Source organism: Argiope bruennichi, chromosome 7 (assembly GCF_947563725.1).
Source record: "Argiope bruennichi chromosome 7, qqArgBrue1.1, whole genome shotgun sequence".
NCBI classification, from domain to species: domain Eukaryota; kingdom Metazoa; phylum Arthropoda; class Arachnida; order Araneae; family Araneidae; genus Argiope; species Argiope bruennichi.
Window position 1 is genome coordinate 16,079,329 of NC_079157.1, and position 72,089 is coordinate 16,151,417.

Sequence of the window (72,089 nt, forward strand, 5' to 3'; positions counted from 1 at the left end):
GAAAAAGCGAGATTTTTTCTGTCATTTCAACTTTTAAATAGCCATTAAAAATTTATTTCTATACATTTAACTTTGATTGAAGCACAAAACATCCACCGTTTCATACAGATTATTTTGATGTATAAATAATTGTATCTGCTTCATTTCTTGTTGAGTTATGATTGTTTGAATGAAGCAACATAGCGGAAAAATATCATTCTTCATAAAATGAGTTTAAAACAAACCGAAACTAGTGTTTTATTGAAAGTACCTCAAGAAAAATAATTATAACAGCCATTAAAAATTTATTTCTATACATATAACTTTGATTGAAGCACAAAACATCCGAATATTGACAACATCGTGGTATCGTTTGAAAGCTAAAGAACCAGAGAACATTTTGAAGCAATACAAAAGTATTCGATATTTTGAACGATTTTGGAAGCTTTGAAGTGTGTACGTACACCTTAAAAGTGAATTCGTTAGCTCCGAAAAGCTCCAAGAGCCAAATAGATAAAATTTGGCACAGATTTATAATCTAAAATATAAGTTATCTAATTTGGATCTACTTTTATGAAAAGGTTGATACCTGTTCTATACTTTCGCACTTCGTAAATGCAATACTATACTTCCGTAAATGCAATAACTCATAAACGGAATGACTTAATTCGATAAAATTAGGCTTATTATCATGTGATTACAAATCTAGTTGCGCACTTTTTTTTCCCCCTTCATTCGGTCGGTAAAAAAAAAGGCGTTCAAGATGCACATTCGTACATTAGATTCTGTAAAATTGTGAAATTCACTCCAAATATCTATATTTCGTAACTATTATTCGCTAATGCCATGCAAGGAATTTGCGTTCCTTACCCAAAGTCTACAATTTTATAGGAAGGGGAAGACTTTAATTGGAGAGCATGCTAGAAAGTTTGAGAGAGACCATTTTACTGGTTTATATAAGAAACGAGATATTAATTTTTAAAAATTCACGGTAAAGAGCAGTGTACTGTTCGTCTCGGTATTCTGAGATTACTACTTTTCGACAATTCTATCTCATTAAGGGGTGAAATGATGAAAGATTATCATTCTTCTTCTTTGATCCCCCCCCCCCTATTAGACATGTTTTCATTCATTTTTTTTTTCACATGAGTGTCGTTTCTCAAATCGCAATTTTATTTTAATTCAAAATTGCATATTGATTGTTTATATGGCTAATTCAAGCGCTGGTTCAAATTCTGATAATTATTTCATGTATTTTATTGTCACATATACTTTAGTGTGGAATGCAATGACACACACAAGAAGTGGAGCTAAAGCAATTTATTAACTCAACTCAGAACTGAGGACACAGTGACTGACATATCTTCTGCTTTTATACTAGCAGGGAGAGTTCCAGAATACTTTTCTGGAGACAGTAAGAAAAATCCATAACACTTGTCTGGTAAACTAAAGAAATGTCCAGAACCTTCTGGAACATGAAATAAAGGTAGACATAAAATCAAAGAATTAAATATTTACACAAATTGTAAATGGCATTGTCTCTAGCTGGATTCGAACTTACGATCTCTTGATTATACATCAGTGCTATGACCATTCGGCCATGGAGAGACGACTGCCTCCTTTCAATGCGGAAATATTTATATTTTTAAAGTAAGAAAATCAATATTAATATTTTTAAAAGTACGATTTAAAAATAATATTTATAATATTCGCAAGACGCTCCATATTTACAGCAACTCCTTAAAGAAAAAATGAAGCTTTAAATAGAGTGAACGCTCAGTTATCTGAAAATATTGTCAAAAACTTCAATAACATATTAAAAAAAGTATTTTAACATAAAAAAACCATTATTTTCTAAAAAATGTAAGTCTCTAAGTTTTAAATAGATCTTATGATGAAATAATGTTTATACCTCTTACAGTAAATAAAAAGTGCTCTAAAATATTTAATTGTAAATAAGTATATTTTTGCGACAGTATTGTGAATTATTTGCAACGTTTTAAGTCCGCGAGTATAAATAATCCGAGTTCACTTTATTGTTAAATGTAAACATCTCCTATTTCCATATCACCCCTATTTTGACGAATTAGATCCATCCTAACGCATGCGCAAAAGAGCGGAAGGTTTTAGAATCCGTTGGTAAACAATAACTTGTTAAAAGTGTTTTCGCGTTTAAAAAGTCATTTAGTTTCTCTTACAAGAAGCATAATAGATAAAAGTATTGAAATTATTGTGTTCTGAATTTGAATTTTTTTAATGTCTCTTTTAGTTTATCTAAAAGCATTTTTAAAGCTTATAAGTCAATGAATTTCAAAAAGTGAGGTAACAGTGTTCTCAAGAATACAAAAATTCATGCGCGAATTAAGTGTAATGGACGGTCACAGCATTCAAACTTCGCCGGTAGTTGAAGCTAGTCGTGATTTTGAGTTCCGAAATATTCGGTTAAAACATGGCAGCCTTGGCAGATAGACCGTCGGGGATTGAAGTGCAATGTGTGATCAGCTTTTTGCTTTTAGAGCTCTCCCTTGAAAATCATTGCCAACTTGTGGAAGTTAACGGAGAGAGTTAACATAAGAAAAACAGGTAGGGTTTTGATACAAGGAATTTAAACTAGGAAGAACAGCTATGGGAAACAATAAAATTAAGATTGTCAAAGAATGTCGGATTTAAGTGTTTGAGATCCTAGACAGCCTATATTATTATGTCCTTCTCTTAATACACTAGACAATGTCTCATTTCAAGGCATTTTCAACATAATAAAATAATTTAAATAAATATTTATTTAGATTAATCTAAGCAATTTTTTGAAAATTCCATTTATTTTGTAAGCCTTGTGACTTTGCAGTATTCTGTTCATTCTCGAATTCGGAAGACTTTCGCGCTTTTGCGCATGCGTCAAGAGGAGTTTATTTTGTCAAGACGAAAAAAAGCAATAAGTGAAGTGAACTAATAGGTATTATTTATGGAATTAAGAGGCAACCGCCGGCGTCCTTGCATAGGGGTAGCACATCTTCCCCGTGATCTGGGCGTTCTGGGTTCGAATCCCGGTTCAGGCATGGTTGTTCTTCATCTATGTTCTATCTGTGAGGTGTGTGAATGTGCCTCCCCCCCCTGTAAAAAGGGGTTGTGCAAGCGAATGTGTGAGTTTCATCTTCATATGAGCTAGAAGTTAGGCTTCTGCCCTCGGGTGCTCAGGGGTCTTTACCCTCATAAGCTACTGCAACCCCTTTCCGTGGTAACGCGGATACGACATCCTCATCATCATCATCATCAAGAGGTAACCACACATCTTTCTGTGTACCACCCTTCGTTGAAAAGTGCTAGTGTCAGGATCTTGAAACGAATAGTGCAGCCTTTTTTTTAAGCAGATGCTTATGAATATTGTGATAATTAAGTGAAAGAGAAAAAAATAGATAAGAATCAAACAATTATACCTGAAATATTATTATCTTAATATTTTAAAATTCGTAGAGTTTGCATTATATTTTAAAACTTTATTAAACCCGATTTATTTAAAAACTCGACTTATAAATTTTTTTAATGAATTGATCGTGGCCCCTGCTCAGTCGAGCTGCTCTTTGGAGCTACCTAAACTCCCTAATCGGAAATCTGCTACTGATGTCAAGACACGATCATATAGATAAGTCAGCCCGTCTATCACAACTGACGACATATGCTATTTCGAAGATTTGATTGGAACATATCGTCGCATTCATGTGAGTAGCTTGTAAACGAAATCAACGCCTCCATCCCCAAAAAAAGAAAGAAAAAATGGCCTACTGAAAAATTTTCTCCGAGTATTCGACAAATCTCAGATGACAATAAAATCACTTAATGGCTATTCTTGCCTACACGTTAGAAGTTTCGTATCGTTAGAGGGAGCGAAAAGTGGGTGCATAAACTGACACTTGAGAGAAAAAGTATTTCAGATCCACAGTTCAGAAACCCATCATCAGTTGGCTCAGTGACCTAAGGCCTGTATTCTTCGATACTAATTCCGAGCTTGGATTACTGATAGCACTGATATTACATCAACTGTGGTGATTATATGGAAAAGTAATATCCACCAATGCCCTTCTATCTTTGTCTGTCTGTTTGATTTCATTGTCTATCAGTATGGAAAATTTGCAAATACCCGCTCAATGAAGCTATGGACGCCATCGAATTGTTTGGAAATACCTCTCTCTTTCTTGAGGTATGATTTATTAAATACTCGTAGCGCTTGCTATGTTCGTTTGACAGGCCCACCCAGATGAATTTAGAAGAAGATTTTCTAAGAACACACAAAGTTTGTTCTAGCACAAATTATTAGCTAACGGATACATTTTTTGTACATCAATTCCTTAAGAACATGATCTGTCATAACGGTTTCTGAGAAGGAATTGGGATTTCTTTTATTCTTTGAAAGTCAAACTCGGGTATTCCAGTATTCTGAGATATACCTAAACTAAAATGAACTTAGGAACGAGAAGGTTAATAAACGTTTTTCTCCTGGAGGAATTGCTACCTTACATTTTGAATCAACTTCGCAGAAGAATGAAATCTGATGCATGACCTTAATATCAAAATAGTATATCTGTATCCCATCCATTAAACTCTTTGGATACCAATTAATTCAAGAGAATAAGTTTAAATTGCTGTATTTTAAATGGTATATTAAAGCAGCAGAATTTGTAATCCTAATCTAAGCAGTAAAATAGATATCCTACATATAAGCAAAATAAGTGGATGATCAGTCTCAACCATCAAATATACCTAAGGGGTTAACAGCTTGTGAGAATGTGAACTCAAAAATGCAAAATACTAGATAAATATTGAATCTTGTGTGTTGGCTTGCATTTAAAATTATAACTGTGCTAAATTTTGGTCCCAATATATTCAAAGAAAGAACTCCAAATCATAATAGATTTTCTTCACTAAATGATGCAAAACACGAAATGCAATTTTTACTAGCAAACTTCGAGTCACGAGCATGTTATTGGATTAGTTGAAGCTGAACCTCTTCTCATTTACAAACGAAATTCAGTTTTAAGGTGAAATGGCAATAAATTGGGAAAGTGTATTCCACAATGAGCACAACTGTGTTATTTTCCACAATAACGCAAATAACAGGTTTATCAAATTTTGAAGTTTTAAAATATTTTACTAAGGAAATTATTAACACTAAGTAATGTGGTGAAGCTTATAAATCAGATAACAACCTCGAGACACAAGTGCTCACTTTTATATAGTGGTCTTGTTGCTCAGCTACAAACCCCCAACGTTGTGATTTCGATCCTACCCAATGCAACTTTCTCAATGTTTTTGATACAGATGTGTAATTCTATTGATAACACTATAACGTGCATTTTTAGGCATTTTTTTTTTTGACCAAAAGAAAACAAAATCAGAACATTCTATATTTAATTAATGTAGGCTGTAGGAAGTATAAAAAAAGTAGTAGTGTTGCTTTTTTGCGTTTTAATGTTCACATATTCGCCATTAGACAGCCGACCAGTTCTGTTAAAAGCTTAAAAAAATCAGTTTTGGTTTAAGCTTTTATGTAGATATTCAGTTCTGTTGATAACATTGTGCTCCGAATTTCAATCCAGTTTGTTGAAGTTTCGAATTATCATGTTTATATGCTGGCGTATTGAAAGACAGACAGACAGATTTCTTTGAAATTTGTAGGAAATCTACGGTTTCAGTGTAAAGACCCCATCTGTCCTGATTATTGTATTTTTTAGCTATCGTGAAAAAAATCAGACCATCTCGTCGATCGAATGATAGACAGGCGGATGTGATTCCCCAGTAAATTTAGTAAAAAAGTGAAAGCTTTTCTTCGGAATAATTTTGAACCAATGTTTTTTTTTTTTTTTTTCACAATCGAATTTATGTCATTTTTAATGGTATCTCAAAGATTTCCGACATTTTAGTGTACGCTTATCTTGTTTTAGAAAGAATACTGCAAAAATAAATCTTACATTCATTTTTCTTCGACACATTCTTACATCAGGTGGCAAAATCACAGAACAGAGACTGAACAAAATAGTCTGACATAAGATGTTTTAGCTTTAAATGAGTCTATATTTGAAATAAAAAAAGAACTATAAATATAGTGGTAGAGTAGTTCAGACTTAACGCTGCCACCAAAGAATACTTGCAGGGTGTCCTGAAATAGATTGACGATTTTCAAAAACGTATAACAAGAAAATTGTTAAGGTTTTAAGAAATTATTGCAGCAAATTCATCAGTCAGGGCGTAAATTTTTCTTCACACAGTTTTTCGTTTTAGCTCAAAAAGCTGTAGCGGATTGGAATGGGCGAGGATAGAACCTGAGACCTTGTGGTTTGCAGCCGAGTAACCTGACATGATAAGTTGAGTGAAAATAAGCGAGAAAATTTTTGGGAGACCACACCCGATTGTTTTCAATTAACTGAAAAGTTTATTAAGGTTTAAGCTTTGAGAAGTTGACGATATTCTTTCTCTTGCCTTAAAGTATAAGTATATAAAGTTTGGTTGACACCGACCCTACCATTTAAGATGAGATGTGGAATATATATAAATAAACATAGTCTTACTTGATATAATTATTTATATCAAGTTAGCTTGAAAGCATGTCTTCCATTCTCGGAAAAATGAGTTGAAAACCTAATCCCCTTGATTCGGGTTTTTGAATCACTTATGTAGCCTGGGATCTGGATATATTTCTCTACATTAATTTGTTGTTCCCTAAAAGGAAAGCCTTTGCACAAATGTAAAGGGATTGAAGCACAAGAGACTAATTCCTTTGGTATAACATTAAAATAGTTTTGCTTCAGAAGAAAAAAGTGGTAGCTACTTTGTCTTGTTTATATTGCTTTTTAAAATATCTAAAATCGTTCTGATCTCAAACTTTTCATTATTTCTCGAATAATGCAGTTTTATTGTATACATCATATTCAGCAGAACTCAGTAAAAAAGTCGATACAGTAGATTCTCAGTAAATCTTACGGTTTACTGAGTAAAAAAACCGGTACTTTATTCTAGGCAGGAGTTTTAAACAATGAAAATTCATGTTTTAAATTGTATTTTGAAATATAAATGGCATAATTTTCTGCATAGTTTTTCGTAAATAAAAAAAGATCTACGATTAAAATGGGTTTTTAATGAGCCACCACTTATCCTGTATTTTCATTGTGTTTCCAACCCTTTATTTATAGAATTATTGGTTAGGATTAGTAACTGTAACTCAATATTTACTTAGCAAAGATTGTTGATCAAACTGCGACCCTCGCGCCACAAACAACTAGTCACAAGTATATTAACCAGAAGGGGTGTTCTTTCTTCATCACTTCAGTGTTCTTCCATAATATGGTAGTTTTTATATTTGACCTGGTCTCTAACGAAAAGAACAATTTTTGCATTCGATATTCTGTTTTGTCGCATAGCAAAGATAACAATATGGGTCATTTGGTATTCTGATTTGTTCGTATGACGAGAAAAACTGTATGACTAGGATTCTAATTCATCATACGACAAAAGATAAGGGCAATCGGTGTTCTGATTCATCATATGGCGAAGGAAATAGTATGGAGCACTTGATGCTCTGCGTTGTCGCGTAGCGAAGAAAACATTGTGAGGTACTTGTTTCTCTGATTCATCGCATAGCGAAAAGAACAAAGTGAGGTATTTGGTATTTTGCTTAGTCGCATAGTGAAGAGAACAGTATGAGATAATATTCTGATTTGTTCGTATGACGAGAAGAACAAAATAGTGCACTTGAGTTTCAGATTCATCATATGACAAAAGAGAACAATATGGAGCACTTGGTGTTCTGGTTTATCATATGGCGAAAGACATAATATGGGACACTTGGTGTTCTGCTTTGTCACAAGCGAAGAGAACATTATGAGGCACTTGGTTCTTTGATTCATCGCATAACGAAACAAAAAAAAGTAGTCTACTTTGTTTCATAACGAAGAGAACACTATGTGGCACTGGAGGTTCTGATTCATCATATGACTAAAGAGAACAATGGGGTATTTGGTGTTCTGATTTATAATATGGCGAATAGTATGAGGCACTTGGTGCTCTGGTTTGTCGGATAGCTAAGAGAATATTATGAGGTATTTAATTCTTCGATTCATCTCATAGCTGGGAGGAAGGAAGGAGGAAAGAAAAAAAAAAAACACACACACACAGAACAGAATGGGACATTTAGTATTTTGCTTTGTCTCATAGCGAGGAGAACCTATTACAGATTTTGAATTTTTCTCTTTGATTTTTAAGTGCATAGTTTGAAATAAATTACGGTTTGGCTTTCATTATCTTTTGCAGAGTTTCATTCATTTGGCTTACTGTGTTTTAAATTAGTAGATGTACGTAAACATCACTAGAAACGTCAACAGAAACTTAACCAGTTGATACGTTTAATTTAAAATTCATAATATAAATTTACAATTCAAATGATAAGAATCAAATTCTAAATTTCATTTATCTAGTTCCTTAGAAAATTCAGGTGTTTTATTCTTATGTACTCAGACGGACAAATATAAAGACTTCTAAATAGAAATTTCCCAAAATTTGATATAAATGTGCAATATTCAATATAGATGCATCATTTGTGAAAATTTATGAAATGTTAATTTTCTTTTTACTGATTAACAGGCAACAATTAAGCCCAAAACAAATCAAAGTACTGAGGTTTTTTGGAAAAAAAAACTTTTCACAGTTAAAATTTTCAATTAAATTACTACTTTAATTTTCAATTAAAAGAAAGGCAATGTGTCACCTTTTTTTTTTCAGTCGGTTGAGAAAAACGCGTCTAAAGCACAAATACGATTTTCAGATGCTGTTAACGAATGCTAGGGATTAATGGCCAAATATCTCGCCAAGAATTACCCGACAGATTCAGTAAAAAAGCTAAATTCACACCAAAAGCTAATATTTCGTACATACTGTTCACTTGAAGAGAAATTCCCAATGTCTACAATTAGTTTCCGCACTTGTGACAGATCGAAATTAATGTGTCGATTCGTTCCGATTCGACTACTATCCGAATTTTTAATTATATATTTCCGCCATTCGTAATCTTTCATTATTGTAATCCTATTCTCGTATATAAAATAGTATACAGAAAGTATGTAATAGTTAAAACATTCGAACTCAAGATTTTGACGAATGTTGACTTTTATATCGTACTGAGTTCGAAAAACACATTTTTAGAATATGTTTGTCAGTGATAAAGATAACTTAAAAGTGTTTTGAGCTAAAAGGAGGAAATTTTGCATACTAACTTTACTCCAAATCTGCAAATTTCTATCAAATTTTTAATGAAATATATTCAGAGGAAGTCCGTTTGTCCGAATATAAGTTAACATGATAACTACAAAAAGTTAGTTAGAGAGTTAAAAATTCCGAAGAGAGTTATATGGATAAAATTCGGGACTTATATTTAACATCAGTATTGAAGATGCTTATAAAGTTTTGAGTCCAATCCAATTCGGAGTTTGACCGTCTGTAGGGTCTGTAATTTCAGAAGCATGTAAATGCGATAACTGAAAAACGCAATGATTTAAACATATCAAATTCGGTATTGATTTTATGACTACACGTGCATTTCTGTGTCAAATTTTAATTTCGAATGTTGATTTTTAATTTCAATCGGCAGGGAAACAAAAATTTGATTTTTGGATACAATTAACCGTATATCAAAGATTAAATCACCGAAAAAATCGCAAAGGATCACCCGATAGTTTAAATAAAAATTCCAAATTTACTTAAAAAATCTCCATCAGACAGTCCAATTACTAATGAAAAGGTTTTATGGAAATCTGGAAGATTTGGATATGTAACTTCTGCTTCATCCCTCGTTAAAACTCACAACTTCCCACATTCAAGTCCGATGTTTACGAATTTTGAGCAACAGTTTCAGAGGAGGAAGATTTTAAAGGCAAGATTTCTTTACAGTGCCATTTTTTAATTGTAAAATTTAAAATGAAGCACATTTCATAGAATGTGATAAGAAATAAATTAATTAAAAGAATGAACAATATAATTCTCATTTTCATTTTTCGCAAAAATGTATTTGGTATCAGGCATCTAAATAAAATAAAATACTCCAAATTTTGATGTAATACATCAGCTATTAATAATCACTTATATTAACCAGGCAAAGTTTCATTTCTCTTTTAAAATATTAATTCTTTCTGGATTTTTAAAAAATGACTGAAGACCCAGAATTCATTGATATTCTTAATGAAATGCTGCTAATTGTTGTGTAATAGATGAGTTTGCTCAGTATTATTCATCAGGTTGTGACAGGAAGCTATTTAAAACTTATTTCATAATGGCAACATAGTGACCAATTCTTTTGAAGTAACAGTAAGGAAATAAATAAATGATAGTGGCGGGTGATAAGTAAACGAATATTTCATATTTTCTAATAGTATTAGTTGAATCATAACTTGAGATAAAAAATGATTCGAGAACTAGCAGAAAAAATTAGCACATCTTTCTTAGATGTACCTGTCATCAAAGATTTAATGCAACTGCCGGCATGGACGCCGGTGCAGATCATGAACGCTATCATTGCTTTCACATGGGCTGTATATATTTGGGAAACTTACTTATCATACAGACAGGTAAATATTTCTTATATTTTATATTATGTTTTGTTGCAGTTATCATTTGATCGCAATTGCTACTTTATTTCATAATTAGTTTTATCAGATTATTATTATTATCACCAAATAATTTTTCACTCCAACTTGTCAAAATTGTATCTGAGAATAAAGTAATGTGCTTTTCATTGGATTTGAATCTTGTAAACTAATTTCAAAAGTTTTTGTAAAATTATGTGCATATTTGAAATAATATTTTTTACCCCAAATGAATATATGACTATTTCTCTTTCTGTAGCTACTAATTTTAATGAATTTTAATATTCAGATCTATTATTTAATGCTTCAATCTAAGATAGAATTTTTTTAAGAAAATAAAATTTTAAATAATAATTTTTATTTAAATATCATTGTAATCACTGTTGCATTTTTCTTATTATTTTTCCTTTTGTTGATTCCTTTATTTTATTAATTTGTTCATACTCATGTCGTTTATTCAGGTTTGTTGTGTTGTTAATCATATTTATGAGTGAATCTCACATAGTTTCATTCTTTTCTAGTATAAAGTATACAATTCTATTAGATCCATTCCCCCAGAGTTGGCAGGAGTGATGGACCAGGTCACTTTTAACAAATCCAGGCTTTACAACTTGGATAAAAGCAAGTTTAGTTTGATTTCTTCACTGTATGAGCAACTCTTTCAAACAGTAAGTAACATTTTTTTTTCAAATAGAAAATTAAGTTTAGTATTGTATTTTGTGTAGTATTGTATTTTAGAAATATTATAGGTTTTCATGATTGTGTATTTTCTTCTTTTTTTTCTATTTTTTTAAATGAGAACTCTTTCTTCTTTTAATAATAGCTATTAATTATAAATTGAGCAACCAGACTGTGTGCAAAATGGGCCGCATTTGTATATAAGTAACATTATATGTATATAAGTAACTATATGACATTTTTTTGATTTAATATAGATGTACATTATAATATATAAAAATGAAAAGAGAAGAAAGACAATGCACAGGATGCCTGCACTATCCCTGGTCCATTAGTTAATTTTTAAACATTTAAAGATAGACCAATATTTTCAGCTGTAAACATGCTTTGAATAATGATTGATTATGTTTTACACTGTTTGAATCAATAAATGTACAATCATGATTTTAATACATTTCTCTTATCCTATTAATCATATTTTATTAAATAGTCATACATTTTAATATTTGAAATGAAAAATTCCATGCATCTGCTATTGAAATTGACTAATTTAGAAATTTAAGATTTGAATTACTGAAATTGATTAATTTGTAAATTTAAGTTTGTAATTATTTTAAATAATTGTTTTATCATTTTTTATGTAAATCTTCCAATCAATAAATAATATTTTTTCAAGATGTCAATTGATGGTTTAAAATAATGAAATTTGCAGTTTCATGACTTGATCAGTTTGGGCTTGATGTTTTTGAAATGCTCTCAGAATAATGAAATATTTTACTGGCAAATAACTAATTTTGAATGCAAATTATTTGAATTTTGACAATTATCTCTCCTAATTTAGTGCATGGCATAGAATGAAGGCAAGCACGGCACAAAGTGAGCATATCATTTGTGCATTTATTTCACTTTCTAAAGCCATCTATAATAAAGGGGCGTAAAATTAATTTCATATCCCGACCGCTATTTACTCGAGCTATTAGCGCCGCGGTGGCCTGGTGGTAAGGTCTCGGCTTGTGAGCTGTAGGGTTTCAGGTTCGAGACCCGATTCCACCGAAGAACCATCGTGTAAGGGGGTCTGTTGCACGTTAAATCCGTCATGCCAAACGTCCTCCCGCTGGTGTGGTGTGGTGTGGAGAGGGGGGTGCCAGGTCAGGTGTCGTCCTCATCATCTGACCGCAGTTCAAAATGACGAAGTCCGTCCCAAAATAGCCCTAGTGTTGCTTTACAACGGGAGGTTAATATAACTAAACTAAACTAAACTTGGCCTGTTGAACATCTTTTGTTTCCACTATTAATATGTGAGGAAATATTTTATTCAGTATAATTAATAAGGCTATAAAAAATTTGTGATTTTTTTTCCACTTGTTTATTTATTGACTGAAACAACATAACTTTTTGTTATTTAGAACATCTTTCATTTTGAAAATTTATGATTGCTTTTAATTGTTTAGAAATTAGCTATTGGATCATGAATAGAGTTGACACCTTATAAGTATAAAGAGAAGAAAATATAAGTTGTAGAGCTACAGGCCTAGAAAAATAATACATTATGTACAGATCATGAAAACAAAAATAATAATGTTTGCTGTATTAAAAAAAACCTTTTTTATGAATTATATGCCAATGATTTATCGTCAAAGACATGATGCTATTCATTGCTAAAATTTGACTGTGTTGCCAGTGACTTACAGTTAAGCAAGAAGTTTGCCAGTAGCATTTATTTAATACAAAAGTTCCAAAGATATGAATATTGTTGAAATGATATGAATATTGTTCTTTGTGTAGGAATTCCTTTTTTTCTCCTTATGTATCTCCAGTAAATAATATATGTATGCTTGCAGCAATGTATATATACAGTAAATAATAAATGTATGCTTACATTAATTTGATCTGTTTATCATAATTTGCCTGGCATGCATTATTTTCTCAAATATGTGTCCTTGGATAATGACTTCTAAAATAAACATTCTTTTTTTTTATTTTTTTATTATTATTATTTTGGAACTCACTGAGATCAAAGTTTTAGACTTTGCAAATAAATAAACATTAATGATTAAATAGTATGAATACTGATTTACTTATAATGAATATATATTTAATGCGATAAATTTCAAATAAGTTACTATATTTTATCAAATTATGTTTTGTTTAATTTAAAATACATCAAATCAGTTTTAAAATGGGCTGTACAACAAAAATTATATTTCTTGATATTTTAAGGGTTATTAGATTAGAATTTCATGTTTGCATATAAGTTATGAACTTTAACATAGGAATAATTATCTAAAAAATATAAACAGTTGCAAATAGATTCGTTGTATCCGAATAACATTCCTTTTTTTTCACTGTCAGGAAAAGGAAAAATTTTAATAAGAAAGAAGAAGAGTTAAGAAAAAGATTACAGAGTCAGTATTTAATGCTTTCTGTTTCAAATACAAAAAGATTTTTTTTTTTTTTTTTTTTTTTTTTTTTTTTTTTTTTTAAGTTTTAAAAAAGTGCAATAAAATAGGGATTGGGAACAATGAAATTGATTAAGTTTTTTTTCTTTTTTCATAATTAGAAATGAGCTGTCAAACTCTGATTAGAATAAAAACTCCAGTAAGAAAATAAGAAACAAAAATAATTACAGCACAATTATTACCTTTGCTTGAAACATAATAATAAATTTTTTTTAAAGCAGAGTTATTAATTAAAAATTATTTTTTTTAAGGCTGTTTTAGTGTTTGGGGGAATTCCTTTCTTGTGGCGACTAAGTGGACAATGCACTAGTTATTTTGGATATGGCAGAGAGCATGAGGTAAGTAGTTTCTAATTTAAATATAAAATATTCAGTTGAAAATAATTTTATTACAAAAATTAAACCATAATTTAACACATACATTACTTTGATTCATGCCTTTTGTTTAAACTAGGTTTGGGTGATTCTATATAAACTGATACTCTGTATCAGGTTCACAAGGATCAGATATATGAAGCTGATACTGTCTAAGAGTATCAGATATTAGATTCGATTCATACTAACTGATAATCTCCTCGACCTCATTCATTTTCGATCGAGTAATATTATATTAATATGATACAAGATATTAAATTGATAGTGTCTAGTTTGTTGTCTTGTCTTGTGATGCTATTAGCAGGAGTGATGTTTATTAGTACATATATATTTCATCTCCAGACATTGCTTCTCTTTTCTGCATGCAATGGGTACATACCAAAGAATCCCTGCCTTTTATATTAATTATATGAACTAAGTCTTTTTTTTTCCCTCACCACTTGTCAATTACTATCAAAATTAAGGAAACATATATTGTCATCAACACTTCTCTGAAAAGTAAATCCCTATTGTAAATTATTTTTGTATCAGTATTAAGAATCGATCTTGGCACAAATTGGGGCCAATATCCTCTGAGTAATTGGTTTTGTTCTGAGGGGAAAATAATCAGTTATTGGCTGTATATGATATATCGAGTATCAGCAAAATAAGGTATCAATCAAACACTTATTTAAACCTTCTATCTTAGTTGATAATTCTTTTCTCTTCTATTACTTCTTTATAGTACAAGAAAGATGATTTAATTAAATAATAAACATAAATCACTAGTATGCACCAAGGTGTCAGCAGCAGCTGAAATCTTAAATTTATCTTTAAATTGTTTGACATTTGTATATGAATTTTATTTCAAAGATAGATTTGATATGTGGAAAATAAGTTTTTTCTTAAAACAATAACAATTGTAAATCTGGCAAGTATTCTTGTGTGCTGTTGATTCTATCTATTTCTAGAATTGAATGGTACAATGTCATGTCTTAAATTTTTTTCTCATTAATATTTATTTTCTAAAGAGCACGTAATTTTCTTTGTGTTTCTGGGTTGTCGGTTCTTTGCGTTGGAATACTAAAAGAGCATTTTTATGGTATGTCGGTTCTTTCCTTTTTATATAAATTACAGTAAATGAAAACACATTTCTGCATTAAATCTTCTTCTTCATAGTCTTCATCATTCCACTTCTTTTTGTAAAATCTCTTTTGATATTTTCAACTATTTAACATTTTGTGTTTAATTATTGATTCTTTTCTCTGTCTGCCAAGAATATAAATCATTAACAAAAGTATTAATAATTTAGAAAGATGACATTTAATCAAAAAACGTGGATAGAAGTAGCACACAAAAATATAAAAGCTTGATATATCAGGAATTGCTTTTCGGGATTGTGTTATTATGTGTTATCAAGAAATTTAATTATATTTGATCTTTTGTAGCTTGTTGTGGTAAGTTTAATCCAATACACTTATATTTTTATAAGTACTGTTTTTTTTTTAAAGTTAGCTTTAAAATAACTGAAATGACTTTCTTTTCAAATATTTAATTTATATGATTGTAGAATTTAATTTAGGAGCAAAAATAAATTATATTTAATATTGAAATACTTGATAATTGGTAAGAAATATCAATGTTTTCCAGTTTGTATGATACAGTTAACGAATTTATTTGAAATAAAATCTGAATTTTTATACCAGGCATTTATACTATCATGAAATGTGGTAAAATTTAAACAAATATTCTTAATGATAATTTTAAAAAAACATTAAAAATCATATATTAGGAATTATGTAAAATTGCATTCTAATCTTTTTATATTTTTTACGATACTATCATATTATAGTATTAAGGCTTTATATTATTTTTTACATATGCTTTTAATATCTCATTCAACTAATTGTTGCATTTGATGCAATATTAAATTTGAAAGTTTTCAAATCAGAAACATTTTTTTTTTATTTTGAATAATTTTTATTCTTTTTTTCATTTTTTTGTATAACTATTTTTATAATCTGAAATTTTTGTTTCAGCTTTTTCTTGAAACTATGCAAGTATGAAGGTAAAACTTTATACAGAATTGACAGCAAAAATTTTATTATTAACACAATCCATGCTTAAAGTAATATAAATTTATATCTTTATATAATTTTTATAATTTTAAGCTATTATTACATTGGGGATACGAAAGTGGGAAGAATTGGAGAGATTTTACCCTTTGCACTCAGACTTTCCCTTGAATTGAGTTAAAATTGATGATTGAAGGTTATTTCTTAAGTGCAGAGTGTTACTTTTTTCTCATGTAATAATTAAATTTTCCTATTTATATGATCAAATATTGCATATATTAAAATACAAAATTTTTCCCTTCAGGTTACTCAAACAGTGACATTTGCTCTCATAGGTGCTATTATTACAACAATCACTGACTTACCTTGGAATTTGTATGCAACTTTTGTAATTGAAGAACGGCATGGATTCAATAAGCAGGTAAATAAGCTTCAATTAATGTGCATTTGAGGTATCAACTGTCATCATCCAATATCTAATGCCTCTCTTTCTCTTTTTAAGTTCAGCATGCAAATATTGGTCAAGTTGCAGAATTCCAAAAATATAAATGTTTAATATTTTAACTTATAATTGCGTAATGTGGAACTTGTATGCCAAACAAGCACAATATGCATACACAAGCACAGTATGCATTTAGTTAATTTTGAAATTCTTTTTACATTTGTTAGAGATTTGATATTAATTCATTTTTGACAGTTTAAATGTGATTGCAGTTCCAGTTTGTCCTGGATTGGAACATAAGTGCTGGTTCATATTAAAACTTTAAGGAAAAGTTACAAGAGGATATTGTGATTGCAATTGAAGTATTAAGAATTGAGCGATTAATCTTTTTATTTAAACATTATAAATACTTGTGTATTTTTATGCTCATGCTATAAATCACTTAAAAAATGCAAAAAGTCACAAATTTGGTGATCATAACTCAGCATTCCAAATCTTGGCAGAATTAAATAAACCCAGGAATGCTACTTACTGCCTTAAGATCTTATGTATAATGGAGTTGGCGATCTTTGTGTAATTTGAAAATTGCTGGGGATCATAAAAATAAACAACTATTGTCACTTCGCAATTCATATATTCCTAGGAGATATATCTCTAAAAACGATGAAACAAATCTTTATAATCTTCAATTTTCTATGATGTATAGTTTATTTACATACAGTCAATGATTGTGGAATTTTGACATTTGAAAACTGGATGACTTTTAAAAATACTTTTCTTTTTTTGAATTTAAAATGTTCTTTAATCATATAAACTAATTTGTGCCATCTCCTTTTCTTTCTTCCTTAGACTCTAGGCTTCTTTTTTAAAGACAGGATCAAGAAGTTCATTGTTATGCAAGCTATTGCTCTTCCTTTGCTAGCATGCATTATACAAATTGTGAAAGTAGGCGGAGACTACTTCTTCATTATTTTGTGGGCATTCTGTGTAATTTTATCCTTGGTAAGTTTGACAAGCTTAATTTTTGCTTATTTATTAATTTATTTCATCTTATTCTGAATATTTAATAGATAAAATTTCAAACAAATATACAATTATTAGCCTATTTAATTGCCATTTCACATAAACTTACACTTCTAGAAGGAAAACTGTTTTCAGATAGAATTTTCCTATATTTCACATAATAATGGAAGTTCCCAAAGTGTAATAATGAAGTTATTGTTTTTAATTATATAAAGATCTGTAATATGAAATTTGTGCTGTTTTAATGTTTTCACTATAAAAACAGTTGTTTGTATTACTTTTATCTAAAATTAGTATTCTTGCTGTCTTTTTTTAAAACCAAGTTTTAATTTTTTTTCTCTATGATTATTTTAATTTGTGGTTTGTACTATGTTTCTCTCATTGCATCAACTTTGTAACTTTGTAGATTTATTTGTAGTATTTAATTTACATTGTAGATTTCATATTTTTATATTATTTTAATATGAAAATATGACAGAATTATAGTTGCACGACTCAGTATTAGTTGTATAATAGATGCATGTTGTGTATAATTTTTTCTATTTCTATTTTAAAATATTTTAAATGATTGGTGCCATTTTCACCATCAAATAATAAATTATACTTGAGTATTTATATTTTTATTCCCTCCCAATTTTTTTTTGGTATCAACCTTATTAATTAATCTCTGCTTGTAATTTCAGCTTGTTAGCTTTTATTGAAAGTTAGCCAATATAATTAGTACAGATCACGGTTAAATTATTTTCATGTTTGTGATAGTGAAGCATTAACTATTTAATTTTAACAAAACCCTTACTTATACTTCATTATTTGTTAACAAAATTTGAAATATAATAAAAAGATTATAGTAAAATACTAAGGTAATACTAAAGGTAACATACTGAAGGTAATTAAAGTAAGAGTTTAAATTATCCAATCAGCTGCAGATAGCTACAACACTGCATAAATGTATATATGTGAAGGTGCATTTATATTGACATTTAGCACTTGCTGAAAACCTAATGTGCACACTAACAAATGGTTTCTAAATATGTATAATATATTAAATGTAAAAGATTCTTTTATATAAAACACAATAATGCATGATATGCACAAAATTCCCTTATTGCTTGTAACTTTATTGTTAATGTAAAATACTGTTATATAAAATTTTATAATACACAAATTTATTTTGTTTATCATTTTAAATTTTAATTAAAATGAGAAAATATGTAGTAAAGAATTTTAATATTTCATAATTCTTGAAAAATTGAGACTGTACCAAATAAATTTTGAATAATAATTTTTAAAAACTTATACAAAATTTTTAAGCATCATGAGTGGTATAACCTATAAATGTTTTACTGGAAATATGAAAGAAGACCTTTTCAACAGTGATTTCAATCTCCATCAAATGTCAAAACCAGTTGTTGAATTTCAAAGCAATTTTTAAGTTTGTTGGAAATCTTAATAATTATATGACTAAGGTAAAATAATTTATTAAATTAAATATATCTATTTTTTTCCATGTTTTGGCTATTTTAAATTATATTTGCTAAGCCAATCTTGGGTAATTACCATTTTGCTCTCTTGTTCAGCATAAAAAATTGCATAAAAAATTTAATTAATAACAAATTAAATATTGGAAAATATGAAGAAAATAGTTTCAGTAGTTTGCAGTCTGTAGGAGAGAAAATTGTTTCAGTATTATAGATTTCGTGAAATTTCTTCATTTTATTAAGGATTTATAATTTCTTTAATTTATAGATTGAAAAAGTTAAAAAGCTCTCAAACTCATATCTTTTAACAATTGTCCGTTTGATTGATCACAACTTATGGAAGATCAATTAGTTTGAATTTTGATGATGCTATATATTTTTTCAAATATTTACTGAAGCAAAATATAAAAAAGTTAAAGTAAAGGAGGAAATTCAAAATATTTAATATGATAGTCTTTTAGGTATGATTGGTTTACCTTATCTTCATTTGACTTCATTTCTTCATTTCACTTCATTTCTTAATTTGAGTTCAAAGAATAAATTTTATTTCACTTGATAAATTTGTCAATTTTTTTAATTATTATTTTATTGTTCTGACTTCAATATCGTAATTTTTAAAAATGTATCAGGGGGTATGCTCTTCTTGCCTTTCCAAACTATATATTTTTTTCCTAGCTACATAGTATCTAAAGTTCAGGCATTTCTTTTACCTGCTAACGATATCTGTTATATTATTAGGGCTCAAAATTTGAATACCAGATTGTGAATATTTGATTAAATATTAATTTGCAGATTTTTATAAACTATGTTTTTTTTGAAAATTTATTGAAATAATTATAATTTTTTGAAAATTTTTTGATTTTCATGAATGCTAGCATTCCATTAAATGCATGTTGTATCTTGTTCTATGTAAACTACTTATTTGAATGAATTTTGAAATTGTTGGAATTCTGTTTTCATAGCAGTTAATATTAAGAGATTGACGTGTATTATTTCTTCAAATTTTAATCCATTCAGAGCTGTGATATCATATACATAGTCACGCGATTCTCCCTTTATGGCTTTTGGTTTCATATATAAGAGGAGCATTTCTGACTTCATTGGAAAGTTATACTTGATATTATGAGCTGTGAAGTCATTTAAGATGTATATGATTTCATGAGCTCATCTCGTATATGATATCATGAGTTGTGAAGAGAGAATCTCATGCTCAAGGCCCTGAATGGGTTAAGAAATAATTATTGTGTTAATCATAGTGGAAATATTTTTGGTTTTGTGCAGATTTTGTAATTTACATCCACATCCATAGTGCTTAAGGAACAATGTTATTTAATTCTTCAAGAAATATTAATATTATTACCAAAAATCTTTTTAAGATTTTTTCTCCTAACATTGTGCTTCTTTTATGATAAAATATAATATCCTAAAGTTGTCAATATTCACACAGAAGCTTCATATTTCTCCCACAACCAATTTATGATGCCGAAAAAATTCCAAGTTACTTTTATGTTTAGATAACAAATGTCTTGATATGGGCATATACAATTTTGTTTTTAGATAAAGAATGTTATTGATGCTGAAACTTATTACTAGAATATCATATTTCCTATTGTTCGCTTTTCTAAGTATGCTTTTCCAATTCTTTCATTGTCACTGATGATAACGCCCATTATCATTATGTAGAATCTGTAAATAAACTTTTGAGAAATGAATGGATACATTGAAGGGAATGGTTTACTTCCTCATTTGAATTTAATCTCATGGAACATGTATGGGATACCTTTGGAAGATGCATCGGGCAGAACAATCCATCACTGCTCAATAAAAATGATCTGATGGTTCTTAAAACAGAAGTGATAGAAGATATTTAAAATTATCCTGCGTAATATGTAAAAAAAAAAATTCACAACTGATGCTATGCATGCATTACAATGAAAGATGGACATATACCTTAAAAAGACTTTAAAAAAGAAATTATAGCTTAATTTTTGGAACACTTTTATTTCTTTAAAAACCATTATATTTCTATGTAATTTTTTTTGCTTGATTTTTTTTTTTTTTTTTTTGCTTCCCTTTATACCACAGATTTTTTTAAATAAAATATTGTTGTCCCTTAATGAACATCAATGAAAATTTTTTGTTGTCCCTTAATTAAGGAACACCAATAAAAATGTCTTAGAGTATATTGTTAAGTTATTCATTAAACAACTTGATTCATTTTTGTATGGTTATTTACTTTCCCTTAAAAAATAATTTTCTTTAAATCTGGCCTTATCATCTGGTTTGTTAGGAGTAGTGGTTGTGTTTAATTTCATTAAATTCTCATATGCATAATTTGATGTGCATAAGCCTGAATGAAATATTTTTAAACATCAAATTGTGATGGGATTAAATTTTTTAATTTCAATATTCTTTTTGTCTATTGTGTGCATGAGCTTTCTCATTGAATTCAAATTTTTAATCATAGGTAGTTAAATTTTTAATGCTACTGAGTAATCTATTTTAAAATTGTTTGCTGTCTTTCAGGTTACTGTAACTTCACTTTCTTATTTCTCATGTAAGCTGGCTTGATAAATTACAAAATTCTTCTTCTTCTTTAGCTTTTTAGCATCAGAAGAACATCACATTATTAAATATTTGATGAAAGAATTTAAATGGTTTGAATTTCATTATCATAAAAATTATTGTTGAAAATAATGTAAAATTTTGTTAATTGTTGAAAAAAATTGTATGACATCTAAATTGGTATCATTAATAACACATTTTTCTTCATTTTAAAATAGAGTAAAATTTCTTTTTATATAATAATATTTTTTGGAAGAGTTTGATGAAAAAGGCCAAAGTATTGCTTATTTTACATTTATTAAAATTATAAAAGATTATTCCAAGGAGCATTCTCACTTTCCAAAGTCTTTTTTAAAATTTTGGTTTAGGTTGTTAGTTGTGCCAATTGATACACATTTTCTTTTAATATTAGTAGATATAATTATAAAAATTAACTATACATTTTATTTGCAGGTTTTGATGACAGTTTATGCTGATTTCATTGCTCCCTTATTCGATAAATTTACTCCATTGCCTGAAGGACCTTTGAGGACTCGTATTGAAGAATTGGCTAAAAGCATAAGTTTTCCTCTTAAAAAACTATATGTTGTTGAAGGTTAATATTTTATAACACATTTGATGTTTTAATTTTGGTTAATCTGATTTTGTATTTTATTAAGGAAAATATTCAGTTGTTAAAGATGGATATTTCCATATAAATTTTAAAATATGTTCCAAGATATTTTCAAAATGTGTTTTCATTATCTTTCAAAAATATAGGTGTTGAAAATTCTTTTTGAAATGCCGAAAGCATTTGTTATCCTATTTATTCTAATTCACCACTTTGTTTCTTTGTATTGCCAATGTAAATTAGGAAAAGTGTGTAATTTACCATGTAATTTTTCATTGTTGAAATGGTATATTCTCACATTACTATTAGGTTTTTGGTAGTCTTTATTTAATTTGATTTTTAATGGTTACCATACTCAAAAATTATATTTAATAACGTTTAAGTTCATGTTTTAAACTATGCAGTTGTTTTAAGAATGCCAAGTATTCCGGATTCTCTTATTTTATATACATCATTTTGATAACTGCAGTTTTAATATTTCTACTAGTGTTCATATAATTTAGTATCAAATTAAATTATTTTATTGATTTCAAATATAATTTTTTGTATCATTTTTGTGAAATTATTTCAATTTTTTGACATATGATTACAGGTTCCAAACGTTCTGCACATAGCAATGCCTATTTCTATGGTTTCTACAAAAATAAGAGAATTGTTCTATTTGATACATTGATGGAAGATTATACACCTTTGAACAAAGAAGAGGACAAGGCTGAGGGAAATAAGGATGAAAAGGTAAATATTTATACTATCTAAAAAATTAAATTTCTCTTACTCTTGCTAATTACAAAACTATTTTAACTTGCATTACTTGTTTCTATAAGTCACATTTTATCATTGAAATTCCTAATACTTTCTTACTAGCCAAAGAAATTTTGTATAAATATGTGAATTTTAATGCAATGATTGAATAGAATTTTTCTCTTTAAGTATGCTAATTTAGTTTATTTCCTTTTTAACTTGTCAAATTGTTGTGTTAGTACATATTGTTGTGAATACAGTGAGTGAAGTTTGAATCCTGATAACTTTAGTGGTTCTGTTTTAAATATATTGACATCCTAAAACATCTTATTATACTTGGAATATCTGACATCATGTTAATTAACTGCATCTTAAACCATAGTATACCATTCATAAAAGCAACCACTGGAATGTAAATTTTTAAAAGCATGATCAATGCAAGGTACTATATCATATAAAACAAATTAAAAAGTTAATTTTATTTTTAACTACAGATTGTTCTATAATATAGGCAGCAACACTACCAAAAGTTATAAAAGTTAACTTACAAAAAAAAAAAAAATGAATGGAATCCCGGAAAACAGCCTTTATGTATACAACATTGCACATTTTGCAAATTGTAATAGACTTTTTCCTTGCAAGATCTTAATTGACATCATCTTTGACAACCATCTGAATTTTTAGAAAATACTTTTCTATTGTTCTGCAGCATATTTTGTCCAATATTGTTTCTCACAATTGTTTTACGAAAGTAACTTATTGTTACTGACATGCGAAATTTTTTTAAATACAGTGTATTATTAGGGGAAAATAGGTGGGAAATCTTCCAGGCTGTGATGAGGGCAGTTTCAACACAATTCACAAGAAATACCCAATACCACTTTTTTCCTTGAATAGAGATGAAATAATTTTTCATACAGCTGTTGAATAAATCTACTCCATTTTTATATTTGTTGTAAAAAGTAACAAAAATTCGTTCAATATTCTTTCTGCCTCCTTTTTCTTTTACAGTGCACTATTGTAATTTGAAAATTTGTTAGTAATGAAACTACATGATTATATTTCTTTTAGAAATAGCAGCTATTTTGTTTTCTTTGTCAAACAATGTGTCATATGCTCATCTCTCAGTTTTAGCAAACGATTTCAAAGATATTAGAGGGCATTTTGCCATTCAATTAGCTTAAATAAACCCAGTATCACAAAATCCTTTTTGTTGCAAGCACACTATCAATCCATGAGAAGTAAATAACATCCATATATATCTTGTGCAGTTTAGGATTTTTCACAACAGAGAGCAAACTTTCCACAACCTGTTGAGAAAGTGGTTCCGCACACTTTTCTTGAGTACCTTGAAGGGATATCCATTATAAGATGTCAATATCCATAATTTGTATCCAAATTTCAAAAATTTATTTTTCATCTACATCTTACATCTATGTCTGCCCAAATAGAGTACTATTCTTTCATTGGTTGTTAGATTTTCTGAAAATATTCCTAATTGTTGCAGTGCAATATTGTGTTTCCAAAAATGATCGAATTTTGTAATAACAATCCTTTTTGTTGCTGAATTATCATTCAAATGTAGACAATTATGCCATTCTGTTTCTTGGACATAGCACTATTCGCTAAGGTTGTCGCAATATCTGGAGCATTTTCCCATTCCTTTTTTTCACATGGTAAAAAAGGATGCTTATAAATTTTTTGATATTTTTTCATTGATATCAAAAGAATGATCAGTCTTCTACATTGCATTTCAGTTAGTCTCTGTAACTGTATGTGATATCTTATCATTAGCCATCATGTGAAAAAGTTCAGTGGGAGTTTATCCTGATATTTTATACGCATGATGTTATTTTATGTTGATCTTGAGATGAAAAAAACCATGGTGAAAATGAAAATTCTAACTTGCATTTTTTCATTTGGATGATTTTGTATAAAATATAGTACTTTCACAGATATTTGACAAAACTTCTATAGTTTTATCAGCATCTCAAATATCAGGATCAGCACATGCTTCTACAATATTACAGTTTGTGAAAGTGTCATCTATTTCTTCTTCATCTCTGACCACGGCCATATCTAGTGGAATTATTGTCATTTCAAGATCGTCAAATTCTTTATTGGATGAAGAATTCAAATATTCAGAAGCATTTTAAGCTATTAGAAATTTTTTGGCTATTTTACAATAACAAAAACAGCCAAACAAACTCGCAACTACAAAGTAAAGAAGCAACTGAACTAATGGAAAGATAAGACAGCATGAAGAACAGTTTTCAGAAACGTATGTGCAATACATACACAAAAGAACCAGTGTGGCAAAGGGGACTGATGCAAAAGTTCTCCAAAATATTACACCATTTAGTTGTTTGCTATCTGCTAATATTTGAGATAAAAAGATACACTGTTCACTAAATTCAAAGAAAGCAATCTTGAAATATGAGTGATTTGAAAAAAAAAAAATATAGTTATTGGACCATTGTCCTATTAGAAATGATGGTACATTAAAAAAATTGTATATGTTTAAGGGCAAAAAAATTATTAGAATCATAACATTTTTAGGGTTTTCAAATTCCATTTTTTACCAGTAATTTATTTATAATAATTTATATAGATTTTAATAGTTTCTTTTATTTTATTATTATGTAATTCAACTGTCCTGAAAATAGGATGGGGGTATAAGTTAAACATTATGATTCAGTGTTGTGCAAATGTCGGGATAGTAATCATTAACAATTACGTAAATAGATTGTTATTGTTATTCAGTATATTTAATAATAATCCAGTTGTCATTGCTAGGATGGCTCACACAGCACTTCGTGTACAGTATTGTTGGGATGAGTAATTATGTATAAGAAGTTGGTTCAAACAGATGACCCCCTTAGGAAAAAGAGGGAAAAGAATTAATGATAATATAAATAATGATTGTCTAAAGAAAATTAGAATAGTCCTAATCTTCCAAGGAGAATAGATGCATCTGTCCAACAGATAGTTCCCTTTTTAAATGGATTTTTTTTCTTCCTTTTATTGTTTTTTATAATGCTTTGAATGTGCTGTACTTAACAAGAAAATAAAGTTCATCTTTTTAGGGGGCAAAGTTGTATAATTATTAAAAATAATAAAATATCTTTAATCAAAATAAAGGGCTTATTTTAATGAATTTAAATTAAAAAACTTAAGCAAAGCATTTTAAAATAAACCTTAAGTTTTTTTTTTTTTTAATTCAATAAAAAGCTGTTGTACTTAAAGACATTTCATAACTTAAATTTTACGGGACCTCAACATGCTGAAAGATGAGTTTTATTTAGTATAATATAATATAAAACATTAATTTTTCATCATTTTTCCATAAAGTGTTTTAGTAACATATCCACAGAAAATTTTATTAAAAAAAATTAATATGGTATTTTTTGTTTAATATTGAAGTAAAGATGATTTATATATAAGATTTTAAAGATTTCTGAATACTTCCTCTAAAGAGATATTATTGTTAAAGAATTATTTTTAGTTCCATATCAAATCTAAGTTGTATTTCATCAAGATATTTTCAATGAAATCAAACTTTTCCTTTTAAATATTTTGTTTAGATGTTTGCACAAAATTTTTTGTTTACATTTTCTGAAATAATTTTCAATAAATTCATTTTTTAGCCCAAACAAAAAACAGGATGCAATAATGATGAGATATTAGCTGTTCTTGCACATGAACTTGGCCATTGGAAATTAAATCATGTTCTGAAAAACTTGATCATTGTTCAGGTGAGTTATATAAGCTATATTTATGACTTTTTTTTTTTTGCTAACTTTATTGATAGAATTGAAATACAGCTCATATGGGAGTTTTAGATAGCTGAGCTGAGCATTGTTATTCCTCTTATGTTTTTTTTTTTAGACAAGGTGGATGAATTTAAAGATTTATCATCATTTGTTACATTTTTTTTATGCATTTAAAAAATCTTGTACATGAATGTACTCATCATACCAATTTTTAAAAAAGCTTCTTGTTCTGTAATTTTCTTTATCTGTTTTTTTCTATCATTTTTAAATATATATTTGTTTTTAAAAATAGATTATTTTAGTTAAGAATTGATTATCAGATTTGTATCTGAATCTGAGGTAATAGTGATTAAGAATAGGTTTGAGAAGAAACAAGACTTCTATGGATAGAAATGAAAATTTTATGCTTTTTATTGATAATGAATGAGTTTTGAACATAATTTGAATAAAATGTGATTATCAATATATGTTTGTATTATCTGAAAGTTTTGTAACAATGATTATTCGAATCATTATCCAATTAATTTCAAACATTTACATTGCAGAAAAGTTTAAGTTAAAAATATATCAATGTTCAAAGTTTCTAATTGTTTTCTTGTTAGTGCACTTTTAATCATTGTTAATTGATATATCCAGTTTTAAAACTTATCTTATTATATTTTCTTCCTTCTTTAATATTTAAAAAAATGATGTAAAGTAATTTAGTTGATATTTTTATCAGATATTTATAGCAAAGATTAAAATATCTCATACCAATTAGTATTGATAGTTATGTTGTGCCAATGTTATTTATGAGAAAGTAAAAAAAAAAGATTATTTAACATTAATGGAATAAAACAATATGATTCACTGGAATCCTAATACATTATTATTTTTTTTTTATTAAAATGTGGAAATCAGCTGCACTGAAGGATTTTAAAATCTTATATCTTCTTTAAAAAATGTGAATTGTTCTAAATGATTTTTAAAAGTTACAGATAGCTGATTCTTTCATAATTTAGTACATTTTGATTAAATTTAGATAAACATTATGAGTAACATCAAAAATATTTGTTTACAAAATCAAATAGAAAAGAAGCCATTATGAATTTAAATCTACGTTAACTGTTAAAAACAAGTTTTTAAGTAACAGAAAACCTCAAAACAGTTTTCAAATTGGAAACAATTTTCAATATTAATGAATGATAGAAATTTTATTGCTCTTCTCTATAATTAGCTTTTAAAAATCAGTTTACTAAACAAAACAATTTTTGATTAGAAATTATTCAGTTACTACTTGTGAAATCTTAATTAATGCCTGAATGCTAATAAAATTAAATCGTCACTGCATGCTGGATGGAACCTTTGCATTTACTATTACTATGATTTAATTTATTAGAATAATAATTTTTGACAAAATATTTCTAATAGTTTATTTTTAACTATGAATAAATATAAAAGCATTATATTATGTAAAAACTATTTACAATAAAAGATAAAATATTATCAAGTTTAAGCAAGTTATGCTGTTTCTGATTGCATAATTAAACGTTTTTATTAAATTAACCTTAATTAGATCAGGGTTAATTAACCCTTTTTAGATTAGTTTGCTATTTCTCGAGGTATGTTTGAGTGTAAAGAAGGCGATAACTGTATATTTCAAATTTATATTTTGTTCCATAGTATTGAGAAATAATAAATAATTTAGTTAATTTTTTTTAGGTGAATTTGTTTCTTTGCTTTTCTGTATTTGCACTGCTCTACAAAAATTCTACCCTCTACCATGCATTTGGTTTTCATGATCAGCAACCTGTTATTGTTGGACTCGTTGTTATTTTCCAATATGTGTTTTTACCTTACAATGAGGTAAGTCTTTTTTTTTTACAGTAATTATTTATTTTTGCAATTTTTATTATTAATTTAATTTAGTATTAGTTGCTTGAATTGTTGAATACTTTTATTATCATCTCTGATCTTTTTTACTAATCACCATTAATGACCATCTGCTTTGCATTGTATAAAATAAAATTTAATTTTATTATAGTTAAATCATTTAGAGATAACTTCATGTCTCTGAATTCACTAAATTGTCAGGCATCAAAGTTAAGTTATTCTGATTGCCTTACATATGTTCTGTTTAGTATGTACATGAAGCTTTCTAATGAAGATCAGTCCTGTTATATCATAGCACTATTAAAAATATTAATGTCTGATTTATCCATATGCTGAATTTTGTGGTACTATATATACTTTTTTTTTTTATTCATCTTGTAAACTACACAGGCTTATCAAGATTCTTTTTAGCTTTTAATGATGGGAGAAAATCGAGCAATTAAATATTTGACAAAACAATTAAATTGTTTTGAATTTCAAAGTAATTATGTAACCCGTAATTGGAAATTAGTTAAAAAAATTTTTTTCTTTAATTCTCAAAACTCAGAAATTTTTTTGCAAGATTATTAAATTGATATTCAAAATATTTAAACAAAATTTTTGGAATGATGCACGATTTATTTTTGCGTTGCATATTTTCAGAAGTTATCACAGAAGACTGACAAAAATCCACTTAATCTTTAATTAATTAAAATTTCTCTCCCCCCCCCCCAATAAATTCTGTAAATTGCTTTAAAGAAATTCACATAATTTTCATTGTCTTCTACAAATATTTTACTCTTCATTTTTTATACCACTGTTAAAGATGATATATGTTGCCTTTAACTTTAGCACTGTCTAATTCTCAAAATCATATGAACAGAGGACAGAATGCTATATGGCTTCATTGACTTCCTGAAATCCTTTGATTCCATCTTATAGGAAGCTCTTTTGAGAACTCTGCAGAGTCTCATATTAACTAAGCATTTTATTGATTATGTACAACATGCATACTCTTTGAATAAGACAACTAACTGTCTTCTATGACGGGCAGTTTTTGCTGCTTCATCGAATCAGATCCAATGTGAGATCAGGTAGGGAGACTCTTTGTCTCCCATATTATTTAACATCTCTCTGTATGAATTCAGTTCAGTGCCATAGCATATGCCAACATCTTTTACTGTTTGCTCCTATTGCGAAGGCTATGCAGAAACTTCTAAATGTCTGGAATATACTCCTGGATGTTCTGTGTTTCTGTTCTACAAATTTCTGAAGTCCTGTATGGGCATTATAAGAAAAAGTGGTGAAAGCTTTCATTTGAGTTGGGGATATCCTAATTCTACTCTTTAATGCTCACTAGAACAACTAAAGTTAAAGTATTAGAGCATCTTTGATCTAGAAGTTCTGGCCATGGCACCTCAATGGCTATATGGTGCCATCTCCTCCTTAGTATCTATCCCCTTTGGACCATAGCCAAAGTTCCAAGCTCACCCCTTCAAAATTCTGACACTGTATACTTGATGATGTATACTGTTGACATTCAGAAAATGATCGGACCTCGAAGTTGTTACATACTTTTGGATGTGGGTCTGATTATGCCATGTCTTTGCTGGTTCTTAATGAGACTCCATCTTGATTTTTAAATTATTTTAATCAGTTTTTAGTCTTTTGTGCTGCTGACTATTGCACTTTTAAAGGACCTGATGCCACTGGATGGGTATTGGGTGATTATTTATTCCTAAAGTGCTCCTTGATAGGGAAAAAGTCTGTTTATGGATGTTTTTGATGTTATATTGATGATGCAAATCGGAAGATGTGGGACAGGGGGTTTTATGCCTCTCTTAATGGCAGAGCATTTGAGGTGGCCAGCACACTTGTATATCAAATGGGACTTCCTTTGCTCAGGAGAGATATTTTATCAATATGATCAAGGTGCTCTCCTTACTCAGAGAAAGGCATCTAGAACACCAAATAAATAAACTATCAAATCAGGTGTGTTACCCTATAGATGCCTAACCAAGTGGTCAGACAATGTTATCAAACCAAGTGGCATGATGCTCTAATAAATGTTTATTGCACTTTTGAGCAAAAAGGGTTTTGTGATTACAGATCTTTACTTTGCCTGCTGGTATCTTTAATCTTAATGTGATGGCATTTAAGAACAAATTTGTGTTTGTCCTCTATGCTCAAATCATTGGGGATAGTGCAGACTTTGTTTCTATCAAATTCAATAAGTAATTAAATTGCCAAAATAATCGAATGGTCAAAGTAATCAAATTGTCAAAGTAATTAAATTCAATGAGTAATTAAATTGCCGAAATTATCGAATTGTCAAAGTAATCAAATTGTCAAAATTATCAAATTCAGTAAGTAATCAAATTCAATAAAAGACCAATGAAACTAGTGGTGAAAGCTCTACAGATGTGGAACTTTCTTCCATCCAGAGGCATTTGGTCACCAGAATTGGCTGGAAAGTTACTCTACTTGAGTGTCATCAAAACATAAGACCTGCTGATTCTTGTCACCCGTGCCATTGTCAGCTCTATGGTCTTGTGACTAGTGCTTCATTCTTATGACCTCTTACACAAGTAGTTGGAAGTGGAGTAGGGTAGTTGTGGTTGTGTGCTACTTCTGTTAACCTGTGGAGTACTGCTTTGCTCCATTTCACACTATTTCACATCTTTTTAATCTATGGCCCTTGTGATGAAAGTAAAAAAAAAAATTCTATAATGAGCAGATTTCTGCCTGAAGTAAGCTTTTAAGATATATTTTGAAATGTTGCTATTACAACTAAGATTTAACTTCATGAGTAAGCAATGAAGAAAAATTGGCTAAGTTTAATTTTATTTGAATCATTTAAATATATTTTTATATACAAGATTCTGTCAAATTATTTGACATTTAAGCTACGTTATTTTAATTATCTTACTTTCATTCTGTTTATGGAGTACATGGACCTTTCTAATGGAAACCGTCTCATAACATCAAATAACACTATTAAAAATATAAATATCAGGTTTGTGTACATTCTAAATTTTACAAATTTTATCTATTTGCTGATGGCATATTTCTCCTTTGTACTGCCAATAATCCAAAGTTCATCATAAAGGAGTTCTACAATCATTTTAAAGTAATCGAGAAATGATTTATCCACTGGAAGATCCAAACTAATATCAGTGTATGCCAGGTTGTCTGCTTTTCTTGAAAAAAGAACCTCTTTCCCTCAATGCTAAAATTTTTCTGGAAAAATATTCCATGGAATGATGAAATAGTCTACCTTAGTGTCTCACTGCATGTGCATTTAACGTTCATAAAATATATTAATAAAATCAAAAATAATTTCAAAGTGCAAAAATCAAACTTTATCAGATACCGGTTTAAATTATCTTAACCAGATATCAGTTAAAAATAAACTACTGAAGTATAAAATCATGCTGCAACATCTCATTTCCTATGTTTCATTAATCTGGGTGACAGCCTGCTAAAACTTACTGCATTGTTTTGAAAAGATTATAAAATACGATTTTTGGCAAATCAGCAATAATCCAATTGGCAATCAGCTGCGACTTGTTCAGAACAATGATATTCGTCAAGGCCTCAGCCTTATAATAAGTGAATTCCATAAAAAATTATCATCAAGGTTTTTCAATGGCTTGAACAAAATTGATAAGATTGCAATCAAACAGATTGAATCTTATGACCATAAGTTCTTGGAGACTCCTCTGTGATTCCATGACAAACTGACTCTAGACTGATTTAGCCAAAATTTCTATAATGTAAACTTCCTCTGTGATTCCATGACAAACTGACTCTAGACTGATTTAGCCAAAATTTCTATAATGTAAACTTTCTTTTCTCTCTCTCTCTTTTCCCTTTCTGTAAACTCCTAATTCTTGTCCATGCACAATTAATAATTTTAAATCTTAGGCACAACTACTTGCCAAATAGTTTCACTTGACAAAAAGGAAGTTTAAAAAAAATATTATTATGCATATTTGGAAATTCAATACAAAATAATTACAGTATGCAAGTTTTACCGAAATTTCTGTCACACAGATTAACATTGAAATTCACATATCTGTTCTTTAAAGCTGTTTTTTGTTATTATAAGTAATTTTTAATCACCTAAAAATGTTTTGAACAACTTTCTACATAATCTTTTTTATGTATTTTGTAGGTGCTGTCTTTCCTGATGACTGTCCTTTCCCGCCGATTTGAATTTCAAGCAGATGCTTTTGCTAAGCTCCTGAACAAAGCTGCTGATCTCCGCAGTGCATTGATTAAGCTGAACAAGGACAACCTGGGTTTTCCCGTTTATGATTGGCTGTACAGTACTTGGCATCATTCCCACCCACCTCTCTTAGAAAGAATTCACGCACTTGGAAAACTTGATTGATTTTTGTACTTGGTGCTGACTTAACGTCGTTGTGACATCATGTCCGCTAGATTTTGTGATGTATGTAGTCTTTAATGTCAAAAATATCATTTCCTATTATGCCTACTCACTTAATGAACGAGTCATTTTTCTTTGTTTGTTTGTGCTTAAATGTAATTCGATGTTTGTACAATATTTTTTTGATATTAAAGACAAAAATCTTTTATTGATTTTTGGATGTCTTAATTTTGTGTTTTTGTGTGTTTTTTGTTTTCTTATTCTTCACCTTTTTTCAACATCGGGAATTTTACTATAATTTTATTTAATTATTATATTTTGATAATTTTTCATTGAGTAGGGGGGCGGGAGGATTACTTGCCATTGTTTCCTCTTCTTTGTGTTCATGTGCTATATTTGGCTGTAACATGCAAGAATGCATGGTCTAGATGTAGTCAGAACTAGAAGTCTAGATGTAATCAGTATTTAGGAAATATAGACTTAATTATTTTTCTCAATGTACCCTTTAACCCTTTCACTAGTGACCCATCCCGGTTGGCTATGCAAAATCTAAACTAGTGGGCTATTTTCTGGTTCAAATGAAGGGCATTGTATATAAAACACATTATCACCATGAATGTCCTTGCTTTACATCTGTGGTGGTAACATTATAAGCTAGATAACAACTTCCAGAGAAGAGTGTACACTTTTGTCTAGTGGCTTTGTTACTCAGCTATGAACCCTAACATTGCGAGTGCGAATCTCAAACTTGCACACATCTTTCATTCCTCGTTTGAAGCAGAAACTGGCAAACTTGTATAGAACTTGCTTGGCTGGGTTAGTTGTGAAAGGTTTAATAATAAATTCTTGTCCTTTATGATATTAAAAATGGGCAAATCTTAGTTGTACTTCAATCTGCAAAGTATGTTTCCTTTGTTATAAACAAAAGTAGGTAAAAAAATTTTGGATAAAAAAAACCCTTCCCAGAAATTGCATTGGTAAAGATTGTTAGAACAGCTTATCAGACAGTTCAATAACTTACCAGAATTATTTAGTTCCTTTAATAATTATCTTTCTTGTGGCATATTTAAACCATTCAAGGAAGCAAAGTTTTTTGGAGATCATCTCCAAAGGCTGAAATTTGCCATTTAATATCATTGCACGCATGGTGCATAAGCCATCTTTTTTGGCTTAGAAATTCTTTGCACATGACATGCAATTCATCTTGAATGGTTAACACTTATGCATACTACAAGTTCTAAAATAAATATTACTTTCATCATAAAATTTTGCCAATTACATTGATTTTTCATTTTTTATTGAAGAAAAATAGAACTTATGAGTTTGTTGTTAAATCATGGAAAAATGAAGGGAAATTTGCTATTATTTTTTAAAGTATTGAAAAGTATGGCATGGCGGTGTGAGTGATAGACGAGTGCACTTATTGAGAGGCAGAAGAGCATGAAACATAAATAATAGGGTAATAATAAAAACGATTGTATTGAATTTAGTCCATTTATTTCCTGCTAGTGATTCGAAGTGAGCAGTGGACTGTAATTTTGCTTAAACTTCTTTATTTACACTATATACACTCCTTTTACGGTGAGTTATTCATATAATACATGGCTGATTGCGGTGGGCTTTGTTAAGCCTTACGAACTGAAGTTGTTTACAGCTTCTGCAGGGGCTGGGGAGCCGATGCAGATCAACGTTCTAATGAACCCCTGAAAAACTCGACCGGAAGGGTGGGTAATGGGGTTGCCATAATTTTAAGATTGCCAAGTTTGGTGTTAAGCGACATTCGCGTGAACACCTGCCATTCATCTTCCTATATAAAAGGGAATGTGCATTTATTTGTTTGTTTGAATCTTATGAAACTGAACATCCTTTGAGAGAAAATGAACAGAATTTGACATATATGCTCCTTAGCACTTAAAAGGATTAACTGCATGATTTAAAAAAAAAAATCTGTGAAAGATTAATTTTGTTTTACACCATAGCTTTGAAACATATTATTTCGTAAAAATTATGTTCACTCTATTTGAAAATTTTAAAAAATTCGCTTTTCAATGATATAATTTTTTCTTTGTAATTATTTCTCTAATTAGAATAACATTAAAAAAAATTTTGTGCAATGATATTAGTTAAATTATAGTTCATTAAATGATTGAATATGAAACTATAAAAACAGTATGATGTAAAATCATGTGTATTTTGTGTTTTCTTAGCTATGTATACATGTAAAGAGGGAACAAATATATGTAGGCAGGTCTGTAATTTTGAAACATATTGCATAAAAAGTATCTTTACACTATTTGAAAATTTCAAAAAATGTGCTTTTCAATGATATAAATTTCTTTTTTTTTGCGATTATTTCTCCAATTTTAATACATAAAAAAAATTTGTACAATGATATTTAAATTATAATTCATCATAAAGGGTTGAATATGAGAATACAAAAACAATATGATGTAAAATCATGTATATTTTGCTTTTTCTTATTTATATCTATATATCTATATATATATATATATATATAGAGAGAGAGAGAGTGAGAGAGAGAGAGAACAAATATATGTACTCAGATCTGTGAGTTCAGAAATTAATAATTGATATATCATAAATGCTGTGTTGTGAAATAACAAATTGCAGTCAGAACTGTCAAATTTTATCAAAAAAAAAAAAAAAGCTCTTATTAATTTACCTGATAATGGTTGTGATATTCTTGTGTCACAACCATTCTTATATGAACTTGTTTTTTCATTTATCATTAAGTTATAGTAATATGTGATTTAATTTTTTTTTTTTTTTTTGTTTTTTTTTTTTTTTTGCTAATTTTGTCACTTATGAAATATGTACACTTATGTATGACATTAGTATGTTGAATTTTTAATAATTATATTAGATTTTTACTCCATGTGAAGATATGCAATTACAATCCTCCCCTCTTCTCTCCAAGCATACTATTTCAATAGAAACATTTAGTTACTAATATGTAGTCTTGTACTGGTCTAGTATTGAGTCTCTCTGGAAGACTTAGATTTGATTTAAATGAAATCAGAAATAAAACAAATATTAAGCCATTTATTGTTTTAATTTGTTTACATTCATTTATTAATTTCATGACCATTTTTAATTTGTTTAAAGTCATTATTAATTTTCTTTTTCTGCCATTTAACTAACCCATTTCTTATTTAAAATTATTTTAATTTAAATTGTTTACACATAATTAATACTAAGCCATTTCTTTTCTTAATTTTTGTTTTGCAAAACGTTGAAGTTTACAGTACCTTGTTTTGCAGTTATTTATATTATTTAATTACTTTCTCAATACTTTAAACACTTTCTTAATTTTTTAATCTTATTTTTGTATAACTTGTCCTGATATATATATCAAAATGGAGGTAAAGAGATTTTTTTTTTTTTTTTTTTTTTTTTAAAGCTGGCCCATCAGCAATCTAGTAAATGTATTAAAATAATTTTTATTTACATTATAAAAAAATTATTTCTAATAAATTTCTAAAAAGAAGCTTTAATGTCAAATATATTGAAATGAAATCTGCAATATTTAATTTTGCACTGGTAGACCTTAGATTAAAGAAAGCTAGATTAATGAAGACATTTAAAAATTATTTTAACAAATTTTTAATACTTTTTATATGCTGAAGGGTTCCAGGTTCAAGACCCAATTGTAGAAGAATTGCAATGTAAGTGGGTCTGGTGCACGTTAAATCCGTTGGGGCCGAACGTTCTGCCGCTGGAGTGGTGCGGAAGTTTGGAGAAGGGTTGCCAGCTCAAGTGATCGCGGTTCAAAATAACTAAGTTCGTCCCAAAATAGCCCCAGTGTTGCTTTAAAACGGGACATTAATATAATTGAACTGAAATAGCTATTTTAAATCGTGCTTCTTTCAAATTTTTTAATAAAAACTTTTATTTCTGATTTATTTTTTAAACATTTGGGCATATCAAAGTATTTTAGGATGACCAATGTCATTGGGGGGTTTTTTTGGAGGGGGGGGGGAGGGAGGCTCTTATTTAAACCACCCAACAAAATTTAAATTTAATTTTATACTTTACAGCCAGCTATTTTGCTGGAAATAATGTCTGCTAAAATTTTGAATTAAATTTTTTACATAATTTAGTCTTAATGACATCTTCAGCCAAATGTTTTGGAACTTCAAAATTTGTTAGATTATAATATCATATTATTTTCGAAGCTTTACATCCTCTTACCCTAATTTTCTGTCATATACATCTAAAATTGAATTTTAATTAGAATTTCAAGTGATTCAACTTCATCTAATCCCAAAACCTTTTTTGCTGTGATCAAACATGTTTTTTCAAATTTATTTTTTTTTTTAAAAAAAGTTCAACTTTAAAATTTTTGAATGCTATAAAATATTTTTCTTTAAATTATGCAATATCTCAGAGGATTATTCAATAAAAATTTATCTTGTTCTATATAAAATTTACTTTACTACATTAAGAAAGAAATTTTCAAGTGATGATTTTAGGCGTGAAATTATAGTACAGGGAAGACCAGCAATAATTAAAAATGATTGCACTTAAAAAGTTTCTTTTTTTTAAAATTATTTAGTTGTGAAGTTAAATCTTTTTTTTTTTTTTTTTTTTAAATATAACAAAATACAATAAAGTATTTCCAACACATCCTTTAAACAGAAACCTTATTATGGAAAAATAATGCTGTCATAATAATTCATGCTGTCAGTTTTGTCATTTAAATTTTCTTACATATGTCCTTTTTATTATGTACATGAACCTTTTTTTTTTTTGAACACCAGTCTCATGATACCATAGCGTCATTAAAAATGTAAATGTGTTGGTTTATCTATTTTCTAAATTTCGCGATACTGCAACTTCACATTCTTATTCCTTACATAAATTACTAAAATATTTAATAGAACCCCCCTCCCCTTCTTTCTCTTTCAACAATAAAAAAAAAGATAAATCATAATGAAGTAGTTGTAGCAACAATGAAACCTGTTAGAATATCTTTATACCAGTGTTTTAGATGAATAAAAAAGTTGAATTGCAATTAAATTAGATAATTGAAAAGACAATCTTTTTACTTTTAAGATTATGTAGTTTAGTTTAGTTATATTAACGTCCCGTTGTAAAGCCACATTAGGGCTATTTTGGGATGGACCTCGTAATTTTGAACCATGGTCAGATGACGAGGGCGACACCTGAGCTGGCATCCCCCTCTCCACGCCACACCACACCAGCGGGAGGACGTTTGGCATGACGGATTTAACGTGTAACAGACCCCCTTACACGACGGTTCTTTGGTGGAATCGGGTCTCGAACCAGAAACCCTACTGCTCACAAGCCGAGACCTTATCACCTGGCCACCGCGGCCCGCGTTTAAGATGATGTAAAATCAAATTTGTGTAATAAGTTCAGAATTTGTGGTAAAAAAAGCATTAAAATTTCGTTTAATTTTTAATTAATAGCTTTAATTAAATTAAAAAAAAACCTCACTCCTATGTATAGATTTCATCTTCCAAGATAAAGCTATCATATTGGCGTGGATTTAATTTTACCAGTCCCTTTTTAGAGCGCCAGTGATACACACATTCATTTTTACTAATAATTAAAATGAATGTACCTATTTATATGTGTTGATGGTCACAACATTTCGATTTAGAGTAAACTACATTGCAACATATATACTTTCGACAGAGTGAATGTGCTCTTCGGAGCCATTTTTAAAAAAATTATTTAGAATTTAAATTAAACTGTGAAATTAACACTTTCGATTATGTTATTGCAATCCTTACTTTCTTTTCTAAAGATTTAATCATTTATGACTCAATAAGAAACTAGTGGGAGTGGTCTCCTTTAAACTTTCTCGCATGCTTTCTAATAAAAGTTTTTTTCCCCTCCCCCCGCATAAAATTTGGAATCATGGGCAAGGTCGTGAACATCAAAAAGGTTCGGATTTTTATTTTCAGTCTCGCACATGAGCCTTTTTGACTTGGTAGTATATAATGAATAAGTCTAAGATGCATGTTGAACGATTCTTTGTCGACTAATTAAAACCAGAATTTGACACAGAATTACAATTTTAGAATCAGTCGAAGCTGCGGGTGCATCGGTTGGTAATATATACATTAATTTGTTCCCAAGTAATTGTGGATATATCTGAATAGAGATATTTAAAAAATGTTGTGAAGGTTGGTTTTTAATAAAATTTAACTTTAATCTTAACTTTAAAAATATTTTGCTGAAGAATTTTTAAAGTTAAGATGATGATTTAGATTAATATTAAATTTAAAATAGTGATTTAGATTAAGAATTAGATTTAAAATTTAGCTTATATCACTTCCAAAATAATATTTTCGATCGAAATTTAGTTTAGGGCTTTCTTTCATTTCACCAAGGATGACAATAACGCCATATCGTCAAACAAAATGACCAAACAGATTAAAAATAAAGAAAGGAAAAAAAAAGTTAAAAAAGGTTGATTAATTTTTATTTTTGACTTGAATTTTAATTTTTGCTTTTTCCCTTTGGCATTGTTGAGACATCCTTCACAAAGTGAAGGGGTTTTCTAAACTAGATTTCAACTTAATATATTCGGACATAATAACCGAAAAGCCTCAAAATTATCGAAATATTCCATCTGTGGAAAGGAGTTTGTGCATATTTTAAAATATTTTCTTCGTGTAAGTTAAGAAAAAAAAAAAAAAAAAAAAAAAACAGCTTGCAGCTTTTTTAAATAAAATTATTTTTGATTCCGAATTATATAAATATTCTTTTGTGGAAGAAAATGAGAAACACGATGAAAAAAATTCATTCAATTTTTTTAAAAACTTAATATGCTGTTTTGAATTTTAATAACAATCATCCTTTATACATGATGTTATTATCCACATTCAATATAATTTTTTTTTTTATTTAGTCCGCATATCGTTCCATTCTACTGTTTCTGTTTTGAACTATTATCTAATTCTGTGAACAAATGAATTTCCTTTGCATTAAATTCCTGTTTCAGTGTCAGAGTTGTATTGTCTTAAAGAAAATAGTCTACGAAAAAGAAATCCTTTTGGAGAATTATTTCAAGACATTAAAGCATTCCTTAATATAAAATTGTTTCATAATTTTAATAGAAGCTTTAATTGCATACTGAGATTTCCTGTTGTTTCGAAAGATGCATTGCGACAATCGCTTAAAAATTTGTGTTTCTTAAATTAATAAAATGCAAGCTAATCCTGGTTGCTTATTGCTCTGTTGAAAATTTGATGGGCCATTTTGTTTAGCTCACTACAATTTTTCCCCTGATCAGAAAAGATAACCAGTTTTCTGATGCAAATTTTGAGGTATTTCTTTAAAAGAATTTGATAATTGATACTGTTCTTTCTTATTTACTTTGATCGAGAACAATAATTATAAATATTAGTATTTGAACACTACTTTTTTGAATTAAAATGTTCTTTTTTGTTCTCTTTCGTTAGATGAAAAGTTTTTCCAAACGATTTTTTCTATGTAAAGTAATATAAAATAGATTAAAAATATATTTCATTAATTTTGGGTTTAAATAAGCAGATAAAAATAAAATGTAGTTGTTATTTTTAAAAATTGAATCATATTTATTTTTCACTAGCCGCCTTTGGCGACCAGCCGGTTCGCCAATCTTAATGTGCGTTAAAATTTTAATAATTAAATATTTTATGCAATTCCAACTTTAATAGATTCTTCAGCAAAATATTTTAAAACTTCAAATTTTGATAGTCATATAATTCACTCATAATATTATAAAGGCCTTCAGTCATAACGTGATATGTATCTCTCTAATTTTCTGTTACCCCTCGTAGAATTTATGCTTTAAATTAAAGTGTAAAGGATTAATCTGCAATTAATATAATAATATTTTTTACTGAAACAAAGCATTTTTTTAATAATATGATTACTGATAATAGAGTCACTGAGCGTTTAAACTTTATGGGCACTAAAGAATATCTTTCTTAATTTATATAATATCTCAAGAATTTGTCAACAAAATTTTCTCAGATTCATCATGAACGGATAGATTCATTAACAATGTTTCATTTTAAATGCATCAAACACTAAGAAAATAAAATGAATCGTTTAAAATAATCGGTCGAAAACAGGTTTAAAAAAACTACTTAAAAAACGATGTACTTAAAACTATAAGCATATATCAAAAAATATATAACTAACATAAATACAATTTAATTACAAAAGCATGCAATTAGCCTAAAAATAATTTAAATTATTGAAAACAGGTTAAAAAAAACTACTTAAAAAACGATGTACTTAAAACTATAAGCATATACAAAAAAATATATAACTAACATAAATACAATTTACTTACAAAAGCATGCAACTAACCTAAAAGTAATTTAAATCGTCCGTTGTTAATGGTTGCCATGCCAACAATCAGAACACAGTGCGCATGCGTGAATTTTCTTCGCCTTTTACGGTAACGCAAATGCGTGAATTTTTCTACGCCAGTTGGGGTAACGCTATGCAGATTATACATTTTTAATTTCCTTTATTCTGTGTTATTTTAATTCAAAAGTACTTCAGAATGAATCTGAAACATGGATTAATTAACAATGTTTAATTTTAAATGCATAAAACATTAAGAAAATAAACAGAATCGTTTGAAATAATCCGCCGAAAAATCTTAACCCTAGCCTCATTACTGTTGGGAGAAAAAAAGAACTAAAGCCTAAATCATTTGGCGTTGGGGAAAATGGAAGATTATTTTGGCGGAAAAGTTGGCGGTGGGGAAAATGGAAGATTTTTTTGGCGGGAAAGTTAGTTTTTAATTAATAATTAAAATTCTAATTAAAATTTCAAAAAAAGGGACCTTAGGTCCACATTCCCGACCTCTAAGGTATACATGTACCAAATTTGGTAGCTGTATGTCAAATGACCTGGCCTGTAGAGCGCCAACACACACACACACACACACATTGAGCTTTATTATAAGTATAGATTAAAGCATTTCAAATAATTTTTAAAGTATTAAATTTGTTATTTTCTCTTGAATTTCTTCAATTTTTTCAACAATTCAAAAATGTAAAATAGATCTATTTTCCTTTCCTGTTTATGTCAGTATTTTGTTTTGAATTTTGCACATAATGATTTCTTTTGAAGAAGTTATTTAAATCAGTTTCTTGGGAAATGAATTAAAAAGCGATTTTTTTTTCTGCTCAATAATTTTTTCAAATATATAGTTTTTTTAAAAAAATATTTTAATACTTATTTTCAGATTTATTTCTTATAATTTAATAGTACATCGTTAGAAATTATGAGTACTTATATTTATTTAATATCTTTATGAAAGAATGGACTTTATTTTTTTTTCACACATTGCTATCGAAATTTGGAAAAAAAAAGGTTACGAACATTATTCTGATTCCTTGTTTCAAAAATAAAATATTTTTAAAATTAAAAAAAAAAGTATAAGAAATAATTTTTGATGCTTAAAAAATATTAAAAAACTCAACTAAAGCAATTTATAAACTAATATTATTTCAGATGCTTTGATTACAAAAAATTAAAAATTATTTCTGTTGGCATTTGAAAGTTTTGAATTTTATTCTTGATATTATTTTCGCTAAAAGATTAGTATAAGTTTTGTATGTGCATTTTTTTATTGCTATTCGGAAAATATTCTTTTATTGTAAAATCAACAAAACAAACAATCAAATTTTGTTGTAATTTTAGTTCTTAAAAAAGCTATAAAGTTCTTAATCACGAATAATTCTTTTCTGTTAATCTTAGTAATTATCTTTATTTTCACCCATTCAAAAAGTTCGTTTTTCATTTTCTGTTCTCATAAAAAAAAAAAAAAAAAAAATCGACCGTTTTCATGTTTTAAATTGCATTAGTTATTTAAATAATCCAGTCATTTAAATTTATTATTATTATTATTTTTATTTAAGAAGTTTTTGATGAGTTATGAAATTATTTCTTTGACATCAAATTTATGTTTAATAGATAACTAAGCATCTTAGTGTATTCATTCCTTTAACATCTTACTGTATTCTATCGTACGTTATGTTGCAGAGTTATTAAAAACATGCGAAATGGTTCCGCAATTAATTTTGAAAAAAAAAAAAATCGAATAAATTTTACGTATTTCACGTGAGCATAAGTTGTTTCTACTGAGTCTTTTTTTAAAAATCAGAACGAATTGCATTTTGAAGCTATTTTCTCCATATTATTTTACCATATTAGTGAGTTCATCTACTTAATTTGAAAAGGATAATAACTTGCAACTAATATATTTTTAGAATTAAAATTAAAATCTCAAGTCTTTGATAATTAATGCTTTATTTTTTCTAACAATGTGCTTGTATATTTATTTTCATTAAATTGACATTTAACAATTCTATCTTTAAACTGCGAATGAGTGTATATCTGTGTGTTATTTTGGGAAGGAATTTTCTTCAGGGCAGACATTTGACTTAGAGGTACAAAATTTGACAAAAATATATTTTGGAGAATTAGAATGTGCATCTCAGATAAATAAATATTAAAAAAAAATTTTTTGACTAAAAATCAAACCTTGTTTTGGTGTTTTTTTCAATAACTTCGAAAATATTATTGCATAGTTTTACAGCATTTAAAAAAAAATTATCTTCTTAACTATACCAATTATTTTTTTGTACTATTTCCCACTAATTTATAATAGTTTTTAAAAGCATTTATATGTATTTACTTTCAATAATAATTCTCATTCTCTAAGCAATAAAATTTAAACTGTTTTTGTTGCTTTGTCAAATATTTAATAATGTGATTTTCTTCCCGACGATTGTTTACTTGTTGATTTTCTTTGACAATATTGTAATTGATTTTTGATTTTATTTCAAACTTTTTGTAGAATCTATAAATAAGACGCATTAAAATATGTTATTTAATATAAACTAGAATGACACTTAAATGCAATCAGTTTATGATCACATGATAAACGCCATATACTTTATTACTTTCTTGTGTACGCAGTATAGAGAAAGTATAGTCATCATCAAACAATTAAACTTGAGATTTTGACGAATCTTTACGTTTTAGACCAACCTGAATTGGAAAAACACATTTTTGGAAAATATCCGTCTGTCTGTGACAAAGACAACACAAAAACTTTATGAGCTAGATGCTTGAAATTTAACATACAATCTTTCCACCAAATTTGCAGATTTCTGTCAAACTTTCAGTAAAATCTGTTAAAAGGAAGTCCATCTGTCTTCCTGTTTGAATAAAAATTAATACGATAACTACGAAACGAAGAGAGTTAGATTGATAAGATTTGTACACTTAATGCATGGCATTGTTGTGGGAATTTCTTCAGAGAAAAAAAATCTGTCCTCTCATTTGAAGAACAATTAATTAAAAAGAAATCAATGAAGATATTTTTATTATTCTTATTTTAAATTTGGAATAAATGTTTGAGTAAATATATGGAAAAAAAAAGTTGAAATGCGTAATGGAAATAGAATATCGGAAGCAGAAATTTTCGTTAATTTTTCTTTTAAATTTTTTTGGAAAAGAAGCTAAAAATATCTTAAAATTCAGGATCTTTTGTCAGAAATTTAAACACAAATTTCTTCAGAATGACAATTGCTTACTTTTTTTTTGACAATACAAAGATATTTTTTTTTTTTACAGTCTATAAAACCCATATTACGGGAAAATGCGTGTAAAATTATAATCTAAAACACACTAAGCATTAAATAAAACAAATTTGGACTCTAAATTTTAAATTTTGGTTATAGAGATGCATTGAACCATTATTACGATTACTGTGTGCCAATTTCAAGGTTATTAGTGAAATAGATAAGTCTGGAAATTGCCCACAGACAGACAGATATATCAGCACTTCCTTTTATAAGTATAGGTATTTGATAAATATATGATTATGTTAGCTATGATTTAAGTTCGTACAGAAGTCATTGAGTTAAACTGAATCACGCACGGGACACATTAAAATGCATCAAATTAGCATTATACAGAGCGGGGTGGGGGTGCCAGAACAGGTGTCATCTTCGTCATCTGTCATCTGACCGCGGTTCAAAATTATTAGATTCGTAACAAAATAGCCCTAGTGATGCTTTAAAGCGGGACATTTATACAACTAAACAAAACTAGCGACATACATAATATTTAAAACTGTATTTCTCCGTTTTCCAATATGTAATAATGATAATAATAACAATAAATAAATAAAATACTAGAATCCACAGATTTTTATACGCATATTTTGTACGACTTTGATATTCATACACTAACAACACTACATTATAATCACAAACATTTCTAAATGCTGAAATACTGAGTATATAAGTACTAGCTAAAAAAATTTTTTTTTTAAAAATAAAAATATTATTTCTGATTTAACGAATTTAATGTAAGTGATATTTCAAAATCTGTAATATTTCATTAATTTCTGAGCAAACATGGATTAGTTTTTAATTAAATTATATTTTTAATAAATATAACGTCGAAACATTTCTTCAGAATAGTGATATTTAAAAGAAAAAAAAGTAAATAAATAAAAAAAATTTAATAGTAATTTCTAATATTGAAGTACCTGTTGAAAAATTTATTTGTCGAACGAAAATATTATTCCCGATTTAATCAGTTTAATGCAAGCGTTATCTAAATACCTGTAACATCATATTAAATTAATTTTTGGAACAAGAATGAATTCGTTTTTAATTCTCGTACATCTTTAATAAATATAAATGTTGGAACATTCCTTCAAAATTGTATTTTTTAAAAGAAAAAAAAATTAAAAAAAAAAAAGGATAAAAAGTTTTAAAAGGGAGAAAAAAAACAAGTATCTGAAATTTCGTTCCTTAAATTCATTAATCTGAAATGATTCGCGTAGAGGCGAAAAAATAAATAAATAAATAAAATGGCGTTCACTATGGAATTTACGATACGACCGAATTTATTCTACGTCATAATTTTCCGTTTTCTTTCATGCGACCTTGTACGCATGCGTCACAACAGTGTTAAAAGTTGATATCTTTGAACTGGTGTGTACTTTTTATGTGTCATAATAATTCAATTTATTTGCAATTAATTTTGATAAATGGGTAAGGAAAAAATATTTCATAATATATAAATAATCAAGAAAAATGACAATCTACATGCCGACACTCTTTTGATAGTTTTTACGCTTTAGTCAAGCTTTTCTAGATTTCTACTTTGACGTAGAAAGCGTTCCTTGTTTTTATTAATGAACTTATTACTTACGTAAACACATTAAATATGTTTTTTTTTCATTTGCTTTTTGCTTGTGGTTAACAGTATTTTAATGTAAACACATTTTTAATTTGAGAATATAATAGTTTCCATTGAAGTTATAGCTATTCACTTGTCAACTGCTTTCACTTTCATGTATCTCTATCGTTTTTTCTATGTCTTCTAACGACATGAATGTGTGAATGTATCTATGTGTGTGTGTGTTGTCATCACTCTAAAGGGAAGAACATTTGACCTACAGACACGGTATTTGGCATTTGCAGGATGTCCCAGAAAAATACAATAAGATTTTATTTCCTTAAATATCGTCCCTAAATATATATTTCAAATTACAAAGTTTCATTAGATAAGGTAGATCGTTGAATAAAAACACTTTTGCTTCTGTAAAAGGTGGAGTAAAATGTTTAAGAAATTAAATTACAAAGTTTCATTAAATAAGGTAGATCGTTGAATGATAACACTTTTGCTTCTGTAAAAGATGGAGTAAAATGTTTAAGAAATTAAATTACAAAGTTTCATTAGATAAGGTAGATCGTTGAATAAAAACACTTTTGCTTCTGTAAAAGGTGGAGTAAAATGTTTAAGAAATTAAATTACAAAGTTTCCTTAAATAAGGTAGATCGCTGAATGATAACACTTTTGCTTCTGTAAAAGATGGAGTAAAATGTTTAAGAAATTAAATTACAAAGTTTCATTAGATAAGGTAGATCGTTAAATAAAAACACTTTTGCTTCTGTAAAAGGTGGAGTAAAATGTTTAAGAAATTAAATTACAAAGTTTCCTTAAATAAGGTAGATCGTTGAATGATAACACTTTTGCTTCTGTAAAAGATGGAGTAAAATGTTTAAGAAATTAAATTACAAAGTTTCATTAGATAAGGTAGATCGTTGAATAAAAACACTTTTGCTTCTGTAAAAGGTGGAGTAAAATGTTTAAGAAATTAAATTACAAAGTTTCCTTAAATAAGGTAGATCGTTGAATGATAACACTTTTGCTTCTGTAAAAGATGGAGTAAAATGTTTAAGAATTAAATTACAAAGTTTCCTTAAATAAGGTAGATCGTTGAATGATAACACTTTTGCTTCTGTAAAAGATGGAGTAAAATGTTTAAGAAATTAAATTACAAAGTTTCCTTAAATAAGGTAGATCGTTGAATGATAACACTTTTGCTTCTGTAAAAGATGGAGTAAAATGTTTAAGAAATTAAATTACAAAGTTTCCTTAAATAAGGTAGATCGCTGAATGATAACACTTTTGCTTCTGTAAAAGATGGAGTAAAATGTTTAAGAAATTAAATTACAAAGTTTCCTTAAATAAGGTAGATCGTTGAATGATAACACTTTTGCTTCTGTAAAAGATGGAGTAAAATGTTTAAGAAATTAAATTACAAAGTTTCATTAGATAAGGTAGATCGTTGAATAAAAACACTTTTGCTTCTGTAAAAGGTGGAGTAAAATGTTTAAGAAATTAAATTACAAAGTTTCCTTAAATAAGGTAGATCGTTGAATGATAACACTTTTGCTTCTGTAAAAGATGGAGTAAAATGTTTAAGAAATTAAATTACAAAGTTTCCTTAAATAAGGTAGATCGCTGAATGATAACACTTTTGCTTCTGTAAAAGATGGAGTAAAATGTTTAAGAAATTAAATTAAAAAGTTTCCTTAAATAAGGTAGATAGTTGAATGATAACACTTTTGCTTCTGTAAAAGATGGAGTAAAATGTTTAAGAAATTAAATTACAAAGTTTCATTAGATAAGGTAGATCGTTGAATAAAAACACTTTTGCTTCTGTAAAAGGTGGAGTAAAATGTTTAAGAAATTAAATTACAAAGTTTCATTAGATAAGGTAGATCGTTGAATAAAAACACTTTTGCTTCTGTAAAAGGTGGAGTAAAATGTTTAAGAAATTAAATTACAAAGTTTCATTATATAAGGTAGATCGTTGAATGATAACACTTTTGCTTCTGTAAAAGATGGAGTAAAATGTTTAAGAAATTAAATTACAAAGTTTCATTAGATAAGGTAGATCGTTGAATAAAAACACTTTTGCTTCTGTAAAAGGTGGAGTAAAATGTTTAAGAAATTAAATTACAAAGTTTCCTTAAATAAGGTAGATAGTTGAATGATAACATTTTTGCTTCTGTAAAAGATGGAGTAAAATGTTTAAGAAATTAAATTACAAAGTTTCATTAGATAAGGTAGATCGTTGAATAAAAACACTTTTGCTTCTGTAAAAGGTGGAGTAAAATGTTTAAGAAATTAAATTACAAAGTTTCATTAAATAAGGTAGATCGTTGAATAAAAACACTTTTGCTTCTGTAAAAGGTGGAGTAAAATGTTTAAGAAATTAAATTACAAAGTTTCATTAAATAAGGTAGATCGTTGAATGATAACACTTTTGCTTCTGTAAAAGATGGAGTAAAATGTTTAAGAAATTAAATTACAAAGTTTCATTAGATAAGGTAGATCGTTGAATAAAAACACTTTTGCTTCTGTAAAATGTGGAGTAAAATGTTTAAGAAATTAAATTACAAAGTTTCCTTAAATAAGGTAGATCGTTGAATGATAACACTTTTGCTTCTGTAAAAGGTGGAGTAAAATGTTTAAGAAATTAAATTACAAAGTTTCCTTAAATAAGGTAGATCGCTGAATGATAACACTTTTGCTTCTGTAAAAGATGGAGTAAAATGTTTAAGAAATTAAATTACAAAGTTTCATTAGATAAGGTAGATCGTTGAATAAAAACACTTTTGCTTCTGTAAAAGGTGGAGTAAAATGTTTAAGAAATTAAATTACAAAGTTTCCTTAAATAAGTTAGATCGCTGAATGATAACACTTTTGCTTCTGTAAAAGATGGAATAAAATGTTTAAGAAATTAAATTACAAAGTTTCATTAGATAAGGTAGATCGTTGAATAAAAACACTTTTGCTTCTGTAAAAGGTGGAGTAAAATGTTTAAGAAATTAAATTACAAAGTTTCCTTAAATAAGGTAGATCGTTGAATGATAACACTTTTGCTTCTGTAAAAGATGGAGTAAAATGTTTAAGAAATTAAATTACAAAGTTTCCTTAAATAAGGTAGATCGTTGAATGATAACACTTTTGCTTCTGTAAAAGATGGAGTAAAATGTTTAAGAAATTAAATTACAAAGTTTCCTTAAATAAGGTAGATCGTTGAATGATAACACTTTTGCTTCTGTAAAAGATGGAGTAAAATGTATAAGAAATTAAATTTTTATATTTCTCTTGAGTTATATCTTTCAAAAATTTTTTTAGAGAATAATCGCCGGAGTTCGGTTAATACACAAGTGCCAGAAAACAGAAAATGCATTATTTGCGACATTTTTTTGATATAGATTTACAATAAGATCGCATGCCAAATTTATTCATTTAATTCACTGCAGTTTTGAATTATAGTGTTTACAAGCATACTACAGTACTGTTTAACAGGTGGTCAATCCTTTGACAAATTTTGCTCAAGATTTGACTTGGATCCACATTTTAGATGCTGCATCTGTGTTTATACATCTGGCTGTTTATGTTTTGTGCTCAATATTCGGACATCTGGACGGACAGACTTGCACCGAGCGGATTTCATTCAATATTTGATAGAAATGTATAAATTTGGTGCATGTTATACCATATATTAAATTTCATTTATCTATCTGAAAACGTTTTTGCGCTTTCGCGTTCACAATCAGATAGATAAGCCTGACTCCAAATTGTGTTTTTCCGATTCAAAAAGGTTTGAATTGTCGAAAATTCGAATTCATAGTTTTCATTGTTACAATATTTTGTACTGGCGTCCTGGCATAGGGGTAGCGCATCGTCCCCGTGATTTGGGCGTCCTGAGTTCGAGTCCCGGTTCGGGCATGGTTGTTCTTCATCTGTTTTATCTGTGAGACGTGTGAATGTGCCCCTTCGTAAAAAGGGGTTGTGCAAGCGAATGTGATGCGTGAGTAGCTAAGACGTACTCTTGGCCCTAGTTGGCGCTACTAAAAAACAAGAGACGCTCCCTTGGCTTAAAATCTCTGACTTCGTCAGCGAGCTTGTCCATGGCAAGTGCCATTATAAACAACAACAATATTTTCTGTTTGTATGCGAAAAAGTGAAATATTATTTCGTATTTAATTAGTATTAAAATAGTATTTCGTAGCTATTGTACGTCAATGCCATGTAAAGCATTGGTGTAACAAGCATGGCAAATTTATTGGAGAATATGTAAGAAAGATTTGGAGGAACAGCTCCCGCTGGTTTTGTTTGCTATCTTTTTCGAGTAATTAACAATATTTTATGTGCAGTTATGAACCAAAGCACCATGTTTTTTCTGATTTTATTGCACTTACATTTAGTACGAAAAAAAAACCCCTTTAATTTCTGAAATTCAGGATCATTAAATTCCTTTAATCATTGAAAAATGTTATGTAAAAAGGCAGATTTACTTATATGATATTACTTATAATGCACAAATTTGCCAGAAAACAGTTTTAATCAAAGCATTCTATTCATAAAACAGTAGTACTTTCATGGGCTGACCCTAGGTCCCCAATTTTATGAGGGGGGTTGGAGTGGTACAAAGCCTTTATTGGAGAGTGAGCGAGAAAGTTTTAGGGAAAGGTTATTTATGTTATGTTTGATTATTATGTTATGTTTGATTATTATGTTTGTTATTTATGTTATAGTTGATTATTATGTTTGTTATTTATGTTATGTTTCATTATTATGTTTGTTATTTATGTTATGTTTCATTATTATGTTTGTTATTATGTTATGTTTCATTATTATGTTTGTTATTTATGTTATGTTTGATTATTATGTTATGTTATGTTATTATATTTGTGGTTATTCTTTTTTATATCCTTGGTTACTAAAGATAAAAAAATAATTCAAATTAGATGAAATATAGACTCATCAAAGCGTAACAATTTACAATGAAAAAAGATTTTTTTTAATAGCGGATAATTCACATTTAAAGCTTCATAAACATATTTAAAGAAAGATACTTCAATATTTACCAGCTTTTGTAAAAAGAATGTAGTAATTTTTTCAATATAACGTTTACTCGATACTATTTTGTGAAAATAAACAATAAAAGCTTAAAAAAAAATTGGAACCTCTAGTACAAAGTATCGTTGCATGAAAACATTTTAAACTTTATCCGTCTATTTTTATTTTATTTTATTTTAAAAATTGTTATAAGTTATATAGCAGCAATAACGAACACACACACACAGGAACTTAATATCTCAATATTTATATAAATGCCTTTACTAAAACAACGAAATGTTTTGTTGCGAAATATATTTGGTAATATTTTTCTTAAAATTAAAAAAAAAAAAAAACTCTGCAAGAAAATAAAACCGATTTCACTAAACATTTAATTTTTTAAAATTTAAGGAGATGTAAAAGTATTTTTAAAGTGGCACTGAGTTTCGAAATGAGTGAGGAAAAACGTAAGACTCTTGTTTGATTTTTAATTAAAGATCTAATTAAAATTTCAAAAAACATAAGCTTTGCGAACACTTAATACATAGGAAGTAAATATATGCCATGTATGGTAGTTCTAGGTTCTGTGGTCTAGCCTGTACAGGTTTCTGCGTCACTTATTTCTTTGCTATTTCAGCGCCATTTATGCTGCAACGTCAAGTAATTGATGATAACATGCCAACATTTAAATATTAATATGTTACAATTATAATGTACCTTTGTCTTCTGTATATTGACTTCCAGTAGCACTCGTATATTGTACAATATTGTACGATATTAAACAATATTTGTAATATTGTATAATATTGTTGAATATTTTATAATAGTATAATTTCGCATAATATTGTACAATACTTCTCAACATTCTGTGTATAATATTGTTGAATATTTTATAATAGTATAATATCGCATAATATTGGACAATAATGCTCAACATTCTGTGTATAATATTGTTGAATATTTTATAATAGTATAATATCGCATAATATTGTACAATACTTCTCAACATTCTGTGTATAATATTGTTGAATATTTTATAATAGTATAATATCGCATAATATTGTACAATACTGCTCAACATTCTGTTCTACATTCTGTGTATAATATTGTTGAATATTTTATAATAGTATAATATCGCATAATATTGTACAATACTTCTCAACATTCTGTGTATAATATTGTTGAATATTTTATAATAGTATAATATCGCATAATATTGGACAATAATGCTCAACATTCTGTTCTACATTCTGTGTATAATATTGTTGAATATTTTATAATAGTATAATATCGCATAATATTGTACAATACTGCTCAACATTCTGTTCTACCTGGGGCACAGGATTAAATTTTTGTTGCCTTGGTTTAACTAACCATCCATCTATAATTTTTCAAAGCTACTTCATACCTACAGAAGAAAATGCATCCCAGAGACTGGACATCAGTGTACTAAACTAGTGAAGCAGCAATTTCGGAATATTGAATTCTCCTACTTTATCTCTTTCTTTAGAATCATTAACATTTAAACGCCTTATTAGGCTTAGGGTTCAGTGATGTTGACTCGCTCTTCTCCAACGTGCTTGGTCGGTAGAGCGTGTCCGAGTTTTCCATAATTTACAGACCTTTCACCGTCGTTTCTTTCATGCAAAGTAAAAGTGATTTTTCGGCAATAAATAGGTCTTTGGATTTTCCAGACCCGGGGCAGAAGGGAAGTGGGGACGATCAAGGGAATCATTGCATGCCGTGCGGAAAGTTATAAACAAGGCTTTGCCAATGCTGTTTGTATGTATTGTTACGTATTCAAGCAATGGTTCCTTGGCTATTGACTTAGTCACATAGTGTTTCAACTTTTAAATATTTGGGAATCACTTTCCGTGTCAGTTTCCGTCATTACTTTCCTTCCCACATATTTTTTTGTTGTATTATGTCTCATTCAAGTAGATCCTACAGTTTAAAACACTTAATATGAAAATAAGATTCTTGTTACTTATGAAAAATTATCTATCTTTGAGGGATGACATTATACGTTACTTTTGGACTATTGACTTATCTGCATAGCTCTAAATTTTTAAGTATTTGACAATCATATATCCTTATTATTTTTTTCACTATTGATTTTTGTTGAATTATGTCTCATTCTGACCAATCTTTAATTTTAAAATAATTAATATGAAAATAATTTTCTTGTTACTTATGAAAAATGATCTATCTTTGAGGGATGACATTATACGTTACTTTTGGGCTATTGACTTATCTACATATCTCTCCTTATCCTCAATCATATATCCTTATAACTTTTTTCGACTGATTTTTGTTGAATTACGTCTCATTCTGACCAATCTTTAATTTTAAAATAATTAATATGAAAATAATTTTCTTGTTACTTATGAAAAATGATCTATCTTTGAGGGATGACATTATACGTTACTTTTGGGCTATTGACTTATCTACATATCTCTCCTTATCCTCAATCATATATCCTTATAACTTTTTTCGACTGATTTTTGTTGAATTACGTCTCATTCTGACCAATCTTTAATTTTAAAATAATTAATATGAAAATAATTTTCTTGTTACTTATGAAAAATGATCTATCTTTGAGGGATGACATTATACGTTACTTTTGGGCTATTGACTTATCTACATATCTCTCCTTATCCTCAATCATATATCCTTATAACTTTTTTCGACTGATTTTTGTTGAATTACGTCTCATTCTGACCAATCTTTAATTTTAAAATAATTAATATGAAAATAATTTTCTTGTTACTTATGAAAAATGATCTATCTTTGAGGGATGACATTATACGTTACTTTTGGGCTATTGACTTATCTACATATGTCTCCTTATCCTCAATCATATATCCTTATAACTTTTTTCGACTGATTTTTGTTGAATTACGTCTCATTCTGACCAATCTTTAATTTTAAAATAATTAATATGAAAATAATTTTCTTGTTACTTATGAAAAATGATCTATCTTTGAGGGATGACATTATACGTTACTTTTGGGCTATTGACTTATCTACATATCTCTCCTTATCCTCAATCATATATCCTTATAACTTTTTTCGACTGATTTTTGTTGAATTACGTCTCATTCTGACCAATCTTTAATTTTAAAATAATTAATATGAAAATAATTTTCTTGTTACTTATGAAAAATGATCTATCTTTGAGGGATGACATTATACGTTACTTTTGGGCTATTGACTTATCTACATATCTCTCCTTATCCTCAATCATATATCCTTATAACTTTTTTCGACTGATTTTTGTTGAATTATGTCTCATTCTGACCAATCTTTAATTTTAAAATAATTAATATGAAAATAATTTTCTTGTTACTTATGAAAAATGATCTATCTTTGAGGGATGACATTATACGTTACTTTTGGGCTATTGACTTATCTACATATCTCTCCTTATCCTCAATCATATATCCTTATATCTTTTTTCGACTGATTTTTGATGAATTATGTCTCATTCTGACCAATCTTTAATTTTAAAATAATTTATATGAAAATAATTTTCTTGTTACTTATGAAAAATGATCTATCTATGGAGTTGACATTATTCGTCACTTTTTTGGTTAGTGAGTTATGCACACAGTTCTCAATTTCATTTATTTGACAATCATATTTATATATTAAGTTCCATCGCTGCTTTTCTTATCATTGATTTTTTTCGTTGAATTATGTCTCATCCTGATAAATCCCAATACTTAATATGAAAATAATATTCTTGTTACTTATGAAAAATGATCTATCTTTGAGTATAGCATTCTCATTGAGAATGACGAATCTCCATATTTTAGATCTCAATGCAACCGAAAAATGCATTTTGGCATTATGTCTGTCTTTGAACCTGACAACTAAAAAAAGCATTCAGATAAACGGGAAAAATTTGGCATCTGGATTGACGAGTAAAGTTCTAGATTGTTATCAAATTTTGAACCAAACCCATTCTCATTTGGCATCAGGATTGAAGAGCAAAGTTCTAGATTGTTATCAAATTTTGAATCAAACCAATTCTCATTTAGCATCTGGATTGACGAGCAAAGTTCTAGATTGTTATCAAATTTTGAACCAAACCCATTCTCATTTGGCATCTGGATTGAAGAGCAAAGTTCTAGATTGTTATCAAATTTTGAACAAACCCATTCTCATTTGGCATCTGGATTGACGAGCAAAGTTCTAGATTGTTATCAAATTATGAACCAAACCCATTCTCATTTGGCATCTGGATTGACGAGCAAAGTTCTAGATTGTTATCAAATTGTGAACCAAACCCATTCTCATTTGGCATCCGGATTGACGAGCAAAGTTCTAGATTGTTATCAAATTTTGAACTAAACCCATTCTCATTTGGCATCTGGATTGACGTGCAAAGTTCTAGATTGTTATCAAATTATGAACCAAACCCATTCTCATTTGGCATCTGGATTAACGAGCAAAGTTCTAAATTGGTATCAAATTTTGAACCAAACCCATTTTCATTTTGGCATCTGGATTGACGAGCAAAGTTCTAGATTGTTATCAAATTTTGAACCAAATCCATTCTCATTAAGTCTGTCCGTCTGGCTGTTCGACATCAAGTGAACTAACTCGATAACAACAAAAAGCAAATAGCTGCATAGATAAAGCAGTGAACGTATAGATTCATATCAAATTTTGAACAGAATCTGTCACACGGTTGACCGTCTGTGCGGTGTGCATGTAAATACACTAACTGATAAAGGCAATGATTTAAATCAATGAATCAATATCTTATCTTGTGACTACAACTATAATTTCCTGTCAGTCAACCGGTGAAAAGATGTCCAAAATACCTTTTCGCAAGATAGATTCAGTAAATATGTAGATTCACGCCAATGGTCAATATTTCGAAACCATTGTTCACCAATACCATGCAAGTTATTTGTGGCTTTACCAAATGTCCACAATTTTTGCAAAGGGAGGAGGACGGAAATGTATAGAAAAGCATGAGGGACAGTTTCGGGGACACTACTCCTGCTAGTTTGTATTCAGGAAGGTTTGTGAAGCCCTGTTCCAACGACATGTGAATGCCTTTAGGCTGGCACATTTCGCCCTCTTTCCCCTCTTTTCTGGTTTTCTGGGCTTCTTTGGTGTCTATTCATTTTACTTACAATTTGCTGGAAACTCCACGGGCGGGGGTGGTCCAATTGGCAGATTTATGACCAAATTTGTAAGGCCACTGGTCGTCGGAACGGGGCTCAAGATTTCAAATAGGGAATGACCGAAATAGGATCTTATCATTGTTTAAAAGTGAGATGTTTATTTCATTAAACTGTGCTAAAATCAACTATACAGCTGAGTATACATAAATGATCTAGTTTAAAAAGTTCACGACACAATTGGGAGAACGTTTTGCTATTTTTATAAATTCATACATTTTTCATACATTTTTTTAATATCTATATTCAAGGGTACCGAGAAATTGAATGTTACTGTAATAAAACACAATTGTGTTTACCTAAAAAATCTATTTTTATCATTGATTCATTGGACCTGTTTTAATAGAAACTTATTCGCGTTCCATCTAGAATGTATTCAAATTGACTGGCATGCATGCGTTTTCGGCTAACACTATTTTTATAAAAAGTTGTTCTAATTAAGCAACGGGACATTGGTGTGGTGGTAAGGTCTCGGCTTCGTAACTGAAGGGTTTCAGCTTCGAGACCAATTCCACCGACGAACCGTCTTGTAAGCGGGTTTGGTGCACGTTAAATCTGTCGAGGCCAAAGGCTTTCTCATTGGTGTGGTGTGGAAACTTGGAGAGGGGATGACAGCCCAGGTGCTGATCTCGTTACCTGGCCGCGGAATTACAAAATTTCGAGGTTTGCCCCAAAACAGCAATAGTGTTATTTTAAATCGGGACGATAATATAACTAAACTAAACCAAACCAAACCAAACTAAACTTTAATAATGAACACTGATTGTTGTTCTGTGTAAATAATCTTAAAAAAACACAGAGGAGCTACTAAAGTATCTCATTTTGTAATTTTTATTCAAATAGATAAAGATAATTTCCTAAGTAGTATACAAATTATGTTGCTTCATAATATAGAGTTAAGGAAGTCACGAATAATGATTTTTTCTCAAATGAAAATATATGATGCGTTTTTCAGTGATATTAAGCCCGCATAGCGCGCGTCAAATGTATCGCTAAAAGTTTTACTTAGAAATTCATTTCGAAGATTGCATAATAGATTGAGTAGGAATAGTTTTTCTAAAAATTTCATGCATACTTTCTATTAAAAATACCGGGTGATTATAAAAAAAACCTGTCATGATATAACTATCGCAACATTCACAGGAACGGGATAAAAGTTTGGTTCAAGGTATTTTGAGATATGCACTCAGGAATCATATTAAACAACAACAATTAAACAATAACAGTTACATTTATAGTGAAAAATTTCAAAATTTACAAATGACAACACCAACTTTTCTATTGGAATGTGTTCTCCATAGCAGAATATGTTCGAACCTGAGTTAGAAAAAACTCATTTCTGGAGTTATATCTGTTTTTCTGTGATGAACATAGAAACAGATATAAGAAAAAAGATAAAGATTAAAAGAGATTTGAGTTAGACATATGAAATTTGACATATAATTTTTACACTGAATTTGTAGATTTATATCACATTTTGAGCAAATCCAGTTAGAGAAAGTCTTTTCGGCTTTTCGAATATGTTAACACAATACCTACAAAACGAAGAGAGCTAGTTTGATGAAATTTAGCTCACCGATTTAACATCTTATATATAGATAGCTACTAAATTCGAAACCAAATCCGTCAAGAAAGTATGAATCCGAAAGCTTGTATGTCAGTACTTTCACAAGCACTTAAACGCGACAACTCAAAAAAATGTAATTACTTAAATATATCAAATTTGGCATGGGATATTGTGACTACAATTATAGTTCTGTTTCAGTTGGTCGTTTAAAGCACAAATTCGATTTTCGGTCACTATTAAAGTCAGAGAGTAATCGCCAACAAAATAGCCAAGGAACACACATTAAATTCATTAAAATGTTAAATTTATACCAAAAATCAATATTTTATAATTGTTACTCTCCATTGCCATTCAAAAGACTCACTACTTTACTTAAAGTTTTCAATTTTAAGCAGGACAGAATAGGATAATATCTGTATTAAAACGTGTACCAAAAAGCTTTGGGAGATTACTACTGTTGTTTTAATTTATAACATCTCGGTAGTATGCTTCTAAGTATAGTAAACGAAAATCGCTGCTTTTGTATCAACTGCATGCCATTGGGGTAATTAAGAAAGAGACTTCTAGTAAGTGATCTTTAGCGATTTTTTTGGACGCTTTATTTTTGGAGCTTAATTGCAAGCATACCTTTAACAAAGGAATACGAAAATCCGAATGTGTATTTTTAACCCCTTTTTTTTGACTGACTGAAACCAAAATTTAACAGAGAACTATAATTGCAGCCACAAGAATGTAAGCAAATTTTTAATCATTTAAGTGTTTTTGTTTTTTATTTGTTGTTACTTGTGGCATTTTACAAGCCAGCTGATTAACTATCAGCGATTTAAGCCGAGTGTGCAGTAGCTTCTGAGGGTAAGGACCCCTGAGCACCCGCGGGCAGAAATCGGACTTTAGCTCATATGAAGAAGACACTCACACACTCGATTGCACAACCCTTTTTGACAGGGAGGCCCTATGAAGAGGGCACTCACACACTCGATTGCACAACCCTTTTTTACAGGGAGGTCCTGTGAAGAAGACACTCACACATTCGATTGCACAACCCTTTTTTACAGGGAGGTCCTGTGAAGAAGACACTCACACATTCGATTGCACAACCCTTTTTTACAGGGAGGCCCTATGAAGAAGACACTCACACATTCGATTGCACAACCCTTTTTTACAGGGAGGCCCTATGAAGAGGGCACTCACACACTCGATTGCACAACCCTTTTTTACAGGGAGGTCCTGTGAAGAAGACACTCACACATTCGATTGCACAACCCTTTTTTACAGGGAGGCCCTACGAAGAGGGCACTCACACGATTGCACAACCCTTTTTTACAGGGAGGTCCTGTGAAGAAGACACTCACACATTCGATTGCTCAACCCTTTTTTACAGGGAGGCCCTATGAAGAGGGCACTCACACACTCGATTGCACAACCCTTTTTTACAGGGAGGTCCTGTGAAGAAGACACTCACACATTCGATTGCACAACCCTTTTTTACAGGGAGGCCCTGTGAAGAAGACACTCACACATTCGATTGCACAACCCTTTTTTACAGGGAGGCCCTATGAAGAAGACACTCACACATTCGATTGCATAACCCTTTTTTACAGGGAGGCTCGTTCACACACCTCATAGATAGAACACATGGTAAAAAACAAACAGGACTCAAACCCGGGATGCCCAGATCACGGGAAAGACGTCCTACCTCTAGGCCAAGATGACGGCGCGTTTTTTATTTATCACATTTATATGTATACGAAAATACAGATAGACAAAAAGTTCAATTCTTTGACATATTTGTTACAAAATTCTATAAGAATCTACTCTTTAGATGCTAAAATTTTGAACCACATTTCATTCACTTAAGTTATTGAAAAAATTTGTATTATCGCCTTTACATGAGCGGAAAAGTACAGATGACAATTCCTTGGCGGCTTTGATATCAAATTTGATACGACCTACATTTCAGATACTATACCTTTGTACCAAATTTTATCTGTGTAGCTCTTCATATTTTGTAGTCACCGTATTCATTTGCACCCATACAACGGGACAAATATATATAAAAAAACCTGTATATACTCTAATAGTTACCCAGAGAGGGCCTTGCAGAGTATTGGTCCGAAATATTAATCTCTGGCGTGAATCTATCGTGTCATCCTTGGCTGATTATTTGGCGATTAATCCGTGGCATATGGCGACAAGTATCCGAAAATCGAATTTGTATATTAGACGCGTTTTTCTCAACCGATTGAAACAAAAATTTGACTCAAAAATGCACTCGAAATCACAAAATTCCTTACCACATTTGGTATACTAAAGTTACTGCGTTTTTGAATTATCTAGTATACATATTTTTGAAAGTACAGACCGACAGACAGTCAATCCGTAGTTAGATTTGATCCAAAATTTGGTAGGTAGGTATCTACATCATAAATCTGTGCATTGAATTTTATTTATCGATCTCTTTTAGTTTTATAATTATCATGTTAACTTATATTCGAACAACCAAACAGACGTACTTCCACAAAACAGATTTTACTCAAAATTTGACAAAAAATCTACAAATTTGTTGTAAAGACCACGAATTTTATTGAAGTAGCTCAAAGCGTTTCGAGTTATTGAGATTCACAGACAAATAGACATAATTCCAGAGATGCGCGTTTTGGCCTCCTGAATGTTTGCGAAGTGGAAATTCGTTAAAATTTTTAATTTCGAATTTATTGATGATCACAGTATTTTCTATACGGGAAAAATAAAAAACTCCTTTCGTTTGCAAAATGTAAATAAATGGACGTCATTACGTAATGTAAACTAACATTTAATTATATTTTGAAGCGATAAATATACAAATTTACTAACAATCTATACTTATATATAAAGCTCAATGTGTGTGTGTGTGTTGGCGCTCTACAGAAAAGACCATTTGACCTACAGCTACCAAATTAGGTACGTGTATACCTTGGAGGTCGGGAATGTGCAACTGGGGTCCCTTTTTTGAAATTTTAATTAGAATTTTATTTATTAATTAAAAACTAACTTTCCCGCAAAAAAAATCCTTTCATTTTCCCCACCGCCAAATGAGTAAGGCTTCATTTTTTTTCCAACAGCAATGAGGCTAACATTTTTCGGCGGATTATTTCAAGCGATTCTGTTTATTTTCTTAATGTTTTATGCATTTAAAATTAAACATTGTTAATGAATCGATCTTTCAGATTCATTCTGAAGTACTTTTGAATTAAAATAAAACAGATTAAAGGAAATTAAAAATTTCTAATCTACATAGCGTTACCCCAACTGCCGTAGAAAAATTCACGCATTTGCGTTACCGTAACTGGCGTTGAAAATTCACGCATGCGCATTGTATTCTGATTGTTTACATTTCAACGGAAGCGGACTCAATTTAAATTATTTTTAGGTTAGTTGTATGCTTTTGTAATTAAATTGTATTTATGTTAGTTTAAGTTCATCGTTTTTTAAGTAATTTTTTTAACCTGTTTTCGACCGATTATTTTAAACGATTCTGTTTATTTTCTTAGTGTTTGATGCATTTAAAATTAAACATTGTTAATTAATCGATCTGTTCATGATGAATCTGAGGACATTTTGTTGACAAATTCTTGAGATATTACATAAATTAAGAAAGATATTCTTTAGTGCCCATAAGGTTTAAATGCTCAGTGACTCTGTTTTCAGTAATCATATTAGAAAAAAAAATGCTTTGTTTCAGTAAAAAATGTTATTATATTAATTGCAGATTAATCATTTCTACTTTAATTTAAAGCATAAATTCTACGGGAGCTAACAGAAAACTGGATAGATACAAATTACGTTATGACTGAAGGCCTTTATAATATTCTGAGTGAATTGAAATTTGAAGTTTTAAAATATTTTAATGAAGAAGCTATTAAAGTAGGAATTACATAAAATAGTTAATTATTAAAATTTTATCGGGCATTAAGATTGCCGAACCGGCTGGTCGCCAAAGGCGGCTAGTAATAAATAGGTTGAAACTAAATAATTATAATTTTGATCGATTTTTACACTTTTTTTTTTATCACGATTCGTGTCTTTAGAAATTCTAATACATTCGAATAACAGGTGCATTTAAAATGTTCGTGTAATATAAAAATAAATCAAGGGAAAAATCCTCAATAAACATATATATAAATCAGAGATCTGTTTTTTTAAAGAAAAAAATTCGCTTAGAGATTAATTTTCACGTATCACGTATCGTACAGGAACGACAAACGTTTCCAAGCGGAAACACAAACAAGATATCAGATTCAACACCACCTCAAGCGTGAATTCTCTTTCTGATTCTACTGAACTTTAACTTTTTTTAATATGTTTGCGATAAAATTTAAACATATATGACCTGTTGCATCTGTACCAAGAATTTGATAAAATCAGTTGTTGATCTCAAGCAAGTTCGTTGACATGTGGATTCTTGTACTCTTACATCGCTAAAGCGTGCCAACTTGATAATCTCCAAGTCTATTATAATAACAGGCATATATTTAGTTTTTGGCTCAGCTTTGGCGATGGGGCGATTTGGCATGCTTTTGTGAAGCGGGTGTACCTTATTCTAGATTGCAACCCCCGTATCTTTTCAGAAAAGGGTTAGCTGTTTGTTCAACTTAAACCTGGGGATGTACGGTCCATGGATTAAAAGACGGTAATGCTAATTACAAAGTGTTTTCCCACGGAGTTCTTAAAGGAAAAGGATGCACGGTTGGTTTTTGCTCCGATGGGTCTGGAGATGACCCCTCGACAACCCGGATATCATTCGTCAGCCCTCGATGAATGGATAGATTAACAGGTTTCAAGATCAGTAGGTCTGACCACAGATCTGTTCCAGAATGAATAAAGTGCAATGTCTTGCCATGCATGAGCAGAAATTCCCTTTTGTGGAAGAAAAATATTTATGGATTAGATTGATTGAAAGAAACTGAAAAAATAATTAAAATGACAAATTGAAAAAAAAATGTTAAAAAATAATTCATATAGATACTTAAATAATATGTTAAAAATACTAATAACTATGCTAAAGAATTTCTTTAAAATCAAAGAACTATGTGATAGATTAAAAAATGTTTATTAAATGAAATTTTTTAATTTTTTTTATTTGTGTACTAAAAAAATGTGTTTTTTGAAATTAATTTTTTTGTATCTTATTATTTTATTGAATAATTAATTAGTATGGGCATTAATATTTTTTTCTCAATTTTGTTACATTGAATCTTCACTTGTAGTTAGAATAAAAAAAATTCGATCGATTTACTGATAATTACTGTTCGTTTCAGTATTCTGAGACGACCACGATTCCATCTCATTAAGGGGTGAGACGCGGAAAGACGAGTGCAGAATTCACCTTCGGCCTTAAATCCCCCTCCCCCAATTAGATACTTTTTCGTCCAATTTTTTTCCTCACATGTATGTGTGGGTTGTGTCGTTCTGACAGCAATTTATTTTAACTCAAAATTGCGTCTTGATATGGCTAGTTCAAGTAACAAAAAAGCTTTCAGGAGTGGCACGAAGAAAATTTTACTAATTATTTCATATAATATATTTAAAAATAATAATATTCTTAAGTAGAAAATCATTACTAATAGTGTTTTTTTTAAATATCGAAATATATAAAATATCATATATTTTAAAAATAATTATAATACTTTTAAGATGTTCCATATTTGCAGCAGTTCCTTAAATGAAAATAATAAGTTTTTAATAGAATAAATTCTCGATTATTCATTTGTTAATCCTAAAATATTGTCAAAAATTCAATATAAAAAAAAGAAGAGTCTTTTTAATATAAAAAGATCATTATTATTTTGTAAAAAAATAATTACCAAATTTTAAGAGCAGAAATTTTTTATTTATTCTTCATAATTTCAGGTTTATGCCCCTTACATTAAATAAAAATTGCTCTGAAATATTTTAATGTGCATTTGCTCCTTTCCTCTCACCCCTATTTTGACGAATCAAACTCATCCTAATGCAAGCGCAAAAGCGCGGAGAGTTTTATAATCCGTTGTCAAACATTAAGTTATGAAAAATAGTAGCAGTGTTGCACTTGAAAGAAGATAGGCGAATTAAAAACACCTGAAAATCTGACCACTAAATAGACTTTTAATTCCATTTTTTACACTAGGTTTACAGACATTTCTTATATACCTATTTCTAAGAATAAGCGTCAGTTTGACGCATGAACGAATACATATATTTAATACTGACTAGGTTTTTCAAAATTTCATTTCCTTTTTTAGACATATTTAGATGATAAAGAAGGAATTTTTGTCAAATTAGTATAAAATTGAGTTTCACAATAATATTACTAATTCAAAAAATAGTATTTTATTTTTCAATACCCGAACTAATAAGAACTACAACTTTCGAAATGTTTTCGTGCTATGACGCGATTTACATTCAGAGCTCCGTTCTTTCTGCTGTTACTTATCGGGTTTGTTTCATTTGAGATAACAGGATCGAGGTACAGTCGATGTATTCGCATTTATTATTGTTGTAATTTTTGCATGGGTAAGACTAATTTACTAAAAATCTTATTTACATTACGATCGCGTCAAGTTAATGCACATCCATTCAGATAGGTATGCCACATAGAGAATTTCAACATTCCAAAACTTTTGAAGAAAATAGACTTCAATATTGTTACAAATTTTTTCTTATACAACAAATTCCGCTAATGAATTGTAATAGCGCAGCACATTTATTTGCTAGTTCAGCAGCTTTCTTGCTGTCTAATCCTCCAGTTTCTTCACTTGTCGGCGACTCCGACTCCTCTCACACACAACTCCTGACGATACACACAACTTCTTCCCAGCTTGATGGTTGGGTTGACGGGGCGCCTAGCCCCGGCAGGGGCTTATCCCCGGTATGGAGAGACTTCACAGTGCTTTGCTGTCTATACTTTGCCGTGGCCGTCTTCGACGAAATTTGGAGATGACGAGTGTCAGGACTCATTGTGATTGTCTGATATTAGGGTGAGGGGGGGGGGGGGGTACGCTGCCGTTGGGCTTAGTAAGTTTTTACTGCTTGTGAGCTAGAATGGGCTATTGAGATACAGTATAATTTGAGTTTGAAAAAATAAAAGTTAGGATGAAAAACTAAGGGGCTGAGATAAATTAAAGTAGTATATTACGGGGTCTTCTAGAGTTTGTAGATGGTTTATATTTAGGGATTTTAGCTATTGCTTCATTTTCATTCTTATCCAAGTGCTAGTCTTTTATAGTTCCGGGAGGCGGGGCTAGAATCTTCAGACCAATCAGGATGTATCTGAGTGTATCTTGGTTACTACTGGATGGATCGTGAAGCTTCTCGAACTTTCCAGTGTGATTCATTTAGTCGCCAAACTCGCCAAATTCGTCGTCAAGTCGCCAAATGGTAGCCACGCTCTCAGGTCATTGACACACAGGACAGATCTTACAAAGATTTATCCCAGGATGACACAATTCGTACCGGTTAGCAAAATTACGGATTTGTAACAATATATATTTACCTCGTTCAAAGGATAAAAGTCAGTACAAGCTATAAAATAAAAATGCGAACGGTTTTTGTAATTTTCCTAAAAAAATTCGAAATAACGTGTCTCGTAAACCTAGAGTTAAAGCTATAAATCAAATCAAGTTAAAAAAAAAGTGCTCGAAAATGTCTCCGCATGATAGCGAAAATTTTGAATAATTACAATACTTTTCCTCAAACTATTAAAAGTGAAAAGTGATACATTACTGACAACAACGGATTTAATGAAAAACCAATTAACGTATAAGAAGGAGTTTTTGGCTGAGTCATACCTCGAACCCAGCACCTTTTGTTTCCAAAGCTGAGACTGTCACCAGATTATCAAAGGCCTATTCCCCTTTTCACCCTTTGAGGCATAGTGGCTTCGTTTGAGTCCACCTAGCCTTTATTTTTTCCCAACCGTGAACGTCGCCAAGATTTGCCACTATGGTTTCAAATGAAGCCCTCCCCAAACTTGTATGCAAATGTGGAAACAAATCAATACTCATTTTTATTTCCTTATTGCATATTTGATTTAATTTAATTAATTTCCACCTGAAATTGTGTAGTTTTATTTTTTGTGTCTCATTGTGTTAGTTCATTTTTAGCTGTACTGAGCAATATCGTTCATCTGATAAATAGTGAATTTTAAGAATAAATAAATAAAAAAATTGAAATCTGCTATCGTAAATTTCATGTTATCATGTGCGAACATTATTTTTTTAAAGTCACATGATATCAACCCAACAGATAAACATCATGCTGTCACATGACTCATAGTTCGCAATCAACAACACACAGAACGGCAATGGTTTTTAACTATCTCAAAATCAATCAGGTTTTGAAAATTTTTTCTTGAGACCAGATTTTTTTTTGTGAAAAATCCGTTTAAACTGGTTTGAAACAATCAAGTGACTATCAGATTACGCATGCATCGATATTTAAAAATTTTTTTTAACCCCATCTTAAAATAGTTTGAGCTCCAAAACTTTATTTCGGGGACATAATTTTTTATTTTTACGAAAATCCGGTTTAAATTTGTTTGAAACGATCACGTGACTATTGTAGTGCGCAATCGTCAACTTTTAGAAAAGCGATGGCTTTTTTCATCTTAAAATCATTCGAGCATCAAATTTTCTTTTTGTCAGCTAGAAAAATTAAAAATTAAAAGGAATACACACACACACACACACACGCACCTTTTGATACCTCTTCTCGCTGTTTCGCATTCATTCCCATTTCTTCACTGTGTGTTCTTCACTGACGATGACTTCTTACCTTTCCCTTTATTGGCCAGGCAGGAGAATCGGATATATGGCGGACATTCGTGCCAAGCTGTAACTTTTTGTTGGCGATAAGTTAAAAAATATGAAAACATCCATCCCATTTTCTAATAACCCTAAAAGCAAAAAAATTGATGCATCAAAAGCGATAAATCGCCACTAATCTGCCCGTGTACTTTGAGGCTTCAAAAACTCGAAAACAAAACATCATGTTCACACATGATAAAATAATAATATTCCTTGTATTCAAAACAATGTACAATTTTGTTTTTTATCAAAATAATATTTAAAATAATTTCACTGATATTCAAATTAATTTATGATCATATTAACATAGAAATGGCATATGTCCGTGGTATATCCATAGATATTTGAATGCAGAAATCTGAATATACCAGTAATCATTAATTTGACAGCGTAATTTTGCTTAAAAAAGATACTGGAAGTTAACCTTCGTTGATCTAAATAATCTAATTCGTCTTTTGAAAGCATTTTTTAAGATGCAGAATTTGATGTTATTAAAGAGAAAATAAAATTTAAGCTTGACGATATCGGTTTTTCCAGAAATTACTAAGAACAACAGTTTTAGAATTTTGCAATAATGGCTCGATTTCTATTCCGTATTGCTGTCTGAGTAGTTCTTTATAGTTCATTGTTGTAACGTAATTGCAAGCAACATTTTAATCATGTGCAACCTTTAATAATTATTTCATGTTAATAATCATTGTGGTATTTTTTTCTCTTTTTATTGCTTCTTGGCGAATATTTAAAAAACAATGTTTAAGAGCTCGCTAAAATTAAAACGCCAAAGAAGAAATAGCACACTTTTCTATTATTTATTTGGATTCAAACTTGACTTTAACTCTTGAATTTGGTCTTTTAGTTAGCTCACTAGGCCATCATGGTGGCAATATTTATTCTAAAAATATAAATCAAACTACAATTTTCTGGCAATATATGATAGAACAGATGTAATATTTCGTTTCTCAACATCGGTATTCGACAGAAATTGGGAATAAAAAATGCTGCCAGATCCAACGCTTCCAAAGTTCTTGAATACAAGAGTATGTAACTAGTTTTTCTTTTTGAATGTATGATTGCTGTATGTCTAAAAAATTCAGGCATAGATTGCAAGTAATGGTGAAAAAAATTAATACATCAATTAATCAATGTTTTTTTATAACAAAATTAACTGTTTTTGGCGACCAATTGGTTCGTTGAGAATGTTGGCTGTGTTCCTGATTCCATGAAATTATTTTTAAGCATTAAATTATCTTTGATATTGATCCCGTGTTATTTTGATAGTATTTCATTTGATCTTTTTATTTTATATACAACCAATTTTAATGGTGTAGTGTCCTAACACCATAGAACATAGTCCCATTACATCATATAACTATTATATATCTCATTATCTGGTGTGTTTATCTGCCAACTTTCATAGTAAAGTGACTTTTGCATGTGTTCCATATGTAAATTACTCAAATATTGAACAGAATCTATATTTTTCAACGATGAATTAAAATCACACATTTAAATATTTGCAAAACGATGAAAACTAATACAACAACAAAAATATATTCTTGAAAATTATGCGAAAAAATAAATGATTAAAAATATTCCGAATTTCAGAGAAAGATTTCTAGACAATGAAATTAATACGAGGGCAATTCAGAAACTAACCTCCGATTGGTCACAGTGCGGGTAGTGGGGGGAGTAGCGCGCCATCTGTGCATTCACACGCTCAGCAGGTCAGTCGGCATCAAGCCGTAGTCGAGTGAACATCGTACCTGCGCTAGTTTAGTTTTTGTGGCAGTTTGAAATGTGTGCTGCAATAGAAAATCCCGCCAAATGTGAAGTGCGTGCTGTTATAAGGTTTTTTACAGCCAAAGGATACTCTGCAGCAGCTATTCATCGTGAGCTTTGTGCCGTGTACGGACCAAAAGTTATGAGTGAAGGAGTTGTCCGTGAATGGGTACGTTTATTTAAAAGTGGACGAGAAAACGTTCATGATGAAGAGAGGAGTGGTAGACCATCCTTGGTGACTGACGAACTCGTTCAGACAGTTGATGCAAAAGTTCGTGAAAATCGACGTTTCACAATGGCGGAGTTGTCTACTGATTTTCCACAGATTTCTAAGACTCTTTTGTACGAGATAGTGACAGCAAGATTGGGTTACCGTAAGTTCTGTGCACGATGGGTGCCCAAAATTCTTACCGACCACCACAAAAGTCAAAGAATGGCCTCTGCATTAGACTTTCTGTCACGTTATGAGGACGAAGGAGAACCATTGTTAAACAGAATCGTGACCGGTGACGAAACCTGGATTAAGTACGTGAACCCTGAGACAAAAGAACAATCAAAGATGTGGGCACATTCAGATTCGCCTACCAAACCAAAAAAAGCCCGGCAAGATTTTTCTGCCAGAAAACTGATGGCAACGGTGTTTTGTTATGCCAAAGGGGTGTTGTTGGTTGAATTCATGGAACGTGGGACGACCATTAATCAAGACGTGTACTGTGAAACACTAAAAACATTACGACGGGCTATACAGAACAAACGCCGTGGTATGCTGACTTCCCGTATCGTTTTTTTGCACGATAACGCCCGTCCTCACTCTGCTCGCAGAACAACAGCCCTTCTTGAGTCCTTCAAGTGGGACGTTTTCAACCATCCACCTTACAGCCCAGATCTGGCGCCAAGCGATTATCACCTCTTCATGCGTATGAAGAAATGGCTCGGGTCCCAGCTGTTTGATGACGACGAAGAGCTCAAAGATGCGGTCACAGGCTGGCTCAAGGCACAAGCGGGTGATTTTTATGCAGAAGGAATTTCAAAGCTTGTGAAGAGATACGATAAGTGCCTCAATCGTTATGGAGACTATGTCGAAAAATAGTGCAAAGATGTAGTTGTAAGATGTATATATTAAAATATTTTTACTTAACTTGGTGTATTTTTTTTCAATCAACCGGAGGTTAGTTTCTGAATTGCCCTCGTATTAATAAAAAAGACAATTTTTAAAATTTTAAAATGATGTAAAGATCAGCCTGTAGATTCTTGTGCTGCAATATTTGGAAACAGTCAAAAATTTCAATTTTTAATTAAAATTTTAAAAAATAAAATCCTTTCGAGGTGTGGATTTCCATTCTCATAGTATGAATGTGCCCAGTTTGGTAATTCTAGGTTCAACTTCAGGCTTGCAGGTTGCTGACGCACAAATGCACAGACAGCATTCATTTTTATGATAAAAAGAAATTAATCTGAGAGATATAAAAACATTCCTAGAAAAACACGATTACATATAGTATATACTATAATATTTTTCGAAGATAAACGGTTTCATACAATAATGCCCCAAATCTATTTCGCTGCTTGAACACGAAAATATCGCCATTATTTTGGTTTGTGTTTATTATTTCAGCCTAATTTACAAAATAAATAACAGCTATTTATTTTACTTTCTTGAATATGAAGTATGCAAAGAGAAAATATTTTGAATGTCAAAATTTGCAGCCACTAAGATTTTATCGAAAATTCAAGTTTTAGAACATCTTGAAATCGAAAAAGCTGTATTTGAAACTTCGAATGCATGACCATGAATACAATAAATTGTGTTTGAAAATGAAATTTGGAATATTGTCCTACAATTAAAATTTTAGATGCTGATAGGAGGGAATCGGCACGCGGAACACCTGCCTTTTCTATAAGTGCGTGAATGCAAGAACTCAAAAACAATGACAAAACAAGCAGATGGAAATTGGTGATTAATTGTATTATAAAGTTTAATTTTTATTTTATAATAAAATTAATTTTATTATAAAATTAATATATTCGGTGTTATTCGGGATTAGAATCCTTTTATGGATAATATTTTAAATGTCAAAAGACTTTTGGATAAAATGTTATAATATAAAGAATCCTTTATCATCTGATTTTATTAAAATTAAATATTATTCAAAGCAGACGATTTTAAAAGCCATTGATAGCTAATTTTTTTTCACAAATTAATGTCTATTAAAAAGTTTGTACAATAAATTTTGCGGTGAAATGCTGAAATATAAAAATAGTTTCTATCTGTTATGTGATTGATTTAAGCTTAGTTTTAATCATAGTTAAGTCGCTGTTTTAACCCTACAGTGCATCATGTAGCCATTTGGATACGTTTTTTTATTTTCATTTATAAGTTTCACATGACGTTCCGAAGAGCAACAATGAGTGTTTGGAAATCCTTTTTTAAATGTTTTTTGATAAACATTTGTAAAAAAAAATCGTTGTATGGCAATAGTGGTATTAGAATTATATTTATACTGGAAATACTGAAAAATACCAATACGGCTTTTGTAGGAATAGTTTTAGCATTAAAAGTGCTATCAAAACATTTTTTTTGCATTGTAAAAATATATCGGCAAAAAAGGGATTTTCATTTTTATTGCAGATTTGTTATAATATGATTTGTATCATTTTGATATTTAATTCATAAGACATCCATTTGACATATTTAATTTTTTAAAAATTTTATAAAAAGCAAATAAAATTTTTTAAAAGTTATTTTCCGGAATGATATGCAGCTATTTAAAACACACACATAATTTTTGTAAAAAAATAAAAAGTCATGTACTCTAGGGTTAAGACATTGTTAAAAGAAATTATAAAACAGCGCCGAATAGCTTATTAAAATAAAAGATAAATTTTAAAAAATAGCGGTAAAGTATTTCAAAGTATAAAATAAAGAAAATACTTAATCTCAAATTAATTCAATATTTAATTACTTTGAAAATTATTTGATCGTCTTTCTCATGTCTTGTATAGTAAGTGTGCAAATTATGGTTGAATTAGTCACAAACGTTTAGAAGGAGCTGAGGAATATATTTGCATGCACGCCAAAATCACTTTTATATTAAAATTTGTAAATTTGTTTCAAATTTTGTATTGAATCTATCAGAGGATAACTGTCTGTTTGTGTATATATGAACATAAATGAAATGCGCAATATGAATGAAATTTGGTATGGGTACTAATTACCCATACCAAACAATATTAGTACTCGCACTAAAATTGTTTTATGCATATTAAATTTTTGGATTAACATAAATGAAAAGATTTAAATGTATAATTGATTCTATTCCCTGTAGAGCAAAGTTAAAATAAAACAAGCTATAATGTGTAAGTATCATAGAAAATCAAAATAAGAAAATACACCTTGAATTTTAATTTCTAGCATCCGAATTATAGAGAAATTTTTACTTATTTTGTATA

At 29.5% G+C, this 72,089-nt stretch overlaps 1 protein-coding gene across 1 annotated transcript; it reads left to right on the forward strand.

Moving 5' to 3' along the window:
• The first annotated feature begins 10,298 nt into the window (after positions 1 to 10,298).
• Positions 10,299 to 33,270, forward strand: LOC129976454 (CAAX prenyl protease 1 homolog). The gene is made up of 10 exons (XM_056090039.1): positions 10,299 to 10,583; positions 11,123 to 11,269; positions 13,990 to 14,076; positions 16,471 to 16,587; positions 17,458 to 17,610; positions 22,128 to 22,269; positions 22,877 to 23,019; positions 26,673 to 26,780; positions 28,500 to 28,643; positions 32,827 to 33,270. Exons 1-10 carry the CDS (start codon positions 10,419 to 10,421, stop codon positions 33,043 to 33,045), a joined length of 1,425 nt encoding a protein of 474 aa, XP_055946014.1. The 5' UTR covers positions 10,299 to 10,418; the 3' UTR covers positions 33,046 to 33,270.
• The last annotated feature ends 38,819 nt before the right edge of the window (positions 33,271 to 72,089 follow it).

What these genes read in the sequence shown, in the direction of transcription:
- LOC129976454 (XM_056090039.1), top strand. Translation starts at nt 10,419, where the DNA reads ATGATTCGAGAACTAGCAGAAAAAATTAGCACATCTTTCTTAGATGTA. An exon ending in GATATGGCAGAGAGCATGAG is followed by an intron (nt 14,077 to 16,470) that starts GTAAGTAGTTTC and finishes TTTTCCCTTCAG; the next exon opens with GTTACTCAAACAGTGACATT. An exon ending in AAAACTATATGTTGTTGAAG is followed by an intron (nt 22,270 to 22,876) that starts GTTAATATTTTA and finishes ATATGATTACAG; the next exon opens with GTTCCAAACGTTCTGCACAT.